The 58,150-nt window shown below is 47.5% G+C and overlaps 1 protein-coding gene across 1 annotated transcript; it reads right to left on the reverse strand.

Annotated features, from left to right (window-relative positions):
* Nucleotides 1–25,586: 25,586 nt before the first annotated feature.
* On the reverse strand, nucleotides 25,587–51,603 carry LOC149333261 (uncharacterized). The gene is made up of 6 exons (XM_089558624.1): nucleotides 51,248–51,603; nucleotides 46,960–47,084; nucleotides 43,804–43,916; nucleotides 39,981–40,149; nucleotides 34,237–34,373; nucleotides 25,587–29,692 (listed from the first exon to the last, which is right to left on the reverse strand). The coding sequence occupies exons 1-6, from the start codon at nucleotides 51,530–51,532 to the stop codon at nucleotides 29,415–29,417; spliced, it is 1,107 nt and encodes a 368-aa protein (XP_089414750.1). The 5' UTR covers nucleotides 51,533–51,603; the 3' UTR covers nucleotides 25,587–29,414.
* Between the last annotated feature and the right edge of the window lie 6,547 nt (nucleotides 51,604–58,150).

Consider the following 58,150-nt stretch of genomic DNA (forward strand, 5'->3'; position numbering starts at 1 on the left):
TCATACTGAAAGGTGCTCTTCCCCTTGGATTGAAACGATATCCGGAGTCACTCAAGGCTCGGTTTTAAGGCCGCTATTATTTTTATTTTATATTACTAATATTGCTGCCGGGATCTCCTCACGTTTACGTTTGTTCGCTGACGACAGAGTCATGAAGAAAAATAAAACACACTTGTTATTTTTGAACACAGAGATTATTAACAAACAACCTATGTATACATATTTGGGTGTGATTTTTTTTATCTGATTGTTCCTGGAATTCCCATGTCAGTAATGCTGTTTCAAATGCTGCTACAGCGCAAAATTTCATTCAGTGAAATCTGAAATCCTCACCTTTTTCTCCTGAAAAACACTCCATATATATCATACGTTCGGCCGATCCTGAAGTATGCATATTGTGTTTGGGACCCTCACCAGAAAACCTTGATTAACCAAATCGGTAGAATACAGAATAGAGCAGCAAGGTTTCTGGGCCGGTACAAGTGAGGGGAGAGCTGCACTGAAATAAAAAGGGAGTTGGAATGAGAAGCGCTGTCCTCGCACCGAAGGAAATTGCGCTTGAAGCTACTATTCCGAATTTATATCATGAGCGGAATTAATAAAGATACTTATTTTCAACAGCCACACTACGTATCTAAAAGAACTGACCATGACTTTAAAATTCGTGAGTACCATACTAGAGTGAACATTTACGCTAATTCATTTTTTTCACGAACTGTGACAGAGTGAAATCGATTGTCCTATAACCACGTGTGCTGTACTAATGAAGATTTTTTTTTGTGTCCAAGTTGTAGCCCCCCTGCTTATACGCCTTTTGGCAAAGCGGGTTATCTCTGAATAAAGAATAAAGAACTGCTGTTTGCTCTTTTTTTTTCATTTTAATAAAGCGTACCATAAGCAGAGTTTCATTGTTCTAAGCGCGAAGGCAGTGTTCGCTTCCCTTAGTCGATACGCTCCGCACAAGATGTGCGGAGCACATCGTCTGCCTGCTAAGTAAAGATGCCCACACCACGCAGCGGGGCCGGCTGGCGCAATGATTCTCGTTAAAACAGCTTGAAAGAACGGACGCGAAGAAAGAAAAACAAACAAGCAGGACTAAAGCGGGACGAGGGAAAGTGCCACTGACGAGGAGACAGCTCTGAAAGGAGCTGCTTCGAGCGCAAGAAAGCACTTGGTGTTTGGCCCTATCAGGAATAAGCCAATTCGTTTAGTCACTCTTTTCAATAAGCTTGAGCAAGGTTGTTTGGTTTTCCCAGAAACGGATTACCCATCTCCTCTTGTCGTCATCCTCTCCATGTCGCAGCCTCTGACACTTCGGAAGTATAGGATAACAATTAAGTGTACCTTAACGCATGAAGTGAACCTCCATGCCTCTCATTCACGGCGGAGCATCTTCAGCGACTACGACAAGAAAAGAAGGTAGCAGATGATGGGGCAACGACGTCGTAGATGGCGACGAGAGCCAAGGTTTGTCCGACAACTGCGTGATCATGAGAGGCACAACTAGGACACTCCATGAAGGTTTAGCGCGGAGGAAATTGTGGAAGTTGACGTACAAGTCGCTGGGAAGAATTGTAATGCAAGTATGCATTGGAATAAATTCCTGCATTCGATTCATAAGGGCCCTGTTAGTCCGACGTGGGTTTGAATCATTCTAAGAAGGAGCAACATGTACAGTGATGAGCAGTATGAGCTCGAACACTGGAGCGCGTGGCAAATAGTCTCAAATCCTCCTTGTGGCGATGCACGGCGGCCGCTTTTCGCAACATTGTGGAAAGGGTTCAGCTGCGTTGCTGCTTCAGAGAAATGGAAGAACGCACCTCCCTTTCCACTTTGTTTCTGAGAGCGGCCGCCACGTATCGCTACAAGTAGGCTATCGGGCACATGTTAAAGTGTCCCTGCTCATATTACTCTTGATAGTACAATCTGAAACAAGAACAGGAACTTCTTTGTCATCTGCAGTTATGGCGGTCTAGAAGAGTGAAACGGAGACATTATTTCCAGGAATTATAAGGCGAGTTAGGCAGCATGGTTTGGTTTGGTTTATGGGGTTTAACGTCCCAAAGCGACTAAGGCTATGAGAGACGCCGTAGTGGAGGGCTCCGGAAATTTCGACCACCTGGGGTTCTTTAACGTGCACTGACATCGCACAGTACACGGGCCTCTAAAATTTCTCCTCCAAAGAAATTCCAGCCGCCGCGGCCGGGATCGAACCCGCGTCTTTTTGGGTCAGCAGCCGAGCACCATAGCCACTGAGCCACCGCGGCGGCCTAGGCAGCATGGAAAAGGCCAGGCGCACGGGGTTACGAGGGCGCGCGTACGCTCCATCGGGCAGGCAGAGGATGTCATATGATAGGGGCTATTGTGGATCTGTCATCGAGGCAAGTGGGGGGTAATGGAGGTATATCTGTTTCTCGGGTGGAGGAGATCTCTTTGAGGCGGCTAGAGCCGGAGTCGCCTTTCACCCAGCGCTTCGGCATGACTGGCGTAGCCGGATTTGCCAAAACCTCACCATTTTCGCGCCCTATGCAGCGCCTGCGTCTGACAATACTTTGGACATACCCAGGAACATCACTGGTGCGTGCTCGGGTCCTTCTACCGAAAAGGCTTGCACGCCTCTTTTCATTTTTTTCTGACGCCCTCTACATGTCTTGTGACCTACTGTACGAAAAAAAGAATTCGATTGATGCCCAAACATCGTCCAGCGCTCTCACCAACTTTAACAGCCGCAGTGGAAAAAACCGAGCATCAGAATCGATCTGAACACTAACCGCGACCACCAGGAATCTCCTTTCAAGCCGAAGAGAAAACTAAAGACTTGTCTGCTCTACCTGCGCTATGCACCCTGGCCAATCCCCCGCCGTGGGTATGTGCCATTCAGCCCGAGGACATCATCATCATCATCATCTGCGCTGCAGCGGAAAGCAGGTTGAAGCGTTTGAAGGCGACATAGGCACGAGAATGAAGACTTCAATTAAGAAAAAGCAAATGGACTGCGCTTTTGCCAGAACGTCACGGGTTTAGACCTCGGCGCTGTGGAGAGGACGAACGAAAAGTACTTTGATACCCAAAGCGTACGGCCCGACCTACAAGCGTACTTTGACCTCAGTAGCCAGTGCTACCGCTCTGGCAAAGGGCTGCGGACCGTACTGGGATCGCATATGCACGGAGCTGAACAAGTCACTCACAACCGTAAGTTACGGGTTGGGTGGTGTGGCTTCCCGTGGAATAGTAAACATATATAACGCTCACACTCCACCAAACAGTGGACTTTCCAGCGCTGGTGGTGCCAAACGGTCTACACAAGACTTTCACTGTGCAACCCAAATTACGATTGCGAAGCGCTGAACCACAGTATCTTCGAGGAGTGTATGATATAATGTGGAAGGAAGTGACGGCGCGGTGCACTCATAGAAATCCCTGGCCTGCCAAAAGGACCCGTCTGCCTTTTGAGCTAAACAACCAACTCTGATCTTTAACAGCGCAGAATACAAAGACGAGGACCCCAGAGGTACACAGGCGTAAAACGTGAAAAATAGGGGAGTGATTTAAAGGGGCTCTGAAAGGGGCTCTAATAAAGTTGCGGTATTCCTGGGATGTTAAAGGACGCCGCTTCAAGAATACTGTCCTGCAAGAATTTTTAACGAGCTTTTTAGAAGCTGAGTTATCTGTTGCCAAAATTTTAATTTCAACGTCTTGGCGCGTTCCCCTCTCCTTCGTCACTTTTTGCACTCTGGAACGTCGGCGCTCCTCCGTCGACTCCACCTCCGGGGGCGGAGTTTGCTGACCCGCCAGAGCTACGCGGCTTATTCGCCGCGACCGTGCTACCTGCTTGACATCTGAAAGAATTTAGCCATTTCTCAACTTCTATACACAGGTGCGAGCGACGGAGGAGCATGAAAAACTCGCCGGGAAGGGCTCGTAAACTTTCGCGCGTGATTGTGGGTTCTCTGCTGCGCGTAGAAATGTATTATTTGGCTCAGGCTTTCGTGAATTTAGCCATTTCTCAACTTCTATACACAGGTGCGAGCGACGGAGGAGCATGAAAAACTCGCCGGGAAGGGCTCGTAAACTTTCGCGCGTGATTGTGGGTTCTCTGCTGCGCGTAGAAATGTATTATTTGGCTCAGGCTTTCGTGAATTTAGCCATTTCTCAACTTCTATACACAGGTGCGAGCGACGGAGGAGCATGAAAAACTCGCCGGGAAGGGCTCGTAAACTTTCGCGCGTGATATGTGGGTTCTCTGCTGCGCGTAGAAATGTATTATTTGGCTCAGGCTTTCGTGAATTTAGCCATTTCTCAACTGCTATACACAGGTGCGAGCGACGGAGGAGCATGAAAAACTCGCCGGGAAGGGCTCGTAAACTTTCGCGCGTGATTGTGGGTTCTCTGCTGCGCGTAGAAATGTATTATTTGGCTCAGGCTTTCGTGAATTTAGCCATTTCTCAACTTCTATACACAGGTGCGAGCGACGGAGGAGCATGAAAAACTCGCCGGGAAGGGCTCGTAAACTTTCGAGCGTGATTGTGGGTTCTCTGCTGCGCGTAGAAATGTATTATTTGGCTCAGGCTTTCGTGAATTTAGCCATTTCTCAACTTCTATACACAGGTGCGAGCGACGGAGGAGCATGAAAAACTCGCCGGGAAGGGCTCGTAAACTTTCTCGCGTGATTGTGGGTTCTCTGCTGCGCGTAGAAATGTATTATTTGGCTCAGGCTTTCGTGAATTTAGCCATTTCTCAACTTCTATACACAGGTGCGAGCGACGGAGGAGCATGAAAAACTCGCCGGGAAGGGCTCGTAAACTTTCGCGCGTGATTGTGGGTTCTCTGCTGCGCGTAGAAATGTATTATTTGGCTCAGGCTTTCGTGAATTTAGCCATTTCTCAACTTCTATACACAGGTGCGAGCGACGGAGGAGCATGCAAAACTCGCCGGGAAGGGCTCGTAAACTTTCGCGCGTGATTGTGGGTTCTCTGCTGCGCGTAGAAATGTATTATTTGGCTCAGGCTTTCGTGAATTTAGCCATTTCTCAACTTCTATACACAGGTGCGAGCGACGGAGGAGCATGCAAAACTCGCCGGGAAGGGCTCGTAAACTTTCGCGCGTGATTGTGGGTTCTCTGCTGCGCGTAGAAATGTATTATTTGGCTCAGGCTTTCGTGACAACAGATTACAGTGATGATGCTAGTTTACGTGCTCTCCTCGGAAGGTGCTTCAGAGCCCCTTTATTACCGGTCAGGACAAGAATTACTATGTAACGCAAGCCTCACTTGACTAAAACCACGAGCTTCGAAAAAAATATATACCACGTGTAACGGAGCCAGTGATATTACCCAAAAACTGAAAGAAGCATCCCACCCGTAATTTTTAAAGGAAAATGCATATTGAATAGCGTACAGTTGTCAACGAGACAGAATTCAACATATGCCAAGTTTCATGGGTGCAAACGTACTACATTTGTGAGCGGTGAAAGAGGAGCTGCTTCTATATTTCGAGAACTATACAAAAATAAAGAAGTAGCAGCGTAATACGACCTACGCTGTCACAGACTGCTCAGCGAACGGCTGCCAGACGCAAACCGTAGAGGCGTAGCGGTGGCTTTTCGCTAGTCAATGTGCTCTAAAAGCGAACACCGAACATCAATTATTTAGGCCGGTCAGCGAGCTGTATATGTGTCGAGTTCAACAAACCACATGTATTTATCAACGGGTAACAAAAATAAGAAAAATACAAGCAGGCAGCAAAGGAAAGTTTTGAAATATGGATACAAAGTTCAAAACAAAGTAAAGCGGGGAAAAGAAGGGGGAGGGGGGGGACTACTACATATAAACTTCAGCTATTGCGCGATTGAATACAAACTGCACATAAAAAGACGCAAATAAGAGAAAGAAATGCCCGCTATAGACAGTGGCACTTGCGAGGTCGAGGCGACGCCTAGACAGTGGCACTTGCGAGGTCGAGGTGACGACTTCGGAGCGGGTCGTCGTCGTCGCGGTGCAGGCTAGATGATGGCGGGTATAAAGCGAGAAGTGACGCGTGCCGTCTCAGAACTTCGGCACCGTGCATGCAGCCAACCACCCCAACCTCTTCCGCCGCCTGATTATTAACGACTGTGCCTCTGCGCGGTCTGCCCACCACAACTCGGACCCTTTGTTCTCCCCAAGCACTCAGGAACTTCGATGAACAAATTCGCTCTCCGCGTGCTTGCTGGGCCGGCAGTGGACATTAATTAAGGCCGGCCGGTCAGTGAGCGGAAGGGGGGGGGGGTGCTAAAGTCGAAGCGAAGGCGAAGGACCCCAATATCCTCGCACTAGTGCTTGTGCCATACACACAGGAATATGCCCCCAAAAGACATTGTCTTTGACACGCGTCTAACTACCCCCCGTGCCCTTATAGGCCAAAGCAACACAGTTTGTGAATGAAATTTTCAGAGGAGAGTCAAAAAGGTCCTTCCATCTCGAGCGCTGGGTGAAATCTGGGGCACTTGTGGCTATAGCTGGAGTGTAGGCAACGAATGCGTGTTTACAAAGAGTGCGTATCACGTGTGGACAACCGGCTAGACAGGTGTAGATCACATGCCGAGAGAGATATCTAATGAACGCGCTCAATAGGTGGCAGGCTGGCCATGGAAAGGTGCCGTGGGGCAAGGGATTAAGTAATAGTGAGAGGAATGAAGACGCTAGCGCTGATATAATCAAAGCGCCAACTCGATGGGCATTGCGCCATGCTCCGGGGTGTACGCCGCGCCAGACGTCGAAAATGGGCATGCACCTCCATGTTCCTTGTGCTGGCTCGCGACGACTGAAAGAATTTTCAGCCGCGAAGAAAAAAGCTGCGAGAGTTGAAACAACTTGAACCTACTGAGAAAAAGTTAGCCGGGGTTTAACTCCGCTTAAGCCGATGTGTAAAGTGCGAAAGCGCGGTGACGTGAATGGTGACGCCACAAGTGACACTATAGCAACGAGATGGCGCAAATCTCAAAGCCGTGAACTGCTTTTTCGAGGGACCAAATTTTTGGAAATGACCCGGGTCACATTTGGAGGTCACCATCGATCGTGTCGGGCACAGTCAATTATGGTTGAACATCGATTTTGGTCCAAATCAGCCAAGATCAAATTTCGCGTTGGCTCGGGCCGAATTCTTGCAGCTTGGAGTCACAGTTGCTATGGCAACGACCGGTGCGCAAGGAAGGTATTAAATTCCCAAGCAAGTTTTTGCTTGGCTCAGACGATCGCATGGAGCGCTTTCGCACTAAAAGATTCACGGAGAGCCCCGCGGTCACACCATGTTTGGCTTCCGACACAAGACATCCTTTTACAGCTTCAGCACGAGGGTCTCGAACCTATAGAACACCCACACAACGACAAAATAGTCCTAGCACTCGATCTCAAGGGTGCGTTTCAGAATGTTAAACACGGCGTCTACTAAAGAATCTTAGCAAGACCAACTGTGGTCCTCGTACATTCAACTACATCAAACTTTTCTTAGCAGACCGCTTGGCCTATATACGCATACGAGAGACCGAGTACGGCTCGTTTGAGATGGGAACGCGGGGCACACCACAAGGGGCTGTGTTGTCCCCGCTTCTCTTTAACATTGCTATGATGCGTCTCCCGGCACAGCTGGCGGGTGTCGGCAATCTTCTGAATGTGTTAAGCTGACGACATCACCATCTGGGCCACTACGGTGAACATAGGAGAGATGGAGGAATGCCTATAAGCAGCGGCGAGCATAGCAGACCACTATGCCACGTACTGCGGCCTCTAGTGCTGCCCGTCTAAGTCTGAATTTGGGCATATTCGACCTTCTCCTAAATGCAAAATCTCCGTTCAGCTTTCTCTCGCCAGCGGCCCCATCCGTGAATTTCAGGAGCTTCGAATACTCGGTCTCTTCATTGATCAACATCGCAAGGCAGACACAACTCTTGCCAAACTCCCCAAAGTCGGCGACCAGATGGACCGTATGGTTCGCCGCGTTTCCAACAAGCGAGGAGGGATGCGAAGTAAGGATGCGGTGCGGCTAGCGCATGCCTTCGTAACTAGTCTAGTACTGTACTCGACTCCCTACCTCCGCTTACAGAAACATGACGAAGATTCTTGTACTCCGCAGAATTTTCAAGAGAGCCCTCGACCTCCTGATCTCCACTTCCAAAGCGCGACTCCTCGCGTTGGGGGTGGTGAACACCTATCGGGAACTTCGCGAGGCGCATCTCGTTAACCAATACATGCGCCTCGCTCAGACCGTGTCCGGTCGCCGCCTCTTGGACCGGTTACATATCAAACATGATCACCATACGATAGACGGGTTCGAGTGCCCGAACTGTGGAGACGCGCCCTCTACGTTCGACCCCTTCCGACTAAGATGAACAAGGAGGACCATAATGGCTGGCGCCAGGCGCGGGCGGATGCTCTACACCGCCACTATAGCTCAAAGAAACACGTCTTCTACGTCGACATTGCAGGCCCCTACCACTCCAGGTGGGAATTGTACACGGCTGCAGCCATGCACGTGGGAAAACAAGTGGACGGCCTCTCATTCAGAGCACCCAGCTTAACGCATGCGAAGGAGGTGGCGACCGCCCTCGCAGCCTCCCATCCCGACTCTGAATTCATCCTCACAGACTCTCGCGGAGCTGTCGTAACTTTGAGTTCGGTTGGATCACTCTACTCGCTCACAGAATTCTTCGCCACAGTACTCGCGACTGCGATTCAACTCATTGCTCAATCATATCGGTCCCCGGCCACCAAGGCATGCCGGTAACGAAGCTGCCCATGAGGCAGCAGGCTCAGTCACCGGGCACCAGGCATCCCCTGGGAGAACCTTCACCCAGATCACAACCCTCTTCTTTCTTTCAAAGGTATCACTAAGCACTATCATGCCGAACACCGGTGCTGCCCGGTTCCTGTAAAAGGAACTAGGTAAAGTTGGTTAACAAACTCTCCTCAGGCTCTTTACAAATAACCTACTGTGTCCGGAGGTTCTCAAGTGCTTTGACCCTTTTTTGACCGGCGCTGGTCATTCCGTGGGGAGGTGGCCGACACCTTGTCTAGGAGGCTTTGACACCTTCCACATGGTTTGGGCATGCAGGCAAAATCTTTCTCTCCCCCATCACCCCTTCCCTACCCGAGAAGACTGGGAGGCAGCCCTGCTCGGCTGCCAGTGACTATCGGCCCAACAGGCCTTGGTTTGGCAGACCTGCGCAGCGGACATGACCAACGGGATCCCGGAATGAGGGACTTCGCCTTGCATTGTAAGAGGCGAGACCCACTAAGGGCCTCTCCCCGAGCACCTCTCCGTAAATATAGCTAAATAAATGCTTTTCACTGCCACCACCGCGGTCCATCGATTGTTGTAAGCAGCGGACACCGCTCCCGACTTACTTCCAGACGCGTCACGGCGCATATAGCTCGCGCCAAATATCTGGAACAAATCGGTCGTCGGTGGTGGTGGTGGAAAACGTTTATTTGCTCTATTTTACAATATTTTTTTGCGGCTTCAGATGGAGTCTTCAATCTTATCATCAGGGTCGGTTCCCCTAGTCCAGGGCTCCGCTGAGCGTAGCTGCCCTGCGTACACGCCTTACTAGTCCTTGCTGGACTTTCAGGATGTCGCTGGATAGCATCCTCTCCCACTGTTCCGCACTCGGGTTTTCAATTATGGGTCGTCGGAGAGCGCGCTGCTTGCGCCTCGCACGTGTGCAGACCGGCTCTGGCAAACGCGAGCAAGCCCCGACGCGCGGCGCATGTGTCCATCGAGTAGGGGCATGGAGGCGCGCACGCGCCGATTGTTCTAAGCGCGCAGCCAGCTCTCCGGCACGTGATGCCATCTGGAGCCCTCGCGGCAGACTGCACTGCCAAGTGTTTCCAGCACAACAATCCCCTTTCCGATGCCGTGCGTATCTGCGTTCGCAAGTCCGTTGTCACGCCGCAGCTAGCGTGCGTCGTGGTAAAGTGTGAGGAGTGTCGCCGAAAGGGAGCAGGGGAATGCGCAGACAAAAGGAGAAGGACTTAAAACGGCGTAGCGTGCGAGGGTCGCGCTTCTCGGCCCAGCGAGTGGGGAATGGTTTCTTCTAGGAAGTCGGTCCGAAACCCGAGACGACGACAGGACGGCTGGGGCTGTTCTTGTTTTCGTTCCTGCTAGCTGGCCAGAGCGGCTAACAGTGGAGCGTGTGTTTTGAATTGTGTTTGTTTCCTTTTATTGTAATAGTTTTTAGTTAGCCATGGCTGCTTACAGCGAGGCGTGTGTTTTATATTGTTTACTTGTCTTTTGCCTTGTGACCTCTTACTTCTAAACGACGGCGGGAAAGTCGTCGATTGGCTAGAAAGTAAGTTTTGGCGGGAGGATTGTTTATTGGCGGAGGAGGGAGTTTTTGGCGCGAATGTGACGAGATGGGTGCGCGCGAAGGAGAGCGCCGAGGTTGGGTGTGTGGCAGCCGGACAGATCGGTCGTGTGTGGCCGGTGGTGGTCCAGGGGCCGAAAGCGTAGAGTTGGAGACGCGAGTTAGTTGAGCGGCGGCCGGACGGGTTGGCCGTGTGGTGGCCAGCGGTGGTCCGGAGTCGTGGAAGTTTTGAGGTTTTATATTTACTTAAAGTGGAGAGGCCGAAATCATTCGGCATATGTAAATAAGTTCTATATACATGTGTAATAAATAATTTCTTGAAGAAAGCCTTCCAAGTGCCTCACCATCCGAAGACCTGCACACCTGTCTAAACCCACCAGTCGCAAAGTACGTCCCCCGGGTCACTCACGAGACCCGCCCTCTACGACTCCGCATCAACATCAAGGAGAACAACATCAACAACATCAGAGAGAAGAGAGGGAGAAAATTCGTGACTGGCGCAGCCGACAGGATTCGAGACAAGGGACCGCTGCTTTGAGACGGGAACGAGGAAGACAGAGGCAACTCAGGTTGAGAAGACGTCGATTTGGTGAGCTCACAAGGAACGTTTGCCCTTGGTTGGCGAAAAGAAGTGGAAAACCGGACACCAAGAAAGAAGAACGAAGGCGCAAGAGACAGCAGAGGGATCTTCGACGATCATCACCGATCATCGCAGCTTCGACCCCAGTGTAGGTGGGGAGAGGAATCGTGGACGCCAACAGAGCAAACAAGGACGGACTTAAATTGAAGAGGACCTGAGAGTGCGGCGGCGTTGCGTAACAGGACTTGTGGCGTATCAGCGTGAATTTTATAGTGAGAGAACTCTGGAACTTGATTTGACTGACGATCTTTGAAGAGAAGGCGGCGAAAGAAAAACGGTGAGCGAACAGCGCTGCTCTCAACTTTGTGCTTTATGCTTACGAGGGGAAAGAGTAAACTACTGTCGCCAGAGATGGATAGTAGCACGACTGGAGGAATGAGCGAGCCAAGCACGGAAAGGGGCCAACCTGGAGCCATTATGCAAATGAGATTGGAAATTGAAAAGATGAGGTTAGAGAGGGCCAAAATTGAATACGAGATAGAGAAATTACGCAGACGAGGCACAGCTGATCTGTCAGAAGGGAAATCATTGGGGGCTGGCGTTCCGCGCATGAATACGGCCAGTGGTGAAGGATGTAGAAGCGAGGAGGTGGCTGGGACGTTGCCACTTCACAGGGAAGAACAGAGGGAGGTGAAGGGTGCGCCATTTAAAGCACATACGACGGCACGCCAGTGTTACCGTTGTGGCCGTTCAGGTCACCTGGCTAGGGAGTGTCGTGAAGCAGAAGTAACGAGCGGAAACAGAGATACAGGTGTTCGTAACGTTGCTACGGAGGGGCATTCTGCTGGCAGGAAAAGGGAGCAGGATAGGGGAAACAACACTGCGTCGTCTCTCTGTTACCGCTGTGGCCGTTTAGGGCATATGGACGGGGAGTGCCAAGAGACAGAGGCAAGCAGAATTACCGCCACAGTGATAGAGGTGAACGCTCATGACGCTGAAACTCTGGGTCAGGATCAGGAGCCAAAAGCGAGCGCTCAGCGGGCGGAGACACATAAGGTGGGCGATATTTCTCTCTGTTCGGGCGAATCAGTCATTTTGGTGCGACTGGATTCCGGCGCGGACATCTCAGAGGTCAGAAGGTCACTGCTGCCGCAGGAATTGGTGGGTACACAAGGCAAAGTGGCATTGAAGGGAGCCTTCGGACACCAGATTGAGGCTGAGCTCGCGTGTGTGCCGCTGAGAGTCGATCCGGGGGGCTTAACCGTGGGCATCTTGTGCGCAGTGACAGAGGAGCTGGCGAGCGAAATTGACTGCTTGGTAACAGTGAACGATTATAATGAATTGGTAAAGCAGAAGGAACCTCGGAGCACGAAACATGGGAGCAGCGATGTTCGAGGCTCGCCTTGGTGGACTGTTGTTGTGGTTGCTTTCCTTTGTGTTTGCATGCATGCTTTTTGTATCATTAACCTTCCCTTGAAACATGTAATCTTGTGGCGTATGGTGCGTTGTGCAGAAGTGTACTTTGTTTTCATGTACTTGCATGCCTGTATTCTTTTTCGGAGTGTATCTCGGAGTGTATCTCGGAGTTTATCTCGGGGGGAAGCTTTAGTGCTTTCTCGCACTAGAGAGAGAGGCGGCGGCTTGAGGCAGCCTAAAGGAGGAGCATGCTTTGTTCGGAACTGGCGAAAAAAAAAAAAAAGTTCGGGGGAAAGAATTGAGAAAAAGGGGGGAGGTGTCACGCCGCAGCTAGCGTGCGTCGTGGTAAAGTGTGAGGAGTGTCGCCGAAAGGGAGCAGGGGAATGCGCAGACAAAAGGAGAAGGACTTAAAACGGCGTAGCGTGCGAGGGTCGCGCTTCTCGGCCCAGCGAGTGGGGAATGGTTTCTTCTAGGAAGTCGGTCCGAAACCCGAGACGACGACAGGACGGCTGGGGCGGTTCTTGTTTTCGTTCCTGCTAGCTGGCCAGAGCGGCTAACAGTGGAGCGTGTGTTTTGAATTGTGTTTGTTTCCTTTTATTGTAATAGTTTTTAGTTAGCCATGGCTGCTTACAGCGAGGCGTGTGTTTTATATTGTTTACTTGTCTTTTGCCTTGTGACCTCTTACTTCTAAACGACGGCGGGAAAGTCGTCGATTGGCTAGAAAGTAAGTTTTGGCGGGAGGATTGTTTATTGGCGGAGGAGGGAGTTTTTGGCGCGAATGTGACGAGATGGGTGCGCGCGAAGGAGAGCGCCGAGGTTGGGTGTGTGGCAGCCGGACAGATCGGTCGTGTGTGGCCGGTGGTGGTCCAGGGGCCGAAAGCGTAGAGTTGGAGACGCGAGTTAGTTGAGCGGCGGCCGGACGGGTTGGCCGTGTGGTGGCCAGCGGTGGTCCGGAGTCGTGGAAGTTTTGAGGTTTTATATTTACTTAAAGTGGAGAGGCCGAAATCATTCGGCATATGTAAATAAGTTCTATATACATGTGTAATAAATAATTTCTTGAAGAAAGCCTTCCAAGTGCCTCACCATCCGAAGACCTGCACACCTGTCTAAACCCACCAGTCGCAAAGTACGTCCCCCGGGTCACTCACGAGACCCGCCCTCTACGACTCCGCATCAACATCAAGGAGAACAACATCAACAACATCAGAGAGAAGAGAGGGAGAAAATTCGTGACTTCCGTTATATAGGTGATAATTTTTAAAAACTCTATTGGCACAGCTCAAATCGACGATACTGTGAACTTACGCTTACAAGAAACAGGCAACGAGAATTTTTTAACCTCGTGCACTCATGCAGGTCCTAGAGGACGGCCTGGACGGACGAACTTTGCATATAAAGGTTGAAATATTACTTTTCAATGAACTCATGCATTAATGATGTCTTCGGCAGAAGCGTCGACTTAGGGCATCTCGCCTTGAGCTGAGCATTCTCCTCACTGAGCTCCTGGGCAGTAGGTTTTTCATTAGGGAGCCTCCATGCATCCTAGGTTTCATCGAATTAATGCACCCTCTGCATTTCTTACGCTCTGCGTTTTTTACCTGGCTTTTGGTCAATTTCTTTTGGTTTACTCCTAGCTTACTTTTTATCTTTCATTATCCTGCACTGTTGGGAACGCTTTTTCTGTACAAGTATTTCAATACCTTAGCTGGCCACATATTATAAGGCAATTTTCTCAGGCTTTCTTGATATATTTTACTTTGTGCTCCAGGCGGTTCAAAAGATGGCGGGCCAATGTCTTGTGCTGTCTCGTTTCTGGTTTGCCGTGGGCTCTTCACGCTAATCTGCCAACAGCTCTCCGATTTGGCATTCTCCCTTCGGCATGTAATTTAATATTCAAAAGTAAACTCTGGCACCATTATTTCTTTCCAAATACCTCTCAGTAGATCATATACCTGTTGTACCCCAAAAAGTATGCGTTCTATGCTTCATGCGCCCTTTCGCCCTATTACTGTTTTCATCCTTTTTCGTGTGTGTCTGACTTCGCTCACCCATTCCTCCAGATAATTAGTAAGAACTGTTGTGAAATCGTAGTTCTAGCTTAAGCGTACCGCGAAACTTGCGCCCGCGTTTCGAGGACTTCCCAGCGCCGTTCAAATCCAGTGTTATACCAGTGTGCAGGCTGTCAGGTCACGTGGCAAGATGAAGCTCCACCCCCCGGTGATATTGTTCTAGAAACATTGATCAAAGCCCCCAGCGGGCGCCGCGATGCTTGCACACTATCCCAGTGCACCGAGGCTTCCCCTCTCCGAGCTGTTGTTGCGGCGGCGGCGCTACTTCAAGACCCCTCCCCCTGCGAGGACACGTACCGCTCCCGTCGCGGCGACGACCATCCCCCCTCCCTACATCCCCCAACCCCTTCCCCTGGTCCCCAAGAGTGATGCCACCAACTGGCCAACATACGTCGGGACCAGTATCCCCCCCCCCCCCCCCCAAGATTATCCCATAGCAATTCAAGTCAAGTCGCACTCGGGAGTTCGTTAAACACGTTATCCGGGATATATGGCAAACCGCGTTCAATATAATGGGTACAAACAAAGTTTTTAAGCCCAGCTGTCAAGTGCCCGTTCCTGCGTTGAGCGGCATCGGCGTCGTCCCTCGGCGTAAACGAGCGAACGAAGAGCACACCAAAGGATAAAAGACGGCGACTGCGAAGAGAGGGCGAAAAGAAAATCGTAATAGGGGGTACAGAAGCAGCATGAGCATGAGCAGCATGGAGCAGCTGTCGCCAGAGTAGTGCGTACGTGCCACCTACGTGAGGCTCAGGGGCGGCTGATTGCTGCACGCGTTGCCCAGAGCAAAACCTACAGCCGCTCCACTCGGCACTGCGTGTGAAGTATGCGGTTGCCTACGATTCAAGTACCGGAGCACTTGCGCCCAAAATTCGCGTTACTAACAAACACAATCGTCGGCCAGTCTTTTTAGACTACGTCTTTTTTTTTTTTTTTGTGCCTGGAAAGACGCCTACAGGCTTAGTAATCGTGAAAAGTGAGCTCAAAACATCAGTGAGCAGCATGAACATTTACCAACGATTTTGTACTAGCAGCTTCGGTCTCAGTTGGCGCCAACTCTGGAGTGCACCTTAAAGGTGCACTGAAGAGGAATCTGAACTTGTCTTTTTGCCGCGGGAACTCGATCTACACTTTCCTAGCATTCTTAGAAACTGCGACTTATTGCCCTGTATGGCCGATTTCCCAAATTAAATCGAATTAAAGGGACCATGAAAAGAATTAAAAGCCGCTTGCAAATGTTAGAAGTGATGCTCAGAAGCATTGACACCAAGTATGAGTCTTCGGAACTCAGCCGGCAATTTATTATGAATTTTTAAAAACCGTGTTTTTCAAAATTCGCGGGCCGCTTGGTGTCTTCGTAGGGAGCAATTCTGAAACCAAAACCGGGAAGATAGACGTCACTAGTCCCATGACGTCGGCAGGCCACCACACGCTGTCATTCGCTAGAGCCGCCGCAGCTTCGACGTCACGGGCACACTTCCGGTAGCGGTGAAAATCGTCTGCTCGAGCTGCCGCGCGACCCCCTGGGGCAAGCGCGAGCGAGGGCATTGCCTTCGCGCATATGGTTTTAATTTACCTCTGCCGCCTCTTTCTGTCGCGAGTTCGGGAGCCACTAGCAGTGCCTTTTTCGACCGCCCAAGATGAATACGCCTTGCTGTGTCGTCGGCTGCAAACCCAGTGACTGGCGAGGTGTTGAACTCAGGCATGTTACTCCTAGAGACGTGCGTGAGAGAGCAGCCTGGATGGAGCGCATCGGACTGCCAGCGTCGCACGCACGCCGAAGACTCCGCGTTTGCGGTCGACACTTCGCACCTGACGCTTACTACTATAACCCAGCGCTCGTTCGATAGTCAGGCATGAATGTCAAGCAGCTGAAGCTTTGACCGAAGTCGCTGCCGACATTGTTTCTTCCCGCCGGGAAGGTGAGTTTCCAGCTTACAGCGATCGGTATGGACGTTTACACGATATGACCTGCGATGGAAGACAATTTTATCTACGAGAACTTAAAAAAAGGTGCCGCATTTACTTAGGGCACAGGACGAATTCGAAGCGTTAGCTGTCGCGGAGGGCCTTGGCCTGACGGCTACGTACTGCTGCTGTTCACATTCGGCTGCTGCTTCGACATGCAGACTCGGTCCCGACCTTCTTTGACTCTCCCGTCCGTTTTACGACCGTAATACCGTATGTTCCTTGTGTTCTAAGTCGGGCGGCGCGATTTTGCGATCCCGCAGCCGGGTGTCCAACATCATTCGAGAGCTATGCTCAGTATATGCACGGTGTTTCACACCAAGACTTGGCAGCATCGGTGTGACGGCCGAACCAGCGCACAAAAAAATAAAACATTGTGTGAGCCGGGAACAGGTCCGGGTCCATTCTGCCAACTAGCAAAGAAACCCGACGCGCGCCGCAATCCAAGAAAGCGCCGAGACCGGAGAGACGATGCCGACGCACGCTGCTCCTCGCGAGTGCGACAACCGGAAGTTGTAAACCGAACGTCAGCGAATGACGTTTTCATGGGCGGAGCCCAGTCCCGGAGCTGTTTTCTTTATTTTTTTATGGTGCCCCGCGCGTACGAGTTGAGGGGGGAGAGGAGGAGGGTGATTTTTAATCGCCTCTAACTTCGTTGTTATTGATGCTAGCTCAAAAATTCTTGCGCTGGAGTGACGAGTGATGGATTGCCTATCTTTACATAATCTCAATAAATTTGTTTCATAGTCCCTTTAACGGCCGGCTCCCGCCCTATTTTTTGAATTCTGCCTCGTACGGTGGGCGGAGTCGACCAACGCGTGGAGTGCCTTTCACCCAGTCCCGTGGCGGCTTGCCGCTCTGCCATCGGCGGAGTAATACGTAGTAGTCCGTAGTAGCAAATAGTCCGCGCGTATTTTTATTTCTGCGGGCTTGTTTTGCGGCTATATTATCTGCGAATGAAACTATTTATTCATGGAAACCTAAAAAACAAAATAAAGCGAAAGCAAAGCCTCCACGGAGCTGGCTGAAAGGAACTTCACGCGTTGGTCGACTCCGCCCATCGTACGAGGCAGAATTCAAAAAAAAAGGGCGGGAGCCGGACGTTAATTCGATTTAATTAGGGAAATCGGCCATACAGGGCAATAAGCTGCAGTTTCTAAGAATGCTAGGAACGTGTAGATCGAGTTCCCGCGGCAAAAAGACAAGTTCAGAATCCTCTTCAGTGCACCTTTAAGGCCACAGCTCAAACTGCCAACCTGGGCTCTCATGTTCTGGTAACACCGACGTCTCCAGCAATCACTGGTTGTTCCTGTGAACATGAATCACATTAAAATATGTTGCACTCTGCACCTGCAACTTCCCAACAAACACAAAACCTCCCCAGAATCTCCCAAAAATGACCCATTGTCACCCACACTTCGCGCACTTTTACGTGGGAAGCTCCCAGACACCCTTAGAGCGTGTGGGGGTAGCGGTCTCGGACTCAAAGGAGATGCCCTCGACTCAGAGTGGCAAACTCAGCGGAGACCAGCCACCAAGTGACAAGAGGTTTTTGGGCGTTCGGTGCCCAGCTTTCGCTGGTCGCAAGCCAGAGAATGGGTCGGAGCCAAAGGTTCACAAACAAAACAAGTTTATACAGCAAAGAGACGATACAGAGGACTTCACAATCACTAGTACAAACACATACAAAGTGATTAACCAAACAGTGCAACGCGTGCAAAGTTAAACTCGAAAGAGAGAGTACAGTACAAAGGCAATATTGCACCTAAAGTGCACTAACACAAGATAGAGAGGTAAACAAGCAAAACACAATTTGTTCACCGGGCACTGCGGCAGTCCGACGACCAGAGTTCCACGACGATGCCGTTCTGCAGACTGGCGAACGTTGCCTCGTTGGTCCGTGGCAGGCCGAGTGGTGTTTTCCCCGGGAGTCGAACGGGCGCGCTTCTCCGAAGCTTAAACGGCGGTCCGGACTGACTTGACAGCGGTCAACGTCCTTCTTTCATAGGCTCGCTCTCCCGTCTGTTTGTTGTACGCGCCAAAGTAGGCGCGCACATACACGCAGTATGTTTCCCTTCCTTTCTCTCGCCGGCCGCGCGTCCCCATTGGTCAGAGTACGGCGGTCGCATCTCGAAGTTTCGAGCGTGTTCTTGGCGTGGCGCCTTCGCCGACGTCCGAGTGCAGAGGAGGGGGACGTGTCTTAGCGCACGCAAGGCTTCCCCCTCTTCCCTCGGTTAACAGTAGAAACGACTCGCACGTTCTAGAGAAATCGGCGAGGATGACTCATTCCCTCGGCGCACGCCGTGGCGGTGAGCGGTGGTGAAGGGGAGAGAGAGACACGCGCTCGGCGGGGGCTTTCCCTCTGCCCCGCTAGGCTCGCGCCGGCGAGACGCCGTGCGCGCGGCGCTGTTTTTGTTTCTTTGTTCCCAAAATTGCGCCGAATTTTGTGACACCCATCGGGACATATATAAAAACATATATAAAAGACCTAAAGTGAATCGTGAGGCACTGCAGTACTCTTGAAGTATGCGAGTAGGACGCAAATCTCCACTTGTAATCTGGGCAGCAGATATGAGGACAAACTACATACAAAGCATGCTTGGACATTGAGGACAGCTGCAGCAATTTTTTAAAAATCAAAATCCGAATTCCGACATTTTGTGGCTTTGTAACCAAGGCATTCCCTTGAGCTCATGAAACAAATCATATCATTTGTCTTTGAAATCTTGTCTGCACCCCTTTAATTGAAACTGCACGCGGGTAAAATTTTTAAGGAATCCCCTCAGGTGAAGTATATTTCTAATGAGGGAAGATCGCCTTAAACACTTGACCAACACTATTCCCACTTCGAGTTATACATCAATGCACTCTTGCCCTACCATATACTAGCTGTCCCGGTGAGCTCAGTTGGTAGAGTGCCTGCTCTGATGACCCGGTGGTCCTGGGCTCAAACCCCAGACCAGGATGAAGTTTTCTTTAAGGGGACTTCGGGCCAAGCATTGTTGCAGATGTGGCAATACGTTAGCCGTCCCGGTTAGCTCAGATGGTGGAGCAGCTATTCCGGTGAAGCGGTGGTCCCAGGTTCGAGCCCCGGATGAAGACGAATTATTAACTACGAAGTTTCTGAGAAAGCTCTTCGTAGCCATATGGCTGTGCTTGGGTGGATGCTAATGAGTAATTACTCCCTTAATAAAATTGCATGCATTTGATAAAAATATTAAGGAAGAGTTCGACATAGCCAATAATTCGTAATATCCACGTCCGTTACATCAAGGCTAAACGTATTCAGTCTTCGTCTTCATTGAACAGAATTTCTACTATGATGATAGTTGTTCTGCGTTCATGTGGTTTTCTCAAGGGTATGGTAAATGGTACATGGCATGGCAATGGTTAAACTGGCAGGGTTTAATGAAAAAATCCTGCATGAACCACTGCGTGATACAGAGCCCGTGGCTTACAATAATATGAAATGTGTCCGGCCTACATCACATCCACTAAAATAAATATGAGCATTATTTTAACCAAAACAATTATAAATGGTACCTTCGGTTTCCTTTTCCAATGAAAACTAAACCACATATGTAAGCAAACAAGCTCAGGTAACTTGCCGTGTCCTGCACCGATACGGTACAGGTAGCCTTAGTGTAACAGCTGTAGCAGCACAGAGCAATGAGGCACGGATTCCGACATTTAACAAAAGACTAAACTGTGATTTTTGACTGCTTAATTTGTTGCGCCAGAACCATTTACTACTTTCATCCCACAGCAGGTTCCCGAAATCATCTTCCTTATTTTCCATGACAACTAGTGCGACAGCTTAGGTGAAATGTTGCACTGAACAACAAATCTATGTACAGTCGGGGACAAAAGTCTCCGGACCACGTGTTCCTCAAACGAAGCTTATAGCTCTACTATCAGACAGCGGCTGGAGACCGCACTTGTGGAGATGAAAGAACAAAAATTTAACTTTTACCTCCACAGGTGTGGTCTCCAGCCGCCGACTAATAGCAGAGCTATCGGCTTCGTTAGAGGAACACATGGTCCGGAGACTTTTGTCCCTGACTGTACATATAAATCACCCAGCACCTCCATCTCCTGTTAGAGTAAACAATGACCGCCTTCAAGTTATTCAAGTCACTTCTCCCTCATGAAGGGTGGACTTTTTTAAGCGGTACCAACTGTTTGATGTTGCCTTTCAGAGAGTTACGACAGAGCAGAAATATTTGACAGCAAATGCACACTTTCTCCCACAGCTGAGTACCTGATAGGCACCATTCAGAAATGACATTTAATGCGTGAAAAGTTTTTAGGCTGTGAACCATATTTTGAGGAGCAGTTCAGAAAACTGAAACAATGTTCACAAAGTTAAAGAATTGTGCCTGGTGTGATAAGTCAGTCACACTGGCAAAAATCCTGCATAGCCTGCAGCAAAGGCAATTGAGCCAGGAGAAAGCAATAATTCCAGTTGGGTACCCCTTTTTGTTGATATCACCTTGTTATTCTTGATGGGTTAGTTATATGCTAGTGTTACAATTTACTGGGTGCCACTCTTGGTGATGGTATTCAGCAAAGAATTGCCCACAGTGCTTCAACACTAACTGTACAGTGGTGAGCAGCCTTGTCTAGAGCGCTCGGGCAGTGCACTTCCTTGCAAATAAATCCAGATTTTGTGGCAGCCTCTAGGGTCCAGCTGCAACGCTTGCACGGAAGTAGCGCCAGATAGCCTCGTAAACAAAGCAGGCACGAAAACTTTGCCCTGTAATGAGGGGCTGCTCTCTAATTTCGGTTTTGTTACCAAGTGCGCACTGCTCAAGCGCTCTAGACAAGGCTGCTCACCACTGTACAAAACCAACTCAGGTCACCTCAACAAAGGTAGCTCCTCTACTTTTGGTCAGGTAGTCTTGGTATACATTGTTCAGCCTTTGCGAGAAACCTCTTCTTCATGGTCCAGTAACTTACTTCTCACCCATCAGACAGCAGTCACAACAGAAAGCTGCTGTCAGAAGTGCAACATGAGTATTTATTTACTTGGATAATTCTAACCCCTTAGGGCATCAAAAGTGTCCTATTAACGAGAGGGGTACAGAGTTGCTCAACATATGATGAAAAGCATGTAAAAGACAAAAGTATGCAGCAAATGAGGCAATTCCCACCTTCCTCCCTTCCCTTAAAGTGCAAAAGATATGCGAGACACATACTGCGCCATTTCTTTTTCTCAAAAAAACAATTTACAATTTATTTTTTACGAACAAAAGAAGCTGCAAAAGAAAAAAGCAAAACACTGCAGCTGGACATAAACAGCTTAATGCACTATCACCACATGCACTAGTGCTCTATCGCAGACACGCATGCATGCTTTGTGAAACAATGAGCGTGCGTCATGGTAAGCAATGAGAACTTTCCAACGGTGACCTAGACAATCTGGTATGAAAGTAAACTTAAAAAAAAAAGATAAAAGTTCACAGGAGCCCCTAGCTTCGTTACGTGTTGGCTTTGCGACAGCATCTCCTGCTGTTGATGCCTTTACCGGAAGTGATGTCACATTTGTGTGTGACATCACCTGCCTCTAGCCAATGGGAACACTCCCACCCGATGATGTCACTCCCCTCCAACCAATGGGGGCGCTCCAGTCTGGTGAAGTCGCTTTTTTCCAGCCAATGGGCACATTTTATGACCGACTACACATTGAGGCCTCATAGGGGAGCATAATGCGCATTAAAAATCATACATAACAAAGTTAAGCTTATTTGCATAGAGGTGGACCATGCTACACAGCCTATCGCAGAGCACCTTATCATACTGCCCCTATCCTGGTGCACAACAGCTTTCGAAGGAAATGATGCTTTGTAAATCTGAATGTTCAGTTTGGTTTAGTTTTATGGGGGCTTAACGTCCCAGAGCACCTCGGGCTATGAGGGATGCCATAGTGAAGGGCGATATACTCAGGCTAAGCTCTGATCGGTGTTAAACTGATTGATCTGTTCGTGCCGCAGATGGAAGCTAATGAAGATGACGATATGCAATGCGCAATGCAATAGTGTGATAGCAATAGTGTGATCAGCTGCGGTGATAGCACTGTGCTCTCATGTAGTGGCCTGTGAAGCGAATTTGTTCGTGCCACCACGCGTTCAAAACCCAGTCGCAGCAATATTTACTTTATTTCTGTACCTTCAAGGCCAGGGACACCCCAAGATTCGTGGTTGGATTCGACCCCATGGAGTAGTGCTTTAACACTCAAAGTATGGCCCTCTTCTTGGTTCCTCTCAAAAGTACCTCCTCAAAGATATTCCTAAAAGGAAGTACTTCAAGGACACTGAAGTAAAGTCAATTTGATTTCCATGCTAAGCAAAAATCAATTTGATGGCTCTTTTTGGGTAAGCTGATGTTTGACAGTCAGCAAAATATTGATTTATTGTAGCGAAAATCGCGTTGTAAATTTCGCCACCTCTCGATTCACACTCACGACATCTACGCTGAAAAGGACTCCATGATCACTGGCATTCACTGGAAGTAAATGGCAGTGCAGCTTAGCCTCAGAGATCTGCGCAAAAAGAAACTGTGCTGGCTCAGTTCATTTGCAAAATCTGCCAGTGGTATAGAGACATCTTTACTCTATTTTCCAGCCTTTTATAGCTTATACAAAAGCTCCGTTTTAATTGTCGTCAGAACGTGGTAGTCTATCATTATCCTTTGCGCCCTTTGCAGCTCTGGAAAGTTTTCCTATAGTAACTCCCTAAAATGCTTGCAATTTATAGGTCCTCTAGGACTTGTACCTATGAAGGAAACAACAGCATGAGCATTAAAAGGTCTCTAACCCACCCTTAGAATGAGCTTGTTGAATGCCCTCAACATTTTCAGTCTCACTAACATGCTACTGTGGCTCGTCACTGAAAATCCAGCAGTAATAACACTAACTGGCACCCAATGCACTACATGCATGACTGTAGTGCTATTAATGCCTTCCCACAAAGATGCAGTGAAAAAAATCAGCGTTCTGCCATGTGACAGGCCTAATGAAAAGCACTGCACAGGGCACGCCCTTGATGCTTCGACCATGTTAGCAACCTTGAGGAGAGAGAAAACACCGAAAAACAAACAAAAAGGGTGTCTAGTTTCAGGAGCTCTTTCAGGGACATGGTTCCTGTGGTTCGGTTACACCCTTGAGTACGATTTATTTTTCAGGACATCTCTATCGAGGCAACACCGGTTAGCTGACATCCACCAGGGAAGTGAACAAAGTTGGCCCTAGGAGTGTTTAGCGTTCAAAAATGGACACAAAAAAAAAAACAACGTCAGGACGAAACATAGATCCAGAGTGTGCACTGCATGAGTTGTTCCTTAACGAAACCTATGAAGTTTGGCACAAAAAACAGAGGTTTCCAGTTGTCAAAAGGCATCAATGAGAGCTTGACATTCAAAAAGCTATGCAAAACGGATTTGAAGCAGTTATGGCCAAACAGTGTGAGGACTTTGGTACCAAATATTTGGAAAATTCTACAGGTGCTCTTGCACAGACTAGGTGAGAATATTACACCAAAAAATGCAGTTAGGGAGTGCAACAATGATCGGAAGTGCGGAAAAACAAGTAAACAGCAGCCACCATCTATAGCATGCAAAGGGAATAAAACTTGAGTTGCAATGCACGCTGCCAACAGTTGCAAAAGATGATGTAATCATTCTTAAGCAATCTAGTCATCAAAGACACATCAACATGTTTCACCGGAAATGAGTAATTTGACTGAAATATCAAACAGCCAAAGTAAACCACAAACACATTAGAAAAAAAAACAAAAAACAACCCATTGCCACCGGACATTGTTCCTATAGCTTGAACATAGCTGCAGAGAACAGCAAGGGCCATAGACAGAAACCATTGTTCACTGTCTGCCTACAGTGAACAGTTTCCCACTGACGCCACATTGTTAATACAACAGCATGAAAGGTGCACTGAAGAGGAATCTGAACTCATCTTTTTACCGCGGGAACTCGAGCTATACGTTTCGAGCATTCTTGGAAACTTCGAATTATTGTCCTGTGCGGCCGATTTCCATAATTTAAATCGGACTAAACGACCTGGCTCCCGCCCTTTTTTGAACTTGCCACAGACGATAGGAGGAGTCATCTAACAAGTGGAGTGCCTCTCAAGCAGTCGCGTGGCAGCTTTGCTTTCGCTTTTATCTTTCTTTAGATTTCCGTGAATAAATAGCTGCAAATTAGGCCCATGGAAATAAAAATACGCGTGGACTCTGCTTTCGCCGGTCACTACGTATCACTCCGCTGATGGCAGAGCGGCAAGCCGCCATGGGACTGGTTGAAAGGTTGGCTGACTTGTCCTACAGTCTGTGGTTGAGTTAAAAAAAAAAAAAAAAAAGGCGGTAGCCGTGATGTTTAATCCGATTTAAATTATGGAAATCGGTGCACACGACATTAATCCGAACTTTCTAAGAATTCTCAGAACGTACAGATCGAATTCCCGCGGTAAAAAGACAAGTTCAGATTCCTTTTCAGTGCACCTTTAAAGGGCAACTGAAGCGGTTTTAGAATTCTATGAGCTTAAGGTTGCCAAATGTGCGAAATGTGCTGGTAAAGCCTGCGAAATGGTTTTGCTCTAGCACTTCAAATGGTGGCGTAATGACCGAATAAAGTCGTCGTCGGTGTTCAGGCTTCTCTGAAGTGCACAGCGACGGGCAGAGGCCCCGATAATGACGTCACGTATGACGGCTCTACGTTTCCAGAGAAGAAACGGTTATTCCATGGAAGAAAACCGACGCCATTGAAGGTGAAGCTTACAATGCATTGTTTGGCGCCATCTGACGACGCACAGCAGCATGCAGGCGTAAGCAGCGGAAATCTAAAGTTTCGGCGATAATGACGTCACTGCTGAGTTTCCTCGCACTCCTCCAACGTAGTGAGGAGAAGCCTGAACATCGTCGGGGTTTTAATCGACGATTATGTCACCATTTTAAATGCTGGTGCAAAAATACTTTGCATGGTTCATCTAGAAGCTTGATAGATTTGAATTCTTGAATAACCTCGAATTATCAAAAAACCGTTTCAGCTTCCCTTTAAGAGGGCCATGAAGGCGAAAACTGTCTGACAGCGTTGGCCTTTATGCGAAGCCTCTGCCTGCTAAGTGGTGTTTAGGGTGACCTACCTCTTTCCACCCGCCACCTATCAACCTTGCCCCTCTACTCTTCTTCCCCCCCCCCCCTCTACACTGGTAGGTGAGATGAGGAAGATGCCAGAGGAAGAATGAGTCGGCAAAAATGAAAATGAGTGAGAAGAAAATGACTCAGAGAACAGCAGGCCTACATGCAAAATATACAGCCTCCCAGAGAACTATATGCGCAAAAATGAAGGTTGCAGGAGCTATTTGTACTCACATTAATTGGCAAGAGCAACCCGGGTCTCACAAGCCCCATCGGCCAGTGCTTAACCACAGTGCCAGTGCGCTGGTACTGGAATGAGGACTCACCGCTATCTAACAGTGTCACATGTTTAGCATAGTTGTACAGTTGGAATTGGAATAGAATCAGAATAGGAGTAGATTAGTGAGTGAAGGAAGCATGCCATTGCACTTCCTCTGTATCAATCCAATTGACCGGCCCTAAATCTTTTGTTCGTTCCACTACAAATGGCCGCAAAGGCTTCCAGCACTCTGAGCTAAATGCAAACAGTCTTCACATCGCCTTTGAAAATGGAATCAACTCGCAATAATCCGACCATGAAGAGAGCCAAAACTGGTAAGGGTTTAACGTAGTTAAACGATGAAGACGTGCAAAAGCAGGTGCTCATTCTTCCATTAGAAGGGACACGTAAGGTATGCCTTAAGGGTACGAAGCAATATCTTTAGTGGGTTAATGCCCATGTATGCACTGGTCGTTCTCAACTTAACATTCACAGATGGCGGAGAGCCCTCATAAGACTATGAGTGGCTGTTTCTATCACAGCCACTGGTAGGGATTGTGCGACCCACGTTGCTCTTCCCAAGTAACTTCGCGCGTAGCTGGCACGATGCTCCTCCAAACTTACCCGAGCTTACCCCAGTAATTTGGGTAAGCTCGGGTAGGAACTCTGGTTTCTAGGCAACGGCACAAGATCAAAAGAACATACGTATGTGGAGTGACAAGACTCTTTATCAGTGTTGATAAGCGATTGAGTACAGTAATCCCTCGTTATAACGAAGTGAGCGGGACGGCGAACAAATTCGTTATAAGCGATAATTCGATATAAGCGACCGCTCGAAAAAAGCTAAAACAGTCGAGATTTAATTGCGTCACAACTGCGAGGAAGCTGGCGGATGACCTTGAGCAGTTGCCTAGCAACCGCTGCAGCTGGCGGACGTCGCGCGGCGTCCGAGCGAGCGCGTTGAGACCGGCCGGCCCGGCTCAAAGGACCGCGCCCTACGTCATCATGACGCTGTCGCGCTCGCGTTCACTCCCGCTTCCCGTCGTCGTGTTTGCCGCGGGCGGCCCGTCGTTGACATCTAGCAGGTTGGACGCAAGCGGCGCGCTGCGATCGGACGCTGCGGCGCCGTTCGCAACCTCGCGCTGCGGTGAATCGCGCTCGCTTTTTGCACATGCGTTCCCGCCGTAACAACAAAATTCAGTGACCCTACCACGCATTTAGACCGTTTGTCTAGTCGAATGGCACGAATCGAGCATGACCGGCCACTTTTCCGCATCCAAGACACCGCGGTTTCCTGTCATCACAAAGCGCGAGGAAAACTTTATTTTCGTGTGGATTCTGTCACGGGGAACACCAGGAATGCGCTTCCGACCGAGGTTTAACGGTTCGGGTGCGCTGCACCATGGAATTTGGCCCCGCTGAGCAGGGGACACTCGGCACTCTCTTGGTGCCCGTTACTAGGCAGATCATCGATCGTGGGTCTGGTACTTTTGTGGCCTGTTCTATGCCTGCATGAGTTTAATTCGTTGGCGGTATTAATTTGGCACTGCATGCGCAAAGGGTCGCCGCCAAGGCGGCGATGCCTCTGCTCGCCACTTCGCTCTAAGCGGGTCAAGCTCTTCGTGCGCTTCGAGTAATGCGGCTTATAATGCATGCGTTTGGGTCGGGACCGGAAGAAATTTCAAATAAAGCGATATTTCGAGTAAAGCGATTTCGTTATAACGAGGGATTACTGTACTTTCGCTTTAAAAATTTGTTCCAATTATGTGAAAGACGTGGGTTTGATACCGGCCCAACAGTCGAATTTCGATGGAGGCGAAATTCTAGAGGCCCGCGTACTCTGCGATGTCAGCGCATGTTAAAGAACTCCTGGTGGTCGAAATTTCCAGAGCCCTTCACTACGGCGTCCCTCATAGCCTGAGTTGCTTTGGGACGTTAAACCCCTATAAACCAAACCAATTATGTGAAGTTCAAATTAACAAAAGCCTTCCAATACATCTGATGCTAACAGGATCAAAGCATCAGTTCGAGACAAGAGAATTTTCAAATCGATTGTTACATATTAAAAAGAATTACTGTAAAATGTTAGTACTTCTCTATGTGTTGGAGAAAACAGAACATTTGTGAGTGTGTCACCTTCATAGATTTCCCCAACACGTGCACATTGAATTTGCTTGGAAAGGTACCTGCTTTAGTGTTTTAATGTGAAATGAATAAGGACTTCAATAAACATCCTTTAACACTCTCAAAAAAAAAAGAAAACTTATGTTTGGTAAGTGAGAAGAGATTAGCACCCACCAAAAAGTCGGGTACAATTCACAGCCCCAGCCAGCCAGTGCGCAATAAATTAAAATCTGCAGCCAGCTTAATCCAACTGAGTGAAAATATAGTCCCTAAAATTGATTGCGCTGACCTGTAAGCCTCATACATGCACCACTATTTATGCTCTGTTTTGGCCCTATTGTGAAGTCAGCACCGGAGTATCAGCAATTCGACAAGAAAATAAGCAGATACTATTAACTGCGACCAACATATGTGGCAGAGATCAATGCTGCAAAGATACCTCATTGCATCTGCGGCAAAAGATTAGAAAAAAAGCTGCACATGAAGCAGGCAGCATCAAAGCAGCCACTATGTAATCTGACACTGCATAAGGCCTGTACAGCATGCTCAGTGTCTTCGTGGAACTTAACACAGCAGACAACAGATGGTAGCCAACAACAAAATGCCCTGCCACAGTTTTGCCACTGTTGGGACGCTGCTGATACATCCTTGGATGCACATCACCTCTTAATGTACGAATGGAATGCAGATGACCAAAAAATGTGAAACACAATTAACACATTGCCAGCCCCTGTGGATAGCTAGTTGGCTGTCCGACATGCACTAGGCCTTAACACTCACATCAGAATATAAAACATGCCTTTTCATCATCGCGCTAGTGAACGCAGAAGCATTGAAGAGTGGACTCCTGCGTTCGCATCTATAGTTTACGTTTCATTCCTATCGGGCTGCAAATGTGCACACACAATGCAAAAATTTTGCATGACTTTGGCTGTTCATGCAAGCCAGCTGCCCTGTGGCCACTTTGTTCACACCAATTTGTTCACACCAATTGCACAAACCTGACAGGTCAGATTCACAGACCACTCAACAATGAAGTCCTGACAGCCTTGACATTGCCTTTCCACTCAAAAACCACCTTTCCAACATGCAGTCATACAGCTGAAGCCACCTGTACTGAAGTCCAGCAACAGATAGGTACTTGTTTGCATTAACCCAAGCACTGAATACACTTGCACGAATACACAGCTAATCCAGAGGCATAAGAGTGACAGCAAAAGTTTGGGTGCACAAATCTGGCTGCGTGGACGCAGAAGCACAAATCCGTTCACAAGAAATCGGGCTCGCAAATTCACCTGCCGAAAAATGGAGGCACCAGACGTAGTTGCACACACACCAAGTTTTGAGAGTCTGGTTGAGCTCATCCACGTGCGCACATCCAACCACACCAATCAAGCTGCATAATTCCAGTCACTCGGGTCCAGTTCCAGCACTGCAGCTGCACACGTTTTTGATCACTCGACGCTCGCACCGAGAGACACACACACACGTTATGGAGACACCGCCCCCTACTAGAGGTGGTCCTCGGTGTTCTTGAAGAACTGCCGGATGAGGTCGTTGACCCGCTCGTACTTTTCTCGGTGCACCCAGTGCCCCGCGTCGGCCAGGTACTCGACGCGTCCGAACGCCTGCAGGATGCTGAGCTGTGCCAGCTTGAGGGTGAGGAAGCGGTCGCACTGTCCCCACACGATGAGCGTGGGCGTGTTGAGGTAGCGGAAGCGGAGATCACGGAGCAGGTGGTCTCGCCGCCAGAGGGCGCGGTAGTGGTTCAGCGCCCCCGTCAGAGCTCCTAAGGCAGGGCGAGAAGAGAGACGCACACAAAAAAAAAATTAGAGGATGCTTAAGCTTCGCCTCTCAGAGTAGAACGTGACAGTGTCTTGCAATGCTGCCAGGGAGTCCACAGAATGCCATTGCCAGTTAGGCTGTATGCTCTTGCTAGACGATAAATTGGTTTTTGAGGAAAGGAAATGGATCTGTCTCCCATACCTCGGTGGACACCTGAACCTCGCCTTAAGGGAAGGGAGAAAGATGGGAGTGAACGAAGACACCATATTCACTACAAGCGACTTTGTTCATTCGAGCTGGAATGGCGGAGTGGTTAGCGTGCTCACACTTTGGAGACCCTGGTTCAATACCCCCACTCGACCAATTTCCTACTCAGTGTTACCATATATTGCCGATTATAAGTCGACCCCCCAACTTGCGATCCCCTTTGGGCAAAAAAATTTAGACTCTGAATTTAGGTTGACACTGCCCGCGAAAAGAATGGCGTGTAGCAGCGAACGCAAAAAGCTTGCTTCTTTGTTTTCTCCAGCTTCCCACGCACTTTTCTGAGACATCGAACTTCCGCCCCACTGCGACGTTGTTTTCCGACTCGGTGTAGAAGATGACTTGCCGCTTGAAAGTCGTGCTGTACTGTTGCCGAATTTGCGGCGGCATCTTTCAAGGTGTCCGTCGAGCAGTGACACTGACCACATACACCGCTGTTAGCTGTCGGTGCGACGTGCAAAAATGGCGAAAGGCACACAACAATACAAGAAAATGCTTCTCGGCTCATGTCACTGATCACGTGTGGTGTAGTTTTGGATTGGATTGGATTTGTAGCTGTCCCATCTGTATCAAACATCGCCAGCCTGCCCGGCTTTGGCCGTTTTTCGTGAAATGCCCACGGTTTGTCGATAACAAGGTGCTATCGTATTGAAACAAGCCTTTGGGGCATATCTCAATTAAATTCAAGTTTTTTTAAGCAGATCCACTTTCGCACCGTGTCTGTCAACTATTTGGAATTACGAGCGCACGGGGCGTGATATTATCCGCGACTCGGTGGAAATTACTTTTCAACCTGCATATAGGCCAACTTTAAGACTCCGCATATACGTCGACTCCGATTATAAGTCGAGCCCCCAACTTTGGAAGGACATTTTTAAAAAAAGTTGACTTCTGCGCGGCAATATACGGTATTTATTAATGCTTCTGGGATTTTTCGCTCACATCCAACGCCGCTGACAATGACACCAGCTTTTCTGCAAAGAGGGGCTTTAACGCTGCCACGTTAAAAAAAAGTGCTCATGCATTACTGACACTTCTTCGGCAGCCAGATAAAACAAAAGGAAATACGAACCACACAGGAGCAGGGGAGACTGCATGACCTGCTTTAAGAGTTAATTTAATGGCTAGTTTAGATATTATTCAGACAAAGCTTTCTTATTCCTTGCTTTTTGTGTTTACCATTCTATTGGACATACCCCGCTTGGCAGCATGCCGGAAAATCGTGTTGCTTGTCATACTCTCCACCCCTCTGAGTTGTTGCTATTGATGTGTCACGCACACTTGCTACAATGGCATTTGTTGGAATTCTAGATATCTACTTTTAAAACAACTTCTGTAGTGACTCACCCAGACGGCTGACAGTATTGATAAACAAGCTAACACAAACAAATGTATGAGTGCGTGATTGAGCTTGCGAAATAACGCATATCTCTTGCCTCTTTGCTGCCTTGAGATTTCTATCACTAAACACAACCACTTGGAGAAACGATGCACAATTTACAGCTGCTATCGCACCAAGAATGTACCAGCAACGCTATCTGCTAATGTAGTCAATGAAAGCACACAGAAAAACTTGTAGAGATGGAGTGCACTTGAACTTCCTTACAGAGGTCGCACACAGACTAAGATTACGTGGAGTGGGAATGACAGGGGATGGAAGGAAAAACTGATAACTGAGAGCACCACTTTCTGCATTTCAAATGGTGGTGTGCCACTCGGAGAATATGGCTTTTTCTAATGCAGTGATAAAACTAGGCCTACCGGACAATGTTTTTTGATACAGGGCATTGATAACTAAGAAGTGATATTTTGTATTTGAATTTGTCCCTTTCTGCATGGCCAAAGCACAGGCGCAGTTTTTTTAAGAGAGAAGTAAAAATGCCATGATGTAAAGACTGAACCATACAGGGTGAAACCAGACTTATATTCCTGTCAAATGCGCTAAATAAAGTGCACTTACGAAGAGTGTCACCTGCTAAAAGTGCACTCCAGCACAGCTAAACGGCGAAACATAAGTGCACTCGCCAAAGTGCGCACTCACGTTGAAGTGCGTTCACAGAACACACTTTGAGGGCTGAGTGCGTAGCCTCGCTAGCAGGGACTTCAAAGACGCAATACGTACAGTGCATAAAAAGTACTTACAACTTTATTTTACATGCTATAACACTGTTTTTAGAAAAAAAACATTTCTTCGTAGAGCTACACGCGAAGCAAGACAACAAAAAAAACGTGATCAGATGCAACTCTGCAGCGCGCCGCCATCTTGTATGTTGTCAAAATTCTGGACAGTCTTGGCTCGTCCTGGCTCTTTCTTCTATTTTAATTTTTTTTTAATTGTTAAAATTGTTTATGCTCGCTTTATTTACGCTATCACGTCAAACAATCAATTTTTAAGTCTTTTTTTTCTTTTTCATCGGACTCTTTAAAAGTTTTGCTCATTTTCTGTCTCATTTTTTTCCTACGAGTGCACTTTGCTTTCCCGCTTAGCACCACGTAGCCTTAAGTATCACTCCAGATGCTGAAGCGCATTCGCCTTAAGTACATTTTACTTGCGCACTTGACAGGGGTATTATTTAGCCCAACAGTACATCATCACAGGCAATCGTTTTGCTTTAACGGGATGCTACTCGATAAATCGATCCTTTCAGGAAATTTGAACGTGAAATCCAAGCTGACGACCTTTTACAGCTTTTACTGCGCAAGCAGCATTTCACGGAAAGCAGTGCGACTTCCTTCAATCGGCAACTTCATCTTGTCAATGCTCCTGCATGGTTTGTTCAAAAACAGCTCACAGGAGTAGACAAAGCCAAAACTGCTATCATTCTTTCCCCCACCCCACAGCTCCACACCTCATTATTTTACAATGTGCAAGGACTGGTCCCTCAACATATAATGGTACCAGTGTGGTCGTGCCATTCCACTCATTCCTACAGCTCTCCATTACCCATGCAGCACAAGCCAAAGGACGCATGGTACACACAGATCCACTCTGTGCTGAAATAAATGAGGCAAAACAATGCTGTTGCGCTAATTTACACATTACACCTTGCAGGCACACTTACAAATCTGCAATCCAGCTCCTCTCTGTAACGGTGTGGTGGGGCTACAAACAATACTAAACATCTCTGACTACCAGAGGGCACTACCAGAGGGCGCTACCTTAGTGTTACATTCTTCTGTGTACATAAGCGTGCAATAAAGAGCGCTGAGCACTTCCTTGTGGACCAGGAACACTGCCTCATTCTTCGGACCACCACGCTCTCCTCAGTCAGGTATTAGAAACCCGGCCTCCAGAGCACCTCGGACAGCAGGAATAGATTGTTTCAAAAATAAGCGTCGCAAAGCATTCTAATAGTCACACAAGGCCCTGTGCTATCGTGCCCACAGCACACGTATCATACAGTGTCACGCGATTTCCGGCAGCACCAAGTCCAGAAATTGTACTTTGTCACATCGCACCGCCGGCACAAGAACCAGCACCAACACTCAACAGTCATGGTGGGACTGAAGCACACGAAGTGTTCATAACTTTGGGCACTCAGAAGGGTATAAAAAAAAAAAGAACGCTACTAAGATGCCTATAAAACTGAGCTAAGGAGGTTCAAAAGAACGCTTCATCTTTGTTCTGTAATAATACAATTTTGAATGCCACAAGAAAAAAGTAGCAAAACCTTGAATCTAGAAATCTGCAGCAATAAAGCACATAGATAATTCTTAAAACGAAAAATAAGTCTAATTTCAAATAGTCACACACTCTCTGACTCAAACAGAACAAGAAAACATGTTTATACCAATCTCATTTTACCTTTACAGTAAAATGCCAAGCAGTTATACATTGCATATTCACTACAGCCACTTGCTACAGAAGATTTAGAATGGAGAAATAAAAACAGAAGTGAACATAGAAGTTGATTTCGTCATCATCAGCCTATGCCCTATGCCCACTGCAGGGCAAAGGCCTCTCCCATGTCTCTCCAGTTAACCCTGTCCTTCGCCAGTTGCGGCCAACGTATTCCCGCAAACTTCTTAATCTCATCCGCCCACCTAACTTTCTGCCGCCCCCTGCTACGCTTCCCTTCTCTTGGAATCCACTCTGTTACCCTTAAGGACCAGCGGTTATCTTGCCTTCGCATTACATGCCCTGCCCAAGCCCATTTCTTCCTCTCGATTTCAACTAAGATGTCATTAATGCGCGTTTGTTCTCTCACCCATTCCGCCCGCTTCTGATCTCTTAACATTACGCCTATCATTTTTCTTCCCATAGTTCCATGGAAGTTGGTTTACCTGGCTGTGACATGGAATGCTTGACAACCTCCTTGACATCTGTCTCGTACGGCCCGAGAGCTTTGTCAATGAGCTCAAAGTCGTTGGCCTTGAGAATTGCTTCAGGTAGCTTGGGGCTTTGGAATGTCACCATGTACCTGCGAGAAAAAAAAGAAAGCAGTGAATGCGCTCACACAAGGCAGTATGATTATGGCACAAATCAAAGATTTCTCACTGCAAACATTACAACAGCCCCCAATGCAGGCCTGTCATTCACAAAAATCAAACAGATGATAAAAAAGTACTGCCTTTCAAGGCAATATTAACACATAGGTACAGATCACTAACCGACTGCAATGAACCACTGTTGAGTCACACTACGTAAAGTACAGTCAGGCCAGAATGAAACATGAACAGTGCCTCTGAACAAAATTTTTTACCTTCTTTCAGCTGCTGTATACAACTACGCCGATTCATATTTCTGGGAAAAGGGTCTGGCGAAGTACATCATCCGGGTGTAAACGAATATCCTGCTGCAACGTAGAAAACTAGGGCACACGCATGTTCGCATTTCATTCCAGCCTGAGTGTACCTATCTAGACAGCCTCTTCCGAACCACCTTTACATATAGGCTCAAAATAGCCACATTCAGCTGGTCAAATCTCGACATGCGTGTGACCATGCAGTCTGATACTGTATAATCATTACACAGGCACCCTTGATGATTATCAAAAGCACTCTCACATATCAAGTGGAGGTATACGCACGCCGGCAGAAACCATGACTGCGGCGTAGGAATACCTCAATGAAAACAGAGCAATGCAAGGTAGAAGTGCAGTTTCTTACAGCTATACAGGACTTCAATAAATTCAATGGTAGCATCACTTGATGACTGTTGAGCACTGGTCTGCTGACATCAGTGTTAAAACCTTCAGTGGTTCCACGCATCTGGTGCCAAAAAGCCATCTGCCAAATACAGCAACGCCTAGATAACTCAAACGCAATTACAGTCGACGACCGAAAATTCGGACGCCTGATTTTTCGGACATGCTTGATTATTCGGACTTTTTCGCGGCACCGCGACATGGCCCATAGAGCCAATGTGTAAGAGCGCTTGAAATTTCGGACGCACCGCAACTGACCACTCGATTTTTCGGACCTCGTTCGCACTCGCCGCCAGTACCCAAGCCGCCATATAATGTGTACAGTGGAACCTCATTCATTCAGACTGCAGGAGATATCGAAAACTTGATCAAACAAAACGAAACTCAAGCTTAAAGGGAGCCTCTTGCGACGCTGAAATTCTGCGCGAGTCGGCACAATGCGCTCGCGTGTTTTCGAATTCGTACTGTCCTTGAATGTCTTCCGCCGCACGAACTTGAACCGTAGTCTGAGTTCACGGAACTCATCTGTGCCGAGTCTTTAGTCCCGAACACAGAACGCGAATACGATCGCGGAGCGCTTGATCGCGGAGCGCTTGATCGCGGAGGCTACGCGCACGCCGTGGCCTCCGCGATCGAAGCGCGCTTCGGGCGCGCCGCCGGATCTTATCGCGCTGCTGGATCTTATCGCGGCCGCGATCTGCTCCGGCGCTGCGCCGTTCGCGGAGGCCACACGCGCGCACCAGAGCTTCCAAGTGCCGTCTATGGAAGGCGCCGTGATCATTATCATCAACATTTTTCTCGGTCGCGATTTTCCGCTGTTCACATCGGCATCAGTATCGCCAGCTCCAGCCTTTCGTGGCGTGTCAGCATGTGTGTTAGCGCGTTCGCCGTGATAGTGTCTTTCGCGTGCTGCCGCCGAGCTTCACAGTTTTAGCACGATGGGCAAGCACCTTAAGCTACACGGCTGGGAGTTAGCTCTCGAACGCGGTCGGTAAGCGTGCGGCGGGCGGGAAATTCGACGTGGCCGAGAAGTGCGTCCGATGATGGTGGAACCAAAAGAGAAACACAAGCTGCAAAAAGCGCGCTTTCCGAGTCAAGCCGTGCGAGTTTCCTGAACTGGAAGAAGAGCTGCTCTTCTATGTGATGGAATTTCGGAACAACGGCTACGCGTTGACAGCGGACATGCTGCGCGGCTTCTTTTGGCATGAGCGTGCACCAGAGCGCAGCACCAGCTCAGGAGTCTAAATACTTCGCGAGTGACGATTGAACGTAGAATAAATGTCGCTCATTCCCTGGTTGGTGTGTTTTTACTTAAAAAAAAATTTTTTTCGCATATCGCGTGTATGGGCCGCACCCCGAAAATTGGCCCTAGAATCTGGAAAAAAAAAAGTGCGGCCCTTATACGCGTTTATACGGTATTTCGCGCGGCGAAATATAGTCATGAGGAGCTTTAGAATGTGTGCAATACGCGGCGAAATATAGTCATGAGGAGCTTTAGAATGTGTGCAATACAATTGGCCGCTTTCTCCGGCATAGTGGTAATAAGTTCGTGATTTTTTCGATGAAATTTGATTTTCCGGACTGCCCGATTTTTCGGTCGTTTTCGCGGCCCCTAGAGAGTCCAAAAAATCGGTCGTCGACTGTATTCATAAACCCCCACACAATTCTTAACATTTCTGCAGCTCCATAATTTCCAATATAAATTACACCAGATTAATTCAAATCGGCACCTTGAAACAGCTTGGTTAATTAGCAGACCTGGGGTGTTAAAGGTGCACTGAAGAGGAATCTGAACTTGTCTTTTTGCCGCGGGAACTCGATCTACACGTTCCGAGCTTTCTTAGAAACTTCGATTTATTGCCCTGTGTGGCCGATTTCCGTAATTAAATCGAATTACCGTCTGGCTCCCGCCTTTTTTTTTTTAAATTCTCCCTCTTACGGTGGGCGGAGTCGACCAACGCGTGGAGCGCCTTTCACCCAGTCCCGTGGCGGCTTGCCGCTCTGCCATCGGCGGAGTAATACGTAGTAGTCCGTGGAAGCAAATAGTCCGCGCATATTTTTATTTCTGCGGGCTTATTTTGCGGCTATATTATCTGCTAATGAAACTATTTATTCACGGAAACCTAAAAAACAAAATAAAGCGAAAGCAAAGAATCCACGGAGCTGGCTGAAAGGCACTTCACGTGTTGGTCGAATCCGCCCACCGTACGCAGAGAATTCAAAAAATAAAGGCGGGAGCCGGACGTTAATTCGATTTAATTATGGAAATCGGCCATACAGGGCAATAAGCCACTGTTTCTAAGAATGCTCGGAACGTGTAGATCGAGTTCCCGCGGCAAAAAGACAAGTTCAGAATCCTCTTCAGTCCACCTATAAGTGGGAAAAGCCGAGTTCATCACAATATTGGGAACACCAGATTTCAACTGGTAACACATCGTCGAGCCGCTTGTAACAGTAGGCACACGACCTAACATCCAGCAGTGCGACCCTTAGTTGGACTCAACGCTTCACGCACCATCACGCAGACACTGACGGCAATGCAACTTAGTGCGTGGCACTAAGTGGTAGTGACTAAGTGACTTTGTGCATTTTACAATGATGTCACAGTGGCCAAAACTACCCTCCGCAGTTCACCAATGTCTGACAGGCATTTGGCGGTGTGAACGTGCTCAGACCACATAAACACCTTCAGAGAGCACAGTTTTTATTTCTTACATGCCATGGCAAATTCTTCGATATGAAATCGCCCCTTTGCATCTAAGTACCATGGAGAAGTCACCTGGGGCTGCCATCTCCTCAGCCCGCTCGTATGAAAGCGCATCGCTGTAGTTCATAGATGCCTCGCCCCCTTTCCTTTATGTACCGCGAAGAAACATCAGCGTTTCACCTCCTCGTGTCGCGTCCCCACTTAAAAGTCTTATTCAAGAAAACTTTGCGCAGATTAACACAAGACGGAGGGAGAAACACACACACACACACACGAGCGCAAACCGACCGCACCAAAGAGGATTGCAATTTCTCGGGGGCACAAGCCCTTTCGCAGTGAAAAGGCATAGAACCTTGCTTTGCAAGTGGCGATGATTATAAGGCTGCAACAGCGCGCGCACTGTTCCACAGGCGGCGAATTACACAGAAAAGAGCCTAATGAAGAAGAAATGAAGGAAGGGCTTGTGCCCCCCAGAAATTGCAATCCTCTTTGGTGCAGTTGGTTTGTGCTCGTGTGTGTGTTTCTCCCTCCGTCTTGTGTTAATCTGCGCAAAGTTTTCTGGAATATGTCACTACACCAACTGGCCCAACGTTCTGCTCTACTAAAAAGGCTCACTGGATTGCAAGCGCGCGCCGTTTTGCTGCTGATGGTGGTGGTAGTGGTGGTGGGGGGGGGGGGGGGGGGGTGGTAGTAGTAGTAGTAGTGGTAGTAGCAGCAGTAGTAGTAGTAGTAGTGGTAGTAGTAGTAGTAGTAGTAGTAGTGGTAGTAGCAGCAGTAGTAGTAGTAGTAGTAGTAGTAGTTGTAGTAGTAGTAGCAGTAGTAGTTGTAGTAGTAGTAGTGGTAGTAGTACTGGTAGTAGTAGTAGTAGTACTGGTAGTAGTAGTAGTTGTAGTAGCAAGTAGTTGTAGTAGCAGTAGTAGTAGTAGTAGTTGTAGTAGTAGCAGTAGTAGTAGTAGCAGTAGTAGTAGTAGTAGCAGTAGTACTGGTAGTAGTAGTAGTAGTAGTACTGGTAGTAGTAGTAGTAGTAGTAGTAGTAGTAGTTGTAGTAGTAGTGGTAGTAGTACTGGTAGTAGTAGCAGTAGTAGTAGTAGTAGTAGTGGTAGTAGTACTGGTAGTAGTAGTAGTAGTACTGGTAGTAGTAGTAGTAATAGTAGTAGTAGTAGTAGTAGTAGTAGTAGTAGTAGTAGTAGCAGTAATGCTTCGCCTCCTTGTACCTAGGCACTGCAGAGAAGCAAGCGCAACGGGAGACTGCTCCTGCATTCCAGCCCTTCATGCCGCATACCCTCATGTTCAGCCCACTTACATGTTTGCACATGCACGGTTGGCCAATAAATGTATTATACGACCACAACTGGTCGAAATTTTAGACGTAGTAGCCAGGAAATTGTGTTATCCGAGAACGTATTAACCGAAATAAATATGTTGCAACTCTATGGGACAATTTTAATGCCCGTAATTTTGAGTGTATGAACTGGAAAATCGTATGAACCTAGAATGCATCAATGAGTTTTTGCTGTACAGTACATACGTGGTCGTCCATGCAGCCATGTAGCCTTTTACTCTGACAGCTGTCTCTTCCACACTTGCACATAGGGTAGTACAGTGATGCCTCAAAGCGGTCGGTGAGTGTGCAGACTGCCTCATAAGAGAGCCAAAATACCCATCAATTTGTTCCCATACGCTGTGGAATGACGATTTCAATGCAGTGCAGAACATGATTCCATTATCAGCGACAAAAGAAGGGATGCTTTGTGCTTTAATATAAGAATTTGCTCACTAGTCTCTACATCTGACAAAGAATACTGTTAAAAAATTTAGCGACAACTGTGCAGATCTGCTCTGTGTATCTGCTGAACAGACTGTACAAGTCAGTAACATGCACTCCGCATATGGGGGAAGAAAGAGCTCCTGCATCTGTTCTGCTCAGTGCCCCGCAAAACTAAGTTTTCCTCAAAATTTTTTTTGCATTTCGTCTTATATTATCACACTATGCTCAAAAGTTCCAAGTCTGTCACCTGCTCCAGAACACGATGCTCTGTGTCACACTATTAACTCTAACTCTGCCCTTCACTCTTCTACACGAGCTTGAACAATGTCTGGCTTGGTGTATGGGGTTGGCCCTTGTATGGCAGCAAGATCGACCTGAATCGTGAGTGCAGGCGATAATGACTGACCATGACTTGAGCATCTGGGCGAAGCTGTTCTCCAGCTGGTAGCGGAAGGCCAGTGGGTGGGGCCCATTGATGACCACCAGCCGGTTGACCAGCTCCTCGTGCTTGGTGGCCAGCACCCAGGCCACAATGCCCCCCAGGTCATGGCCCACCACCGTGGCCTTCTTGCGGCCTGCAGTCAGAGCACGGCACACAATCAAGGCACGGTACGACTGCAATGTAGCCCTGCAACGTTGGCCCTGAACTATAATGCTGCACATGAACTGCAACATTGCCCACGAATCGCAATGCTACCCACACACTGCAATGCTGCACGCTGCAGATGGTACAGCGCAACACCACCGAAAGACGAAATAGAAGATTACAAGGACGAGCGCTACACACTGCAACACTGTACATGCACACTGCAACATTGCACAAAGGCCAGTGCAGACAGACGGCAATGATTCAGGACTACTGGCGGAACTTAGCTCTGCTAATTGGACAACCGGTTACGCCGACAACACCAATGCCGACGACTACGATGCAGAACGCAGGAATGGGCGCACAAGAGCTGCACTCTAAAACAAAACAACAACACTTACCCCACTGTCTCGACTACACCCGCTGATGCTAACCATTCTATATTTCACTATCTTTGAAAGCAACTGATACAGTGCATATACAGTTTTTTGTTCAGGCTGTCCTAATCTTCAACGCTTCAATTATCTCTTTCAATGTTTGCTTTCGCATGACTGCATGATCTGATCATGTGTTTGAATTCTATAGATTGTCATGTAATGTAACTGCACTTCACTATCGCTCTTTCTTTCTGCATAAAAGCACCATGCCCCATGCAATAAACCAAGTTGAAAGTATACAAGCTTCGTTAGTTTTCCGTCCTCTGTGTTAGCCTTGTGTTCTTAGTATCTATCAGACACGGTACCTGTACAATGAGATCGGACTTCATTGATACTTACTTACTAACCAAAAGTACTAGTTTCATAGCTAGCAGAAGTTCACTCTGTGCAGCATCGGTTAAAATATCCAAGGAAATGGCAGCGGTAGTGGCCTAAACCCCCAAGGCATAAAAAGTTCAGTCATGCTTTGGTCAGAGAGAGAATGTTATGTTTTATCACGGTAAGAAAAGCGGAACTACCATAAACCCATATAAATTCCAGAAACTGGCCAGTTAGTCCACCTTGCTGCAGACTAACAAACAATTATTACCACTCACTGCAATGGCCCAATTCTTATATGGTTGAACACCAAGCAAAACTCAGAAATGAATCATGACAGCAAATGGCAGCTGGTTTTTGTGGCACTACAACATGGGAATAGGAGACGCCATAGAGGACATGTTATTGTAATAATAAGCATGCTTTTTGCTTCCTTTATCATGCTAGTTATGCTTTGCATAACTAATCTGTTTATGACTGCAATGTGCTGTAGACCGCTCAGAACATCATGACCCGTAAGCACAATCTGAAATCCAAGCAAACAGAATATTCCCCCTCAACTCGCTCTTGTGAGGCTTTCACTGAAATTTCACTTTCCCTTAACAAAACTAAGGGCATAAGGTAACAAAGCTGCCTCGTGTACTTGCGGAAGTTGTTCGGCTCATGCGTTTGTTCTCTTCAATGTTGCCAAAACTTTCTTTTAAGAGAGCCTTTAGATCACATAATACAGTTCTAGCACTTTCTAAGGAAAAGTGTCCTGAGAAAGCACCAAAGGGCATTCGGTTGCACTCTTCAAGTGACAGAAATTAGCACACTCATAACAATAAGTACAGTTCCACAAAACACAAACACTATACGAAGCAATTCCAAGATATCAATTGTACTCCCTGTATACAGCAGCTACTGATTCATGCAGTATGTACAAAGGTGCCTCTTCACCTGCAGCAGTCTTGGCATTTAGGATAAAGAGCAACCGAATAAAGATAAACTGATATCTGCAAAAAACTTCTGACCCTTCTTCATAAAGTAAAGGCGCCAAAACACACACAGAGAATGGGACAGAGCGCCACTCACAACTACAGTAGACTCCCTTTAAAACGAACTCCAAGACTGTTCATCTTATCAGAAGTTCATCTAATTAGGAGTGCTTTTTAAAATAATGTTCGAGCATGCAGTGTGTGTCCAAATACTTCGTATATGTGAACAAAGCCATGAAATTAGTCTTTTAGGAAAAAAATAATTGCAACATAAGCATTTATTGCACTACTAGTGCAGTGCATCAGGCACTGTTGAGTGTTGCCCAGTCTGTTATTTTTTTTGTGTGTGTCGAGAAAATCGTCTGCTTGCTACAAGCATAGGCATATCACTTAACCTTCCAAGATATCCTTCAGTGCCCTCACAGGGGAGGAGCAGCGACAGTTCTGCTTTCACAGAATCGCCCTTTCAACGGAGACGTGGTTAGGTCTCTGTGCCTCCCTGCGTCGCATGGATCGTCGGCGGTGCAAAAAAGCTTTCAATTTTTTAGCTTTTTTTTTCTTTCCTTCCGCTGAAATATTGCTCGAATAGTCGAGTAAAGCTGCATGGCTTGCACGGCTGGTCGTGAAAGATCATCTTAACCAATTAGCACGTGTGCAGTGTAAATATTAAGCAGATTTTTTTTGCATTGACTCTATGGGAAACCAAACAAATGACCACCACTGTTCATCTTAACCAAGGGTTCATCTTAAGCGAGTTCGTCTTAACGGGAGTCTACTGTAGTTTAGTTTGCAGAACCCAGATACATATATACAGGGTCTGTCCTGAAAGTAATGAGACTAGTCGCGGTGTGGCGCGTGCTCGCGCTAGATCGGGAAACCGCTTTTGGGGGAAGGAGGGGGAACCTTCAGCTTCACAATGCGACGAGCTTAGTTGGCTGCGAGCAGGCGAAGCGAGTGGACATCTTCGAGCGTGTACCCATATTTTGTCGCTGCGTCGAGGAATCCATGGAGCGAACGTTGGAACAGCGCTATGCGGTGAAGCTTTGCAATAAACTGGGTAAGTCACCTACCGAGTCAATCAACGTGATCAAGACAGCATTTGGGAACAATGCAATGTCCACGTCGTGTGTTCTAATGGCACAAGGCATTTAAAAACGGTCGTGACGATGTTCACGACAAGCAGCGGTTCAGGCGCCTGTCGATGACGGTTACGGACGGTAACGTTGACTGTGTGGTCCTGAACGTCTTCACGGCCATTTGTAAATGCTCTGTGCCATTAGAACCCTTGCGATCCGGACATTGCATCATTACCACGTGCTGTCAAATGTCTCGGTCGGTGATTTATTCAGTTTATTGCAAAGCTTCACTGTTCCAACGTTCGGTCCATGGTTCCCTCGACACAGCGACGAAACAGGGGTACACGTTTGAGCACGTCCACTCACTTGACCTGCTCGAAGCCAACTGAAGTCTTTGCACTGTGAAGCTGAAGGTTCCCCCTCCTTCCCCCAAAAGCGGTTTCCTGATCTAGAGCATGCACGCGCCACACCGCAACTAGTCTCAGTACTTTCAGGACAGACCCTGTACACTTAGCCAGCGCCTGCGCAAGGAACAGAATTACACATCAATGTGATAACGAATGGTCAAAAAAACTTTTTTCCGCCTGATACAGAGATACAGATGATTCACTGACACACAAACTGCCTTTCTTACTGATACAGAACGCTTCAATCAGTTCTGTGGATTTGATATTGCTGATTTTAGCAAGGATGAATTACCAACCAGCCCCAGCAAGAAGTTCTCTTTGACCCTTCTGTCCGCCACATCGCCTAAACTATATGCAAGGCACCCTTCCCCCCTCCCCCCCCCCCCCCCCTCAATGAGCCAACAGGACAGCGAATAATGGCAGCTCACCCAGGGAGAGGATCAGGCCCCTGACGTCCTCGACCAGGCGTGACATGAGGTAGTCCCCCACCTCCTGCGGCTTGGTGGAATGGCCGCAGCCTCGCATGTCTACTGCCACCACCCTGCAAGGGAGGAGAGGAGGAGGGGGCCAAACAGAGGAGATCAGAAGAAAAAAAAAGTGGATGCGTCCTCCTCGTGTCCCAAAGGCATTCTTGATGCTCAGCACTTGTAAGGCCTCTGGAAGGTGCGTGTTTCCAGACAATTGTAAGGTAGCCATAAATGTGTACCATGAACAGTATTTTCAGCCCGTATAAGGACGTATATTTATCACAGTGCTGCTCCCTTCAGCCCACACTCCTCACGTAGTTGCTTAGTCTTTCGTAATGTTATCCCAAATGTTCATGTACACCTGCCGTCAAAAGTAAATGGAAGGTGGCTTTGTCAAAAAAAATTAATTCCGTTGAATCCAAAGCATAATAATTGAGATTTATTGGTGCTCTGCGTAATTGGCAAAATCACAATTAGGGTGCATATATCTGTTCTAAAATGCATTAAATAACAGCAACAAAATAAAATTTGTTTGGTAATATCGCCTTCCATTTACTTTTGACTGCACCTGTACTTCTTTCCCACCAATTCCTCTTCGTCTTCGAGGGGCATTTCTTGGAAGTGAAGTGTTGGCAGCACATGTGCATTCATGCAAAGGCATTTTATATTGAATATTTGTGCATCTAAAATTTTGCCAATTGATGATTTTCTTTTCTTCTTAAGCAATACATATCCTGTTCTTTCCTTAGCTACACTATCATGTGCTGCAAACAAGTAAATTTTTTAATTTATGAGTGAATAAATTTTCTACCCATGTCACTCTGAAATTACATTTTTCCACCGGTAAGGAAAGGGTTCATAATCAGAGAAAAATGCACACACAAAATGGTACACAAATTTAAGTTGTCTTCAAACAATTTCGAGCTATTACACTACTGAGGAGAGGCGACTGACATTTGCCAAACAAGAAGAAATGCCAATCTCTAATCAAAAACCCATTCTCTGAGCCCACTTGAAAGCCCTGAGCCCTCCAATATCAAGAAAGACAAGGGTGTCAAGGTCCAAATCAGCGGTATGCATGCTCTGAAACAGCTGTTTGTATTCCTTCAAGCTCACAAGCTGCAGTTTCCACACAGCCAAAAAAGTTCCTTGTCAGCAGAGGAAGCCTATTCAGTCAGAATTTGGTAACACATCACATGGAATTTAAATATAAAATGGCAACTAAAGACACACTGCCCCGCTTCGTGCACTCTGCAGGTGCATGAAGTTGCTGCCAGATCACATTAAATACGAATGAACGTTTTTGTGTGCCACGCTGTTCCATTTACTGTTCACCAATCGGCTGATTTCCCAAATGGTGTTGTGACACAACCCTTGCAAAAGTGTTCATGCAGTTCTAATGAACTCCTCATTCCACTCTGATCTTTTTTAATAACTAATTGTACTTCTGTGACTTCCGTTTAATCAGTGATCCGCTGTTTTTCCCCAAGCTCTGTTCAGTGTTATCCCCCAGTTACAGATGTATCTCTATAAAAAGCTAAATAAAGAGAAAAAATGAACACCATCACAATGGGCTTTGCAGTGCTCGAAAAACAGGATGCAGTAACTGCACCTGTAAGTAGATAAAGTCTGCATGCTTGAGATAAAGCAACTGGGCAGGGCCCATGCTTTGAAGGTTGAGGGAGAAAAATGCCCCCGGGCATTTTTTTCTGCCCCAATTGTGTTACAACAACTTCTTAATCAGGGCGCGGCCAGTTGACACGGCACCCATGCTCGTCCTCTATGGTTGTCTCCTTGCCTCCATTGCGTCTCTTCAAATAACAAAACTCATCTTTTTATTTTCTGCACACAATAAATGAAAGAAGAGTTCAGATGTTGAATATTGTTGATGTTGAATGTTGTTCTCTGTATACACTGCCTGTCGCTGCTCTGTAAACGTCTTTTAGCCCAAAGATCGTTCCAGTGTATAACTGGACAATAAATTGAATTGAAATGTGTCTGAATCTAACTCCTGCACTGCCTTTTGCACTTTTCCTTCTGTGTATTTTAGTTGAAATTTACTACAAAAGTGAGTTTGAGAACTGAGTTCAGTTCAAGAAACCTGGTTTATGAAAAATAGACTGAGCTCCGTGAATTACAAGTGGGAAATTTTCTTAGTAATTTTCTCAGTAAAAGTGAGAAGCTGATAATATAGGGACGGAAATCTGCAATCTGCAACTGCCTGCACACTGCAGAAGAAGGCTAGCCACAAAGCCTTTCCAATTTTCTGTTGCAATGGCATCCATATAAACGCTCCAAAAGTTGGAACGCCTCCCAAAGCTTCTGCACCCACTGCAGGACAGAAGGCATAGGCATTTCACACCCTGTTGGAAGGGAGTAAATTTTTACACCCCTTAGAAGGAAGGACTAATGCATTTTCAGGATCCCTTAAAAGGGAGGTCCACAGTTTTAACACCCCTCTCAGAAGGAAGAGCCAGAATTCTCACATTCTCCTCTGGCTATAACAACTGACACCATAAACACCAGAACTACAAGCCCCAACCAAACGAAGCATAATTTCGCATTAACATAAACTCATCAAGAAACAGCCAATAAGGGGAAAGCTACACTCCGTGACAACTTTTGTTTTGGCAATGAAGTGAAGGCTACAGGGGGCGGAGCATCTGTAACTGTGTCAGTCACTCCACTAGTAGTTCAACCACGGGGCAGTCGCCTGGCACAATGTTTGCCGCATGTTCACTTCACTCAGTCACTAGTGTTGCTGGCGCCATCTATGAAAGCATCTTGTAACCGGACCTGCCTAAAAATTCGTTGTAACCACAGAAGCTGTTTTTGTCGTGACCCTCTAACATTGAAAACGCCCAGTTTGTTACAAATATGCCTTAAATAGCACATAATACCAATTTATCATGTTTTAAGTTAAACACCACTATGCTGCAGCATAGGAAGAGAGGGCATATTTCAACTCTGTAGCTTTCGTTCCACTGCCAAGAAACAATGTTCCAGAGTATAACTATGCAGTGAGTTCTAGTCTGAGCCCCATTAAATTTGTGTGAGCGCCTGCAACACAGCTTTGACGTGGGAAGTTCCCCCAAGAAGCCAGTGGCCGTCCCTCACCAGTGGTCCTTCTGGAAGTGGCGGATCTGCTTCTCCCAGGTGTACCACGTGTCCGGAAAGCCATGCAGGAACAGCAGCAGTGGGTTCTCCTGGCTCCCAGCCGAGACATAATGCAGGGTCACAGCCTGTCACGCAAGAAGGATGGGCGCCAATGACCAAACAGCACCTCTCGTTCAAACTCGAGGCCCACACAAAAGGGGGGGTACCGGGGTAGCGGCACCATGGCGCAACAATGCCGAAACAGTTAACCGTTTCTGATGCCACTCGTTATTTCAATTCAAAACATTATTTTTCCTCCTTGATAGCATATCCAGACTTTTAAGGAAAATAGTTTGTTAGTTTCGTAATGCAAAATACTGGCAGTTAATTGTTTACAGGAACATATGAAATTTCACACAAAGCATCATAATAGCTTCAAGCTCAACAATGTGGTAGCTGGATATGTCAAATAAACATCCGTGAGATTTTGGTGCCACCTTTTATTTCAGAGATGCTCACGACACTAGAAATTCACAGAAACAAAATAATTACAGCTGCCAAAATTTCGACACTTGAAAACGCCAAAGAATGTGAAACCAAAACTCGCACTTCATAATATATTATTTAACTTCCTATGTTCACTAAATAAATACATCAGTCAACTGAACGGGTAGGCGAGTGAGCGGGCTCTATGTGCATGAAATCAAATTGCCTGGCTCTGTTGAGTATTAGACCGAGGAAGTCTCAATCTTCAGCCCCATCTCTTTTCTTGCTACAGACTCATACAACTCGACAGTAATGGGGCAAATGCTCTTTTAAAGAAGGCCTTCGATACAATGATGTTGACCTAACATTATCGCACCGAGTCAACTGACTTGCACCTGCTAGTGGCTATCACACATGCAAGGCGGTGGATGGCAGAGCAGTGACGATAGGCCAACGTCACAGGCTGGGAGGCCTCCTTGAAGGAGCATTTGCCGCTTCACTTTTGAGTTGAAACGACTATAACGCAGCACATAACTTACAGCAGGTTACCTTTTGTAACAAAAGATAAACAAAACAAAAAAGAAGTGATTAAGATAAAGAGAGAGAGCTAGAACACTAACACCCAGCTGGACTGAGATAAAATTTGTTTGTGCAATGTCTGCCAGGGCAAATCGATTGTTCTTACACTTTTGTTTTATTTGATTTGTTTTATCTGCTGACAAAGCTACGTCCACATTCTGTGTGTTGCCCGAGCATGGTAGCTCTCAGACAGCTGAGTTTTGTCACCCAGCTAACAATGATGACATTCATGAAGAAACGGACAAAATGATTGTGAACCTCAATTCTTTGCTAATCCATCATGCACTAGTGATATATACAGAGCCCGCTGTCTCTCTATTTATTTGTGCGTTCCTCATATCCCGAGTTGCTTTGGGACTTTAAACCCCATTACCCACTACTCATTTGTGCTCTCTGTACAGCCACATTATATGGGTAACATTTGCTAGCTGGAACCAAATACAAAGCACATTTACATAAGCACGAAGCTGTCTTTACAAAGGGCGTGCATACATTAGGCACACTTTTTTTATCCATGTCACCCGAAATTTCTGTGCCATGCATGTAGTTTTGTTTAGGTATCACAACTCGCACAGAAATCACAGTAGTTGTTAACTTTCTCGGTGCTTAATGTTTGCCTTCTTTGAACTGTGCAGTATAGCTATATTTTAGTTGCAAATGAGCATGATCATAGCTATAACAAAAAAGCATGCAAAATGAAAATATTGTATCAGGAAAGGAAAGGCACAGTAATTATACCACTTTCCCTGAACACTGCACCACCCCATTGAGAAAGAATGGAGTAGGAATGAGAGAAGGCATAGAGAAAGAGGCCACATGATGGAGACTTATCCGGACTCCCTAAGGTTCTTAAACTTTCGAGACATCGCGTACGTAGCTCACGGGAATTTTTGCATTCTGACTCCATCGAAATGCGGCCGCCGCGGAACAAGGTCAGAGCGTTTATTGCTGCTGAAAACTACTTTCTAACGTTTCGTTTTTTTATGCAGATATCGCCAACCAGATGCCTGCGCCCCTACGCTCACGCACAAACCGCGCGGTGCACTGTACACATCTGCGCATGCGCAAAACTCCGGCAGTCGGAACAAAGCCCTAGTAGTGAATGACGACTTCAAAGGTCATTAAAGGACAAAGTTTGTCCAAGCTGTCGCCGTAAAACATGGGAGTAGGCGCGCAAGCGTAAGTGGATGTCATGCTAAACTTGTTCTTTTCCTCGGCAACTGAGACAATAGCGAATGAAAGATTAACATCAAGGAAAAAGCTTCACGCCTGCGCCCACTGTGCCAGAGATATTGCTGCCAACAAACTAAAACAACCTAAAACAAAAAGAATAAGTAAAAAAAATGGGCCTGTTCTCAGAAATGTCTCGTAAGGTGTCCAGTACGCCACTAGACAATTGTAACTGCGGTTGCACGCTGTCATCGCATACGGATAGCTGCGAAGGTCACCAGCGGGAATTTTTTGTGCTCTGAAGCGCCGCCATTATTCTCCCTGACACAGGAAAAAAAGTGTCTACATGTACATACATAAAGCAGGTCCATTCTCTAGCGGTGTCCATTAATGCATTGTCCTGTAAGAGCTCTGCGCGCTATCCGCGAGCTCGCGTAGTACATCTGCCGTGCGAATACGTGGGCGCACGCCGAAGCGGAAATAGGCGCGTATAATACGGCAATTAAGACGGAATGATAAAATAAAGAAAGAGCTAGCTACATTACGTACACGTCTGCTGCGCTGTTCCAAAAACTGCTCCACACGTTCTAAAAAGCGCAGCTGATCAACGGCTCAAAACTGGCACATTCAAATTTCGCGCTCGCGGAAGATTATGCCCGCTCGATCACTACGCCACCTCCGCTATGCAAATAAAAAAAAAAAACATCGTCACAAGAGGCGCCGAGGCCGAACGAATGAATGGAATACGAGCCAGCTGCACTCACACATAGCCGTGTGTCTTCGCAACTGACAGGTCACACCCAACTTATTCGCCCGGCAGCAGATGCGCGTACACTTCCCACGCATCTAAAAAAACGCATACGTCGGCACCCCGCAAAGCAACCAACAAGACCGACACGCGAGACGGCGACAAAAAAGGACACACCTAAAAACACGCCGGCAAAAAAACATTCAACCCGCAAAAAAGGCAGCGAATCCAGTTGGGCGCGTTCGCATTTTTGTACAGTCGCGCGCCCGGGTGCGGTTTGTGTTTGCTTGAATTCGTTCCCATGCCTGCCAGCGCCCGACAGCCGAGATCGGTTTGGCAGCGTCCCATGTCAAAACAAGCAAACGAGACCGTCACGAGAGGGGCTGCGGACGAGCGGAGAGAGCTGGTTCCGACGCATCAATAACCTCATCGGACATGCCTCGTCAGAACGTTGACAGCGCGGCGGCGGTTTGAGTTACCGGGGTGCCGCCGCTACGTTTCACGTGAACTGCCGTGCGAAGCACTTGACACCGGCCTCAGAGCTCCCGTGCGGATACTTATCGCGGAGGACGCGCGCACCAGGGTCAAGGGATCGTAATCGCGTGCGCACTCCGCGACTCAGCTGTCAGAAAATGCAGAGGAACAGCTGGGAGCTCCTCTGCGCCGCCGCTAATCAGGAGCTACAACCGCTCCTCCTGAGCGGCGATTACGGGACATTTTGATAACACCTTTACTGTTGACAACAGGGGCGACCTTTCTGCCGACGTGACGGGCGAAGCGTACTCTCGGAAGCGAGATTGTGGCGTAATCACAACGATATCGTTTGGGAGCAAGCGAGATATCAAAGTGACAGTCGATATAATTAAGCGCGACAGTAAAGCAGAAAGAGCGCGCTACAATCAAGATTCGATCGGTTTATGCCGAGGATGAAAACTGACGCTTGAAGACGATGCTCGTACGCGTGCAGTCAACTCACATATCGCTGTCAAGAATCTCAGGTTCAAATACAGCGATCTTCGCGACATGCGACTCGTTCGCGCAAAGAGTAAAATATCGTTCTTGCGAGGCTATAGAAGATGAAAAGTTTAACGGAACCGGCGCTACCACACCAAGCGCAGACATTCAAGACGAACAAAAAAAAAAAAAAGAAGGTGCGATCTTGTTCAGACAACCAAATCAAATAAGCGAATCTGAGTACGTCAGCGGCGCAATATCTTAATCGGAAGAGACAGCGAGAGAGGAGGGGCGCGTAAATTTGCGCATAACTAAAATAATTCTGTGCGAACAGCTGTAAAAGTAGAGACCGAAGACATTGTCAGCACGAACCTCCAACGTGACGAACTTGTGGGTTCCCAACGCCGGATCGCGAAGGCAGGCCGGCTCCTCGGGTCGCTGCTTGGGCGTCAATATGGACTTTCCCTTGAACAGCACCTGCACGCCGACCTTAAGGCACGTCCAGAGCCCCATACACGTTCCAACTGTCACCAGCAAGACGCGGCTGAGCGCACGCCGCAACGTCTTGAACGCCATCGCTGCTGCCGTCTCAATGCGTGAGCTGCTGCGGCAGTAGGCCGCTGCTTGCGCCAGTTGGGCTTCCCTGCAGCGCCTCATCACCACTTGGAAACGCGCTCAGCAGCAGCTCACGTGGAGCGCGAGATCGGCGAGATCAAAGCGGCAAAACCGGCAAAAAATGAACGCGGTCAGCGCATGCGCAGTAAAAAGAAAAAAAAAAACACTGCTCTTTTGATTACGCTTTACAATTTGCAACCTCAATAAAATTTTCTTTCCTAACGGCTGATTTTTAAACTTCATTTCGTAGACTTGTCAAATTCGCGACAGTACAAAAAAGAAGGCAGCAGGTTTGACTACAGGAGTGGTGGCAATTACCACCACCCCATTTCAAAGGGGGCGCTCTTATCCATTCATCCATCTATCCGTTTGACTTCCGCTACTTCCGCTCAAACATGGCGGCGCCCAGGAATTTTTGGTTTTTGACGTGTTTTCGACCATGCACCAACTAAACGCGTTCTTGCGCCTCTCTTAGTTTCTTGCTGCTGTTATCGAAAGCTCCAACCTTTGCCGGTGAATAGCGTGACTTCGCCAGCGGAGCTGTCATGCAGGCGTGCGACAAAAATGCGCCTTACCCGTCGAAAAAGAGATAGAGGCGCTCTGTCATCGACGTTCGTCTCATCTCGTTTCCAACTTTCGTTGCAGAAACGGAGGAACTGAGGTAGAGGAAAGCGCGCGTACTGCGATGATCATTAAAGCGGTGCCAATTTTTCCCCGAAACGCAGCTGCGGGAAACGTTGTGGAGCAGCTGTCATGCTCTTTAAAGCCTTTTTAATCCTGACACGAATCTGGCGTTTTTTTTCTTCATGTGGATTGCCGATCAGTTGACCGAGGTTGAGTGACTGCAGGGAGTGTACAAATGTGGACAGGCTTGTTTAGAGCGCTCGAGCTTTGGCCGGCGGAGCAAAAGACGCGAAATTTAACGTAGGTAGATGTTTTCGCAGGTGTTTTCGCTCCCGCGCAGCTGCACGAAACATAAAAGCACAAGCCCAATGCCCACAACAAAGCAACTGCAATAACATTTCATATTTGTCCCGCAGTGCACCGCTCCAGCGCTGCAGACAAACGTGCTCTCCTCTGTACAACTCGGAAGGCCGAATGCATTCTGTGGCTGTCAACGGGATCGGCGAATAGGTAGAGCTATGTTGTTGTTGTTGTTGTCCTCAAAATAATGGCGCGTACCCACTGCGGGGGACTGGCCAAGACACAGGCGGCGACTGACAGGTGCTCAGAATGTTAAACAGTGAAATAAATAACCAAAATATATATATATATATATATATATATATATAATTGTAATAATAATAATAATAATTAGGAAATAAATGAAAGGAATTAAGATTTGTAAATTGCAGCAAACTAAACAAATACCGTGAGATCGGTGACTGTTAGAGGGAACGGGGCTAAACGTGCCCTGTTTAGGATAGCTTTCGTTGCAGAGAAATATTGATCATGAGAAAGAGCTTAGGATAGCAGCCGTTTAGTGTCTGAAAAGAAAGTTTGAATGGCGGAGAGCACATTCCAGTTACAGTGCCCAAAGGTGGAAACACCAATTAGGAGACAGAACAACCCCAACCTAGCTGTCGTAATGGATGATCTAGCAGGTGCCTCTGTAAAGAGGAGGAACGGTGGCAGGTCAACAAGAAGTGATCTATTGTTTCGGGTTCACCGCAGAATGGGCGCAATGGGGAGACCGCTAGACCAGATCTATAAATGTAGAAGTTTAAGTGAGGCACGCGACAACGTAGACGTGTGAAGGAAACTATAAGCTTGCGTGATCGCCATCCTTTACTGCACCACGGGTAAAGGAGATGCCGGAATTCGGGAGAGGAGGTCAGTGCTGATGCTGCGAATTCTTTCAAGAGCAGATACCTGCGAAGCCTGTCCGCAGTAATATATGCGCTGGGCAGAAGCAGAGATCCAACTGGGCCTTGAAGAGATGTCTTCGCCAGGGTATCGGCAACCTCATTCAAATGGATTCCTCTGTGCCCAGGCACCCAGACCAACCGTAACGAATACACTTGGGGTGGAACCCAGCATTTGAGTAAGCAGAGTGCCTGATATGTTGCAGATGCGGTGAGGGATGAACACAAGGATAATGAATCCGTCATAATTATGACGGTACTGGTAGAGCACTGGCCTCCATCGTTAATGTAAAGAGAATAGCTTTTTTATGTGCCATGCCACCAAGTTTTGCCCAACGTGGCGCTGCCGTCTGGCCATGCCACATACTGCCATTTCACTAACCCTTATGGACACGTGTAAAGTCCTCATGGCGTGGTTGTCAGCGGGCTAATAGTGGCCAGTGGCGGCTCAGACGGTGTGCCTGCTGATTGTACAGTCGAAATTATGTGCTGAACGTTATTGCACTTGTCAACTGTGCAGAGTTGCGAATTGCAGCCGAGGTTTGCATGAGGGTTGGGTATGACCCTCGTTGCCAAGCTTGTATTTGCACAGTTGGTTGGTTTATGGGGTTTAACGTCCCAAAGCGACTCAGGCTATGAGAGACGCCGTAGTGAAGGGCTCCGGATAATTTCGACCACCTGGGGTTCTTTAACGTGCACTGACATCGCACAGTACACGGGCCTCTCGAATTTCACCTCCATTGAAATTCGACCTCCGCGGCCGGGATCAAACCCGCGTCTTTCGGGTCAGCAGCCGAGCACCATAACCACTGAGCCACCACGGCGGCTGTATTTGCACAGTTTATTAATGCATCCCTAACCTGGAGATAGTTGACAGCACAGGTCAGGCGAGTCATTCTCTGCCGCACTCCTGTGTGCACATGGTAGTTGAATAAAATTTATGTTACAATCTAATGGGTGTCAACAGCTTTTCGGGTGTTCTCAGTGGAGCAAGTAAGGCGTGCCTAGCTGGTGCGAACAGGGTGTAGAAAAAAAAAGTCCCCGGGAGATATGTCCCCAGAGGAAGCGCACACTAGGAAAAAAATTCAGGGGGGCACTTTGTTGACCTAAAGTGCAGTGAGGCGAAAGCCTTAAGAGCAGTGTTGCTGCTTGTGTTACTGATGTGTGGTTAAGATGTTAAGCTTTGCCTCTAAGAGTGGAACGCGACAATGCTGTTTGAAAATTCTTCACGCAGTTTGGGATGATGTGGGAGCCACGCTGCTATTTGGTGACAGCGCCAAGGCTAGCAGATGACTGGGACTGCATGGGACCATTCGTTTTGGAAGCAGCCAGTGTTAAGCTGTACTTGAACTGCAGGAACTGGCACTTCTCACTCGTGGCACCACCACGGAACTTTACAGAACTGTTTCATAGCCGATGAGCCATTATGGTGCCTTCACGTTGAGAATCTGCACACGTCGTCTCCACAATTATCAACAACTCTCCGCTTTAGACTTAGCTCGGTGGCTGGACACGCTCCTTCAAATCTGCTCTGGCACCAATCTGTCTTTCTGAAGCGACAGCTTCACTCTGCTAGGTAAAGCCGGGTATCGCCGTGTGTGCAACACACACAGCCTGCCAACCAGATAATGAGCAAACTGCCCACCGTGGCAGGTGGTAGTTAAATTAATGACTGGCCACCCAGGAACAGCAATCTGGGCCGCACAAAGCCCACCGCTGGGGAACACCTGCAATCGCAGGGCAGTGGCACATCGCCTAACCGCTGCACCACTGCGCCAGGAGGGGTATATGAGGACTCCTAAGGATCTATATGAATGTAAATTAGAGAATGACCTTCTGCATATTTGGGAATTAACCGATAACGCTACTGCGTCATACCCTCAAGTAGGAGCTCATGTGTGCCCTACATTTTGTTTTTTTAATTCCAACCATGAAGACACCTATACATCGGAAACCCACTGACAGGCACAGGTTCAATGCAGGTGTCTAGGCACACTGCAGACAGGCACCAAAGGCCACTGGGAATTTGAGAGCTTTGTTTTCAAGCTAGTAAGGTTAAAATTAAATTAAAGGTCGGTTCAATCTGCCTCCACTACATGAACTGGTTCTCGCAGTGCTGTCCTCTGCAAGATGCCATCATCATCATCATCAGCCTGACTACGCCCACTGCAGGGCAGATGCCTCTCCCATGTCTCTCCAATTAACCCTGTCCTTCGCCAGTTGCGGCCACCGTATCCCCACAAACTTCTTAATCTCATCCGCCCACCTAACTTTCTGCCGCCCCCTGATACGCTAGCCTTCTCCTGGAATCCACTCCGTCACCCTTAAGGACCAGCGGTTATCTTGCCTTCACATTACATGCCCTGCCCAAGCCCACTTCTTCCTCTTGATGCCATTTGTTTCAATAAGTGCAGACATCATGCTGGTCTAGTTCAGGAAAAGTTCAGGCAAACTGTACAGTTTCTCAGTAGTTAGTGCTGAAATCAAGCAGCTGCAACCGCCATAGGAGCACATGATGCCTTGCGCTTGTGTGATAAACAGCGAAGAGACTCAAGTTTTTCCACTCGTTGATGAGAACGGTGCTCAACTCTGACCTGACTCATTTGGAGCATAACTGGGGCACTGTTAATTAGGGCTCCATTCGAGAAGGCGGTGACAGAAGAAGGGGACAATTGACACCTTGCACCTCTCGATGGTCCATAACTGGTGTCTTACCTTTTGACCAATAAAGTTATAACAACAATACTTGCCAAGATGCCCTTGAACTGCCAGAACTTTGCAGAACTGCTGCAGCGAGTGCTGGCAAATCAAAAGGGACCTTAAATCCTCATCCCTCCCTGCTTAACACAGATGCAAAACTTGAGCAGGCACATTTATGGACCCTCAGAAAAATGCCTAAGTAAGTTGACTAGCTCTACGTCGTGAACCAGCGTGCTGCACAAAATATATGTTACAACAATATATAACTTATGGAGTCTTGTACGTATTGCAGGAAATAGTTAATCAATTACTGTTACTCTATCCGAAGCATAACTGATTATGGTGGTCATTTACAACCCCAGAATAGTAACTGAGCAATTACAGAGAGGTGATAGATTACTACTTCGGAATTTGCCTGCCAACTTTTATTGTCACAACACAGATTTTCTCAGACTATAAGGAACTACTGTGGCTTGCTTGATAGTTTGCTACATGTAGATAATTTTCCATAGGAGTTGCTTTTCGAAGTTGTCGTCGCTATCTTCCCCACATTTCCTAGTGAAGAGATGCGCAGTTACACCGAAAACTCTCTCAATGTATGAACTGCAGGGAAGGGTGGTATTATAACATATTAATCCTCTATGAAGCACCACGCTTCGTTGTTGCTCCGTACTTGGTGTGAAAGCCTCCCCATTTGGGTGCATTCGGAGGTAAACTGCGGCATCGTCTAATAGGATGGGGGGTCGTACAGAGCGGTCACGTGATATTTCTCGGGACGAGAACTATCACGTGGTCTGCACAGAGTTGCTCGATATTACCTACAAGGAAAGGTGGGAGGAGGGCACTGTCTATGCGAGTTTCTTCATCCACCACGGGAATGCCGGAAAGACGAGGTTTCTTATTTGGCTTGGCTAGTGCTCGGCTGAAAATGTGAATTCCGCCACTGAACTGGCAGCTACACCGCAATGCTTTCCTTAATGCACACACGTGAAATTGTTTCAATAGAGCATTTTTCACTCCTTCAATAAATTGCATGCAAGTATACAACAGCTGCATCTTACCAGTACTCACCTATGGGCAGAAACGTGGAGGCTAACGAAGAGGGTTCAGCTTATGCTAAGGACAACATAGCGAGCTATGGAAAGAAAAATGATGGTGTAACGTTAAGAGATCAGAAGCGGCGGAGTGGATGAGAGAACAAATGCGGGTTAATAACATCCTAGTTGAAATCAAGAGGAAGAAGTGGGCTTGGGCAGGGCATGTAATGCGAAGGCAAGATAACCGCTGGTCCTTAAGGGTAACGGAGTGGATTCCAAGAGAAGGCAAGCGTAGCAGGGGGCGGCAGAAAGTTAGGTGGGCGGATGAGGCTAAGAAGGATGAGGCTCAGGCTATGAGGGACGCTATGGTGGAGGGCTCTGGATAATTTCAACCACCAGGGACTCTTCAATGTGCACTAATATCGAGCAGTACATGGGCGTCTGGCATTTCGCCACCATCGAAATCTGACTGCCACACTTAGGATTGAAGCAGCTGAGCCACTGTGGCAGCTACGCACCCAAAAAGCTACGCAAAGATAGTTTATAAATAGTTAATCACATGAACATGAAGTGCTAATAGGGGATATTCAAATTTCCGCAAGTGCGCTTTCCCGCATAACAATTTTGCCCAAAACAAGACGCCTGACCATGCGTTTCCAGCTGAAACAAAGCAAGAAAGACTAGTTTTTGTTCGATTCTTCCAAAATACATTTCTTACATTCTATCCACACCTTTGGCGCCTGTCCTGTAGCCCACGTTGTTGCTTTACAGCGAAGTCGGCCATCTTGTTTTTGACAACATAGTTATGTGGGAAAGCGCTCTTCCGGAATTTTGAATATCCCCTATTCTCTTTTACAACAGGCAGCATTTGGCATGATAGTGATGTCTGCACTAGAAGAACTAATGGCTATGCTGAATGTAATAAATTATTTTCAGCAGGACAAAAGTAAGAAATCAAACAACAACAAAACTGGTGCCACATCACTGCTCAGGTAAAGCGAAGGCTAAAATTAAAAATTGCGAGAACACTTTGGCAACTAAAGTGTTGATAGGCGAAA

Source organism: Amblyomma mixtum, chromosome 8 (assembly GCF_055824585.1).
Source record: "Amblyomma mixtum isolate Tamu chromosome 8, ASM5582458v1, whole genome shotgun sequence".
Taxonomy (NCBI): domain Eukaryota; kingdom Metazoa; phylum Arthropoda; class Arachnida; order Ixodida; family Ixodidae; genus Amblyomma; species Amblyomma mixtum.

Excerpts from the sequence above, each read along its gene's own strand:
- LOC149333261 (XM_089558624.1), bottom strand. The coding sequence starts at position 51,532 with ATGAGGCGCTGCAGGGAAGCCCAACTGGCGCAAGCAGCGGCCTACTGC. Across the intron at positions 47,085-51,247 it reads ACAAGTTCGTCACGTTGGAG|GCTGTGACCCTGCATTATGT; the intron begins GTTCGTGCTGAC and ends CTTGCGTGACAG. Across the intron at positions 34,374-39,980 it reads GCCCAGATGCTCAAGTCATG|GTACATGGTGACATTCCAAA; the intron begins GTCAGTCATTAT and ends TTTTTCTCGCAG.